The sequence below is a fragment of the Scomber scombrus genome, unplaced genomic scaffold, assembly GCF_963691925.1.
Source record: "Scomber scombrus unplaced genomic scaffold, fScoSco1.1 SCAFFOLD_222, whole genome shotgun sequence".
Lineage (NCBI taxonomy): Eukaryota > Metazoa > Chordata > Actinopteri > Scombriformes > Scombridae > Scomber > Scomber scombrus.
In genome coordinates, this window is record NW_026910494.1 from 1 (window position 1) to 61,601 (window position 61,601).

The window sequence follows — 61,601 nt, forward strand, 5'->3', positions numbered from 1 at the left end:
TAAGAGTTGCTGCTGCTCTGTCTCCCTCTGCTGGTCGTTTTACAGACTGCAGGATTTAAACTGGATTAATTCCAGTTCATGTTCTGTTGGTTCTGTGTCTGTGGAACCAGAACCTCCAACATGTGTCAGTACAGTCTACATAGAACCTGTTTACCTGTCCTGTGGTTCTACAGTACTTAGAACCGGTTCTGTCTCCACTTGTTGGGTTCTAAATGTTCTTTTTGCAGCTGCAGTGATAACGGTTCTGTGTGTTCCGTGTGTTCCGTGTGTTCCGTGTGTTCTGTGTGTCCGTGTGTTCCGTGTGTTCCGTGTGTTCTGTGTGTTCTGTGTGTTCCGTGTGTTCTGTGGGTCAGGTCTGGGCTTCAGTATAGCAGGCGGTGTGGGGAACCAACACGTTCCTGGAGACAACAGCATCTACGTCACCAAGATCATCGAGGGCGGAGCGGCGCACCGAGACGGACGGCTACAGATCGGGGACAAAATACTGGCGGTACGTGACATCACTGACCTTTGACCCCTGACCCTGACCTCTGACCCCTGACCCTAACCCCTGGACTCTGACCCCTGCAGGTGAACCACATGTCTCTGGAGGACGTCCTGCATGAAGACGCCGTCTCTGCTCTGAAGAACACGGGGGAGGTTGTCTACCTGAAGGTGGCCACGCCCACATCACAGTACATCCACCCAGCTGATCGATACAGCCCCCCCGACCTCACCAGCTGTACGTACACCTGTAACATCTGTAACACCTGTACACCTGTTCTCTGTCCTCTGTCCACCTGTCCTCTGTTTACCTGTCCTCTCTGACACCTGTCCACCTGTCCTCTGCAGCCTACATGGAGCCGGACTACATGTGTGATTACCCACAAGCCCTCCCTCCTCCGTCTCCACGGCGATATTCCCCGATCCCCCGCGGCATGATGGGAGAGGACGAGTACTCCCGGGACCCTCGGCGAGTGTGCGTCCAGCGCGGCTCCACCGGCCTCGGCTTCAACATCGTTGGCGGTGAGGACGGCGAGGGAATCTTCATCTCCTTCATCCTGGCAGGAGGACCAGCAGACCTCAGCGGAGAGCTCCGCAAGGGAGACCAGATCCTCAGTGTGAGTACACTGATGTCACACTGATGACATCACAGAGACCAGAGTCTGACAGCTGACTGTGTGTGTGTGTGTGTGTGTGTGTGTGTGTGTGCAGGTGAACGGTGTGGATCTCAGGTACGCCACACATGAACAGGCAGCAGCAGCTCTGAAGAACGCTGGACAGACTGTTACCATAGTAGCACAGTACAGACCTGAGGGTGAGCACACACATACACACACACACACACACACACACACACACACACACACATACACACACACACACACACACACACACACACACACACACACACACACACACACACACACACACACACACAGACCAAACCACTACTTTTACTGTAATACTGCATACTACATCACTCATAATACTGCAGTACTTTAACTTGTACTGGAGTATTTTACTCTGCTGTATTAGTACTTGTACTTCTTGGTGGGTAATGTATGAATATAAATCATTGGTTCTTTTTATTATTGGACTGTTTCAGCAGTGAAATGCTGGTCTTCATGAAATAAAGGAACGTTTAGAGTGTTGTCCTTTGTGTGTGTGTGTGTGTGTGTGTGTGTGTGTGTGTGTGTGTGTGTGTGTGTGTGTGTGTGTGTGTGTGTGTGTGTGTGCAGAGTACAGTCGCTTCGAAGCAAAGATCCATGACCTGAGGGAGCAGATGATGAACAGCTCGTCTGGAAGTCTGAGAGCCAACCGCAGCTTCTACGTGAGGTAAGCCGGGTCAGCACACACCTGTACAGGAAGCTCACCTGAAGCAGTCCTCATGTGCTCAGTGCTCACGTTACGTGTTGCAGGGCGCTGTTCGACTACGATAAGCAGTGGGACTGTGGCGTCCTATCACAAGCTCTGGACTTTAACTTCGGGGAGGTGCTTCATGTGATGGACAGCACTGATGATGAGTGGTGGCAGGCCAGACGAATCAACCAGCAGGGGGAGCTAGAGGAGCTGGGATACGTCCCCTCTAAACACAGGTACACATTTTGTACATTATATACACTATGGACAGTTTATACACTATATATTTGCAGGAAAATGTACTGATTAAATGTTCTTATCCTGTGTGTGTGTGTGTGTGTGTGTGTGTGTGTGTGTGTGTGTGTGTGTGTGTGTGTGTGTGTGTGTGTGTGTGTGTTTCAGGGTGGAGAGGAAGGAGTGGTCACGTATGAAGAGTAAGGTAACACGTGTTCTGATCACTGCACTCAGCTTTTCATGAGTTCTGTTTAATAACTGAGACTCTTCATGAGTTCTGTTTAATAGCTGAGACTCTTCATGAGTTGTGTTTAATAACTGAGACTCTTCATGAGTTGTGTTTAATAACTGAGACTCTTCATGAGTTGTGTTTAATAACTGAGACTCTTCATGAGTTGTGTTTAATAACTGAGACTCTTCATGAGTTGTGTTTAATAACTGAGACTCTTCATGAGTTGTGTTTAATAACTGAGACTCTTCATGAGTTGTGTTTAATAACTGAGACTCTTCATGAGTTGTGTTTAATAACTGAGACTCTTCATGAGTTGTGTTTAATAACTGAGACTCTTCATGAGTTCTGTTTAATAGCTGAGACTCTTCATGAGTTGTGTTTAATAACTGAGACTCTTCATGAGTTCTGTTTAATAGCTGAGACTCTTCATGAGTTGTGTTTAATAACTGAGACTCTTCATGAGTTGTGTTTAATAACTGAGACTCTTCATGAGTTGTGTTTAATAACTGAGACTCTTCATGAGTTGTGTTTAATAACTGAGACTCTTCATGAGTTGTGTTTAATAACTGAGACTCTTCATGAGTTCTGTTTAATGACTGAGACTTTTCATGGTTCAGGTCGAGAAGGTTTCGTCCACAGCTACGAGCTCGTCACTCAGATCGAAGGTAAAAACTTGATTTATTCATGTTTGGGCTTTAAGTCAGCATCTTGTTACCTGAGCAGGTGTAAATAAAGCTCTGTCTCTCTATCAGTGGACTACGCTCGTCCCGTCATCATCCTCGGCCCGACCAAAGACCGAGTCAACGACGACCTTCTGTCCGAGTTCCCCGACAAGTTTGGCTCCTGCGTCCCTCGTGAGTTTCACCGTACGACCACAAACAGGAAGCTGTGAGCCTGAACAGGAAGTCACTGATCTCCCTCTCTGTCCGCAGACACCACCCGTCCTCAGAGGGACTACGAGGTCGACGGGAGGGACTACCACTTTGTATCGTCACGGGAACAGATGGAGCGTGACATCCAGTCCCACCGCTTCATCGAGGCGGGCCAGTACAACAACCACCTGTACGGGACGTCGGTGCAGAGCGTCAGACAGGTGGCCGAGCAGGTGAGACACGGTTACCAAGGTGATGGCTTTATAGGACAGTACGGTTACCATGGCGACACTTCCTACAGGGTTTACACGATTGTACGGTTACCATGACAACGCTTACTACAGGGTTCATACGATAGTACGGTTACCATGGTGACGCTTCCTACAGGGTTCATACGATAGTACGGTCACCATGGTGACGCTTCCTACAGGGTTCATACGATAGTACGGTTACCATGGTGACGCTTCCTACAGGGTTTATACGAGTTTATGGTTGCCATGGTGATGACGTTTTCTTGAAAATTTTGTTTGGATTAGGTTTATGTTCACCATGGAGATATTTGTACTGAGTTAAGTTACCATGGAGAATGCTTGAACCAGATTACAGTTGCATCGATCAGTGTGTCTGGTGATGTTTGTGGGAAGTTACAGTTACCATGGTGATGCCAGTACAGGATTATGGTTACCATGGTGATGTATACAACAGATTATGACTTCCATAGTGTTATTATGGGATGTCAAGGTTATCTAAGTCATATTTCTATTCTGTTAAAGTTACTGTGGTGATGTTTCCCACAGGATGTTACAGTGGTTGCCATGGGGATGCTTTGTACTTGATGTCAAGATCAACAGATGTATGCAAATCTATAGTTACCATGGTGATGGTTCAAAGACATGGTAATTAACATTTTGTGAGTGCGTGTGTGCGTGTGTGTGCGTGTGTCTGTGTGTGTGTGTGTGTGCGTGTGTGTGTGTGTGTTGGGGGGCAGCAGGGGAAGCACTGCATCCTGGACGTGTCAGCCAACGCGGTGCGGAGGCTGCAGGCAGCTCAGCTCCACCCCATCGCCATCTTCATCCGACCACGATCCCTGGAGAACATCCTGTGAGTCTGTGAGGTCATCAGTGATGTCATGAAATACGTCAGATTATGGTAACTGAAGACAGCTAATGCTGTGTGTGTGTGTGTGTGTGTGTGTGTGTGTGTGTGTGTGTGTGTGTGTGTGTGCAGGGATCTGAACAAGCGTCTGTCGGAGGATCAGGCCAGGAAAGCTCTGGATCGAGCCATCAAACTGGAACAAGACTTCCTCGAGTGTTTCACAGGTAAAAACACTGAATGTATGTTTATGACACGTTTAGAGCTTTGTAAAGTTTTGTATTAATTTGTGTGTGTGTGTGTGTGTGTGTGTGTGTGTGTGTGTGCAGCCATCGTGCACGGCGACAGCTTCGAGGAGGTGTACCACCTGGTCAAAGCCGTCATCGAGGAGCAGAGTGGCCCGTACATCTGGGTCCTTACCCGCGACAGACTCTGATTGGCTACCAGCCACTGCCAGCGACAGGAGACGGTCTCCATGGAAACCGTCGCCAAGGAGAGCAGATGTTTGTCTTTTTATGGTTTTAGTTTTCTTCTACGAGGATGACAACAGAACACAGGCACTGGATGGATGCTGTAACCACGGCAACCAAGAGAGTTGTGTTTCTTTATGAGGGGGACGAACCTGTCTGTCTCTCCAGCTGTCTGTGTGTCAGAGAGAGAGACAGATGATCAATCGATTGATTATGTGTTGATTCAATAATCCTGTATTATCAGTAAATAACGAATCAGGACTGTAGAGTTCAGTTGGTATTGAAGTATTTATATTATCCTATTTATTTATTGATTTATCTATCTATTTATTTATTTATGTGAAGATTGTGTGTGTGTGTGTGTGTGTGTGTGCGCGTGTGTGTGCGTGCGTGCGTGCGCGTTTGTGTAGTGTACATAAAGACTTGTGTGACTGTAAATAAAACAATGGGGCTCAAACACACAGTCTATTCAGGGCTTAAAGTATCAAACAAACACTGGACTACAACTCCCACTACTCCCTTCTGCTGGACTACAACTCCCACTACTTCTGCTGGACTACAACTCCCACTACTCCCTTTTGTTGGACTACAACTCCCACTACTCCCTTCTGCTGGACTACAACTCCCACTACTTCTGCTGGACTACAACTCCCACTACTCCCTTTTGTTGGACTACAACTCCCACTACTCCCTTTTGTTGGACTACAACTCCCACTACTCCTTTTTGCTGGACTACAACTCCCACTACTCCCTTTTGTTGGACTACAACTCCCACTACTCCCTTTTGTTGGACTACAACTCCCACTACTCCCTTCTGCTGGACTACAACTCCCACTACTCCCTTTTGTTGGACTGCAATTCCCATTACTCCCTTTTGTTGGACTACAACTCCCACTACTCCTTTCTGCTGGACTACAACTCCCACTACTCCCTTTTGTTGGACTACAACTCCCACTACTCCTTTTTGCTGGACTACAACTCCCACTACTCCCTTTTGTTGGACTACAACTCCCACTACTCCCTTTTGTTGGACTACAACTCCCACTACTCCTTTCTGCTGGACTACAACTCCTACTACATCTTAAAGCTACTAGAAAATCTCACAGTCCATGTGTGATTGGACTACAACACCCACAACCTCCCTTGTCTGGACTACAATAGCCTTATGTTGGACTACAACACCCACAATCTCACTCTGCCAGGACTACAACTCGTCGCCTGGACTACAACACCCACAATCCCCCTTCTGTTGCATCGGACAGTTGAGAGTTTCTAGTGATCATTGTCTCAATGGTTGCTTGGCAACAACAAGGAGGTAAAACTGAAAACTTCCATTTTTAAACAAAAGGCTATGGACTACATTGCCCACAGTTCCTAGCTGCAGTGAAGGATTACACAACCTACATAGCCTATATCTACCGCACAGAAGGACTACATTACCCACAAGTCCCAGCTAAAGGTCTTCATTAGCCAGAATCCTCTACTGCTGGACTACAGTACCCATGATTCCCTTCCCCTGACCAGACACTAAGTTTAAAAAGTGCGTGGGGGCGGAGCGTGGTCACCTGAGGCCACGCCTCCCCTCTTGTGTCCCCACAGGACTACATTACCCACAGTGCTTTGGGGGGAGGAGGGAAATGTCCTGCTCCACCCATGACAGTGAGCGTTACCATGGCAACTGGGACTGCTGCTGTATGATGGTCACATTGGGGTTTTTAGACTGAATATCAGGGTCATGTGAATAATTATAATAATTATTATAATAAACATCATCATAATTTTTGATGATGTCATATCACCTCATGCACACACACACACACACACACACACACACACACATACATGCACACTCACACACACCTGCACACAAATACATGTACACACAGGAGTTACCTGAGGTCGTATTTTCTTTCTGAGCACTAACAGAAACACTCTTTATAAAAATATATCTGAACATTTATTAGCCTGTAACACACACACACACACACACACACACACACACACACACACACACACACACACACACACACACTAGTACAGCGGAGGCTGTTGGTTTGATGACCGGCTTGTTGTATAATGAAAATAAATTAGTTATACATGAAATTCAACTATTGAAATAAATTCCTTATAAAACCTGGAAATAGGATCTGTGTCTTATTCATTGACTGTTGGGACTTCACTACCAGGTGAACCATAAAATGTAGGAGCGGAAAGGAGTGCATTTGGTTATTAATAACCCTAACCCTTACTGTTGGTTGATCTACCGATGTAGATCATATGGCATGATGCAAGTTTGTGTGGTGTTCAAGTCCGTTAGGGAAAGTCCAACACTGTTTTCCAGGCGTCCGATCCTTCAGGCTAACAGGCGCTGATTTCGGCTCTTGAGGGCGGAAGAATCAGCAGTCAGCGTATGGCTGGAGGGCCACTGGAGGAAATCTTAGTTTCTCTCTCTTCTGCAGGAAAAGGTTTTGGTTAGCAGGCTCTTGCGGATCCGTTAAAAAGGCATTCAGGGAACAATTGAGGCACAATTGCTACAAAGCAGATCATCTGGGGCCATGAGGCGGACTTCCTCTACCTGGATTCTGTAGGAGTTGGTGCAGGAGGACAAAGAGAGGGAAGGCATACAGGAGGCCCTGGGGCCACTGATATGCCATCACAGCTGTTCCCAGGGGGGCTCATCCCTCCCCAGGGAGAAAAAGAGGAGACAATGAGTGGTCTCCCTGAGGGTGAAGAGATTGGCCACGGCTATGCAGAAGTTATCCCATATTTCACTCCCAACCTCCAGATGCAGCCGCTACTCTCCGGGTGTGAGGCTTCAGCAGACTTATGAACTTTAAGAGTCTTTTATTTGCAAACAGAAGAACTGACATGTAAAACACAGATCGCCATTTTTAAAGTCAGAGTTTCATCTGCCAAAACATATCACTGGTTTTGTGTTTGACCCTGGCCCAAAACTAGACCTGGGACAAGCCAGGCCTGAGGGTGGCCTGTCTCACAGGAGCCAGGGAAAGAGTCCCTGCTCTGCATCCAAACACATGCTCACTAACTCTGTGTGAGGGCTGGAGCCTGACAAAGACAAAGAGGCAAAAGACAGATAATTCCTCACAATCAAACATGTGACAGAGAAATCTTATCCAATCAGAGCAGGACGTCCTGGTCAAGGTTTAAACTTTGCCATCGCACTACAGTATTCACCTATCTACGACCTCATCATAGCAACAGAATCAGCTGTAAGGAAAACAACAGAAATGGAAGTAAAACAGACTAAAACATAGAAGTAATGTACCAATAATCAGTCTGACATTATTACATTATAGTCCGACAGATGAAGAGTCTTCCATGATGTGCCTCAGCATGTCAGCGTTTATTAAACTGCAGTGAACACGTGTGTGCGTTGGCGTGTGTGAGGCGTAAAACTGTCTATAAAACCGAGTGCAGACGGGCGGAGGCTCATTTATATCCTCATCAGCTTTATAAACACACACACCCTCCACGTTATTGTCTAACCACACTGACCACAGAGTGGGATGTCCATCTGTGATGTCACTGCCCAGTCTGTCATGTGATTGGTCCCTTCAAAGGTCAGGAGGGTTTAAATATGAGCCTGACCTGCTTTGCTCAGTTACTACGGTTACAGTAGTATTATCACAATCTTCATCAACGAGGGCAGCAGAGCAGAGTGAGTATGTTTATGTACTGCAGTGATACTGATACTGTTACTACTAGTACTGCTACTAGTATTACTGCTAATACTACTACTAGTAGTACTTGTAGTGCTGCATCTAAAGTACTACCACTCTACTGCTGATATTACTGCTACTACTACTCCTTCTACTAGTAGTGTTTATCATTTCGTGGCCTGTTTGAGAAAACTCTTGGACATGTTTTTATGTCTGTATGTTTAAAAGTGTGATATAAACTCTTCTCTCCTCTTCCTCAGTAAATGATGAAGTTCGGAGTGATCTTCCTCTGTTTGTTGGGCCTCAGCCTGAGCATGTCAGTAAGTATAATCCAGATGTTTTCCAGAACCTTTTATGTGCAGTAATCTGTTGTACGTTTGAATGTTTCAGGAAGTCTTTAGTATGTAGTAAAGATGTTGAACATACGTATCAGTTATCCACTTTTGCTTCCTAAAAATGAAACATGATCCATATCAGAAGTTGTTTGTTTGTCAGATCCACAGAAGAAGAACAGCGAGATCAGACAGCTCAGAGGGAGATGATGAGGTCAGTATAAATACCTGAGATCCTACCAGTTTAAACTGCTATAAAACCAGTAAATACCAGTTTAAACTGCTATAAAACCAGTAAATACCAGTTTAAATCACTCTCACATTATGGATCAGTGTTGCTGTGATTCACTCTGACCAGCTTCTTCTCCATGACAACAGCGGCTGAGGCTTGTGGGTATTGTAGTGTTTTTTTAGTGTCAGAAACAAAGAGGAAATAAAACAAACATGAAGTTGTTGGTTTGTTTCAGAGCAACTCTGATGAAGACAGTGATGAAGAGGAGGAAGAACGACAAGAGGAAGGAGGAGGAGAGGAAGAGGAGGAATATCCGGATGCGATGGAAGTCAATGACGGAAAAGAAGAGGAAGGAAGAGGAATGGATGGACACGCTGAGGCGGGAGGAGAGATAGGTGGAGAGACAGGAGGAGGAGAGACAGGAGGAGGAGAGACAGGTGGAGAGATAGGTGGAGGTGAGACAGGAGGAGAGATAGGTGGAGGAGAGACAGGAGGAGGTGAGACAGGAGGAGAGACAGTTGGAGAGACAGGTGGAGAGACAGGAGGAGGAGAGACAGGTGGAGGAGAGACAGGAGGAGAGATAGGTGGAGGTGAGACAGGTGGAGAGACAGGAGGAGGAGAGACAGGTGGAGGAGAGACAGGAGGAGAGATAGGTGGAGGTGAGACAGGTGGAGAGACAGGAGGAGGAGAGACAGGTGGAGGAGAGACAGGAGGAGAGATAGGTGGAGAGACAGGAGGAGGAGAGACAGGTGGAGGAGAGACAGGAGGAGAGATAGGTGGAGGTGAGACAGGTGGAGAGACAGGAGGAGGAGAGACAGGTGGAGGAGAGACAGGAGGAGAGATAGGTGGAGAGACAGGAGGAGGAGAGACAGGAGGAGAGACAGGAGGAGAGATAGGTGGAGGTGAGACAGGAGGAGAGACAGGTGGAGAGAAGTCAACAGAGCCAGCACCTCCTGTCTCACCTCCTGTCTCACCTCCTGTCTCACCTCCTGCTGCTGAGGAACCAGAGAAAGTGTTGACAGACTATTAATGATACTGACTGATTCATAACATGTAGTCAGATTCATTTATTAATCATTAAACTCTCATAATAAAAACTTTCCCATCATTGTTCTGCAGGTTTTTTATTCACAGAGACTTTAGTGGAAGGACTTAGTGATTTATTTCATCTTTGCTCTCATTTCATTAAGTTTAATTTTATTTTTTTGTAATTCTCTTTTTTATTGTTTTTTTTTTTTAATGTTTTTTAGTACAAACAATAATATCACAGGTTAAAGATGAACCATACAAGTGAAAAAGCTCCAAAGACTCAGTCATACTGAAGGAGTCTCTTTACCGTCACAGTTAAACCTCGTCTGATGTTTCCTTCTGCTCGTTGTTTTATTTCCACATCGGTTTGAAAATGACAGTTTTATTCTATCTTTCTATCATTGAATGCAGCTCTGATTATATTTCTTGTAAAAACTATAAAAGAATGAATGATGTCATGTTTGAGCCTGAACAGTCTGTAGATGAACAGCTGGAATAAACCCGGTGATGTCATCGCTTGTTAAGAAGCTTTAACGAGGCATCACTGTTACAGCTGCTGTTTCTTCTCACTGCATTTAAATATAAACAACAATAAATGTTTCCATGACGACACTTTAGTGTTTAATTACTGACAAGTATGACATGACCAGGCGGGGAGTTCTGGTCCTCTGAAATGAGGCCAACGAGGAAGTAACTTAAACTGCATTCTATCAAAAGGCCACCAGGGGGCGACCGTTTTGGTGTCAAAAGGACTTCCGTCTCTATACAAGTCAATGGAGAATTCACCAACTTCTCACTTGATTTCTAACCTCAGTAAACGTTTTCAAAATGTGTTTATGGTCTCAATCGCTAGTTTAAAGCCTTCTTCAATGCAGTATGATGTTCATTTGGGACATTTTGGCCTCCCTGATTTTATATGTGACGATAAAGCAGGGTATGCATTAGGGCGTGGCTACGTGGTGATTGACAGGTTGATTGGTTCACAGGTTCAGGAGGGCGCCTCATGCTCCTCCTGATGCCCATATAAGTAGAAGCATGTTTTTATTTTTCCCAGCATGCACCTGAAATTTTCAAGATGGCGCTGCTCAGATACTATTGGCCTCCGAGCAGCAGTCCACAAACCAATGGGTGACGTCACGGATGTTTCTTATATACAGTCTATGGACGTGACAAAGAAACACACATGACACAGTTTAAGATTTCCATGATGCGAAATGTAAGTTTGAACATTCATATTTAGTTTGGTTGTATTTTCAGTGAACAGCAGAACATTTCACTCTGTTTAATAAGCAGTTTATCATTTCTGAACAGAGAACAGACTCTTTATTAAATATCATGTATTTCACTTCTACTACATTTGTAAGTTCAGCTATGAAACGTTTTGTTTTGTTTGTCTTCAAATAAACAAAGTAAAACCTTCTTAAAGCTCTTTCTTACATTTCACAGCACTTTGAAAACAACTTGAACAGCAACAACCAGCATTAACCCCTCCCCCTCCCTCCCCTCTCCTATGGCCCTATGTGGCCCAGTGTGTGTATATGTGTTTATTACAGTGTGTGTGTACATATATATGTGTATTACAGTGTGTGTGTGTTGTGTATGGTCCACATGTCTCCATTCAGAGCGTTGGCGGCTCCCTGCAGCGTCCAGGTGAACAACGCCAGCTGTCGTCTGAATCGTCCCTCGTCAAAGCGTCCGGGGTCAGAGGTCAGCAGAGCCAGGTGCTCAGTGAGCGCGCTCAGTGTGTGGTTGCCTCGGCCGTGGATCACATGACGGAACGGCGTCTCCACTACCGACACGTACTGCGACAGGAAGTAGTATTCCACCTGGAGGAGACGCCATTTATACATATCAGAGGTAGTGTTTGCAGTATTTATACACATCAGAGGTAGTGTTTGCAGTATTTATATCACAGGTAGTGTTTGCAGTATTTATACATATCAGAGGTAGTGTTTGCAGTATTTATACATATCAGAGGTAGTGTTTGCAGTATTTATACATATCAGAGGTAGTGTTTGCAGTATTCTTGTGTATCAGAGGTAGTGTTTGCAGTATTTATACATATCAGAGGTAGTGTTTGCAGTATTCTTGTGTATCAGAGGTAGTGTTTGCAGTATTTATACATATCAGAGGTAGTGTTTGCAGTATTTATACATATCAGAGGTAGTGTTTGCAGTATTTATACATATCAGAGGTAGTGTTTGCAGTATTCTTGTGTATCAGAGGTAGTGTTTGCAGTATTTATACATATCAGAGGCAGTGTTTGCAGTATTTATATCACAGGTAGTGTTTGCAGTATTCGTACCCTCATGATTCGGGTGTTGTAGGAGCGAGCGGTGGTCGGGTCGTGCAGGTCGCTGTAGTCGATGGCTCTCTGCAGCGTCTCGGCTGCTCGGCTGTAATCTCCTCTGGCGCTGAAAACCCACTGAGGGGACAAACCTCTGGACTGGGGACAGAATCAGAGACGGAGGTTAAAGGTCAGGGTTCAGTACCGGTCAGGGTGACATCATCAGGCTGCGTCTACCTGCAGCTCAGCAGAGTGTTTGTTGAGCTGAGCGCTGAACTGCAGCACCGTCTGAGCGTAGGAAGTGATGCGTAGCGGCAGGATGTGGTCGTGGGCCAATCGCAGCACCATCTCCCCCACCAGCTCGCCTAAGCTCCGCCCCGTCACCCCCAGACGGCCCCCCAGCACTTCCTGTAGGCGGGACGCGCTGTCCAATGGCGTGTTGATGAAGGGATACGCTCGCTCCTGAACACAGCAACAAGGACAGCTGATAACACATCACATGACTACAGCTGTAACCTATAACACAGGCTGAGATATGACATCATTCAGACTATGATGATGATGATGATGATGATGATGATGATGATGATGTAATGGAGCAGATGAAGAGTACCTTAGTGAATCTGAGCTCCATGGCTGGAACTCCTGCAAACGCTGTGAAACTGTACGCTCCACTGTTCAGATACAACGGCTTCATACTGAGGAGGAGGAGAGAGGAAGAGGACATCATCATCATCATCATCATCATCATCTGTAGTAAGAAACTGAGTACATTTCCAGGCTGTTCATGTCTCACATCCTCCAGCTGCCTCCTTCTCTCTCCGCCTGGCTGTAGATGGTCTGACCAGCGTGTTTCGGATGCTCCACCTGTCTGATGGCGGCGTCCAGCAGGTCCACCAGCAGAGGGCTGCTATAGGCCGACAGGACATCATCACCTGGAGGCGGGACAAACACAGGGGCCTGTTTATTTCATCACTCCTGCTGCCTGATTGGCTGGCAGCACACACATGGTCTCCTGTGATTGGCTGAGAGCTGTGTTACCCATGATGGCCTGGTCCAGACTGAAGTAAGCCACAGCTTTCAGGTGCAGCATGGACAGGTAACCCTGGCAACCACAGGTCAGAGGTTACTATGGCAACCACAGGCAGGTTTAGTAGATTTATTACATACATACATACAGCACAACAAGCGTTAGATATAAACTAACACATTTATTGTTTCTGGTACCAAATGATGTGCAGATGACATTTAAGATATATTGAAGATATATATATAATCTTTATTTTATTCCTATATTTTATTGTATTCATGTTTATTTAACTAATAAAATATTTAATATTTAACTAATATTATAAGCTTTAAAATCTATTTAATTTGATAACATTTTCATGTTTTTCATTACTCTGTGCTTTAGTCTCATATTGTTCCTCTTGGCTCATCAGTCACTGTGAAGCACTTTGAACTGCACTGACCTGTATGAAAGGAGCCGTACTAATAAAGTTTGATTTACTGATTGGTCAATTCTACTTTGATGAAGCTCATACATTTACAGTTGTTGTTGATGTTGTCAGAAAGGTGATAATTCTGCTTCCTGTTTATTATTGAGGTCATAGTTTGCAGTATTTGTACATATCAGAGGTAAATACATGAGGGTAAGGGTTAGGCTAAACATTAGGGACACTTTCCAATTCAATGCAAATGTCAACCAGCAGAGTTTATTGTAAATAAGCTCCAAACAGCATTAAGTCAGTATTGTGTTGCTGCTGTATGAATCCTGACAGGGTTCAATTTCAATCCAATGATTTTTAGTGTTTATATTTAATTTAATCAAGAACACTTTTCAATATAATGCACTCCTGTACATCAGCAGCACCTACTACAACCTCAATAATAAAGTTAATATAAATTAAAATGATCACAACGTCAACAAAAACTGAAAATATGGAAACTAAATAAATGTTGATTTTATAGCAGAGCTGTTATATTAGATTGCACAAGTGTTCCTAATAAAGTGACCAGTGGGTGTAGTTTATTGATATGTTTCTATATTCAAGTAGATTTGTTTTAGGATGTATTTGAATGTGTTAAATATGTGTTCTCTGATTGGACAAACCTCCAGCCACTCAGTAGCTCCAACGTTCCCAAAATCTCCAGCATCCCAGCTGACAAACAGCAGACTGCGTCTGGGACTGAAACCTGAGAGCACAGAAACCCCCCAGCACTGCTGAGACCAAGGTACTGATTCACAGAAACAGCAGACAGTGATTCCACCATGTAAACTACAGTGTGTTGCTTCCTGGTCACATTTCACTGAGACTACCGGTGTTTAGTATACACACTTTGTTAAAAAACATTAGAGATGTGCAGGTTAGAGCTGTTACATCACTTCCTGTTTTAAGGCAGAAATGTAGTGTAACCGTTTCTACCACCCTACCATGAACATACCAAGATAACCAGATAACCTCACAGTAACCTCATAGTAACCTCATAGTAACCTCATAATAACCTCATAGTAACCACACAGTAACCTCATAGTAACCACATAGTAACCTCACAGTAACCTCATAGTACCCTCATAGTAACCTCATAGTAACCACACAGTAACCTCATAGTAACCACATAGTAACCTCACAGTAACCTCATAGTAACCTCATACTAACCACACAGTAACCTCATAGTAACCACACAGTAACCTCACAGTAACCTCATAGTAACCTCATAGTAACCTCATAGTAACACAAAACTAACCTCATATTATAACCACACAGTAACCTCATAGTAACCACATAGTAACCTCACAGTAACCTCATAGTAACCACACAGTAACCTCACAGTAACCTCATAGTAACCACACAGTAACCTCATAGTAACACAAAACTAACCTCATATTATAACCACACAGTAACCTCATAGTAACCTCATAGTAACCCACAACCAACCTCATATTATAACCACACAGTAACCTCATAGTAACCACATAGTAACCTCACAGTAACCTCATAGTAACCTCATAGTAACACAAAACTAACCTCATATTATAACCACACAGTAACCTCATAGTAACCTCATAGTAACCACACAGTAACCTCATAGTAACCTCATAGTAACCCACAACTAACCTCATATTATAACCACACAGTAACCTCATAGTAACCACATAGTAACCTCACAGTAACCTCATAGTAACCTCATAGTAACACAAAACTAACCTCATATTATAACCACACAGTAACCTCATAGTAACCACATAGTAACCTCACAGTAACCTCATAGTAACTACACAGTAACCTCAGAGTAACACAAAACTAACCTCATATTATAACCACACAGTAACCTCATAGTAACCACACAGTAACCTCATAGTAACCTCATAGTAACCCACAACCAACCTCATATTATAACCACACAGTAACCTCATAGTAACCACATAGTAACCTCACAGTAACCTCATAGTAACCTCATAGTAACACAAAACTAACCTCATATTATAACCACACAGTAACCTCATAGTAACCTCATAGTAACCACACAGTAACCTCATAGTAACCTCATAGTAACCCACAACTAACCTCATATTATAACCACACAGTAACCTCATAGTAACCACATAGTAACCTCACAGTAACCTCATAGTAACCTCATAGTAACACAAAACTAACCTCATATTATAACCACACAGTAACCTCATAGTAACCACATAGTAACCTCACAGTAACCTCATAGTAACCACACAGTAACCTCACAGTAACCTCATAGTAACCACACAGTAACCTCATAGTAACACAAAACTAACCTCATATTATAACCACACAGTAACCTCATAGTAACCTCATAGTAACCCACAACCAACCTCATATTATAACCACACAGTAACCTCATAGTAACCTCATAGTAACACAAAACTAACCTCATATTATAACCACACAGTAACCTCATAGTAACTTCATAGTAACCACACAGTAACCTCATAGTAACCTCATAGTAACCCACAACTAACCTCATATTATAACCACACAGTAACCTCATAGTAACCACATAGTAACCTCACAGTAACCTCATAGTAACCTCATAGTAACACAAAACTAACCTCATATTATAACCACACAGTAACCTCATAGTAACCACATAGTAACCTCACAGTAACCTCATAGTAACTACACAGTAACCTCAGAGTAACACAAAACTAACCTCATATTATAACCACACAGTAACCTCATAGTAACCACACAGTAACCTCATAGTAACCTCATAGTAACCCACAACCAACCTCATATTATAACCACACAGTAACCTCATAGTAACCACATAGTAACCTCACAGTAACCTCATAGTAACCTCATAGTAACACAAAACTAACCTCATATTATAACCACACAGTAACCTCATAGTAACCTCATAGTAACCACACAGTAACCTCATAGTAACCTCATAGTAACCCACAACTAACCTCATATTATAACCACACAGTAACCTCATAGTAACCACATAGTAACCTCACAGTAACCTCATAGTAACCTCATAGTAACACAAAACTAACCTCATATTATAACCACACAGTAACCTCATAGTAACCACATAGTAACCTCACAGTAACCTCATAGTAACTACACAGTAACCTCAGAGTAACACAAAACTAACCTCATATTATAACCACACAGTAACCTCATAGTAACCACACAGTAACCTCATAGTAACCTCATAGTAACCCACAACTAACCTCATATTATAACCACACAGTAACCTCATAGTAACCTCATAGTAACCACACAGTAACCTCATAGTAACCTCATAGTAACCCACAACTAACCTCATATTATAACCACACAGTAACCTCATAGTAACCACATAGTAACCTCACAGTAACCTCATAGTAACCTCATAGTAACACAAAACTAACCTCATATTATAACCACACAGTAACCTCATAGTAACCACATAGTAACCTCATAGTAACCTCATAGTAACCCACAACTAACCTCATATTATAACCACACAGTAACCTCATAGTAACCTCTTAGTAACCAAACAGTAGTCATGTAGAAACCATATAGTAACATCATATCAACCATGCAGTAACCACATGGTAAACTACACAGTAATCTCAGTAACCACACAGTAGCCACGTTGTAACCACATAGTAACATCATAGTAACCATGTAATAGTATCCTCACAATAACCACACAGTAACCTTAAAGAAACCATAGGGTAACATCCTAGTAACGTTCTTAGAAACCACACAGTTACCACATAGTAACATCATAGTAACCACTAATAACCACACAGTAACCTCATAGCAACCTCATAGTAACCTTTTATTAACCTTATAATAACCAAACAGCCAGTAACCACATAGTAATCTCATGGTAGTCATATAGTAGCCCCATAACAACCTCATAACAACCAACTGTTTTTACCAACAGTATCCTGTATGAAGGAATACCAAGGGTTAGCGAGAAAGTAGCTGTCAGGAGAATGAGACTGGCGGGACACTGCCAAAGACACCAAGAGCTGCCAGCCAGCAAATTGGTACTATGGGAACCAACCCATGGGCATCTGTCTCGAGGACGTCCTACACTAACATATGTGGATGTACTCAAGAAGGATGCAGGAGTGCAAAGTACCAATGAACTGGCCAGGTGTATGGAGAATCGGGATGACTGGAAGCAACGATGGAGGGCTCGTCTGAGGATGACCTAGAGACAACCTCATAATAACCTCATAGTAACCTCATAGTAACCTCATAATAACCTCATAGTAATCTCAAAGTAACCTCATAGTAACCTCATAATAACCTCATAGTAATCTCATAGTAACCTCATAGTAACCTCATAACAACCTCATAACAACCTCATAGCAACCTCATAGCAACCTCATAATAACCTCATAGTAACATCATAACAACCTCATAACAACCTCATAGTAACCTCATAACAACCTCATAGCAACCTCATAACAACCTCATAGTAACCTCATAGCAACCTCATAACAACCTCATAGCAACCTCATAACAACCTCATAATAACCTCATAGTAACCTCATAATAACCTCATAGTAACCTCATAGCAACCTCATAACAACCTCATAACGACCTCATAGTAACCTCATAGTAACCTCTTAGCAATTACTGTCTCCAGGTGAGTCTTACCATTTTTCACCATGGCAGCGAACGTTCGAGCCAGTTCCAGAAGGATCGCCGTCCCGATTCCAGACTTCACGGCTCCTGGACCCAGCGAGTCCCTCTGAGCTCCCAGTATGATGTACTGGTCTGACAGGAAACAGCCAGTTACATCACTGCAGAAACACGTTGACTAAAACATAAACCTGTGTTCAGAGCTCACCTGGCTCGTCCCGGCCCTCCAGAGAGGAGAAGATGTTGTTGAGCAGGACAGGTGTCATAGCGTTGTGGACGGCCATCTTGACTTGGCGCCCCGAGCTGAACTGTGGACCCACCACGCAGCGCACATACGGCAACCGAACCCGCCAAGACAGAGGACAGGACGGACCGGCCAGCTGACTGAGAGACAGACAGAGTGACGCAGTGAGGTCACAGTCACACCTGAGCAGGTAACCTAAGGGGGCGGGGCTTACCTGAGGAGCTTAGCAGCCACAGTAGCGCTGATTGGCAGAGCCGGGATGAGTGGCAGGCCGGACGACTGGATGGGCGGGAACTGAGTGTGATTGAAGGAGGGAAAGCCGGGAGTGAAGGGGTCACCTGACCCCAGGTGCACCTGTGATTGGATGACACAGAGGGAGATGCTGATTAGTTGGTGGTAAGAAACAGACAAATATGATACCTGTGTGTGTGTGCGTGTATATTTGTGTGTGTGGTGTGTGTGTTACATGTTCAGACACAGCGGTGTATGTGTTCAGTCCGAGGCGGCGGGGGTCCTGCGGTACGTCAGCTGGGTCGGGATAGATCAGAGCTCCGCCTGCTCCGTTCCTCTCAGCCAACCAAACCTTCTCAGCGAAGCTGACCCCGCCCCCGACACGCATCACCACCACACAACCAATCACAGACACACCCGTGCTCTTCAGCCAATTAAAATCCTCCGGTCTGCCGTAGTTGGCGTAGACTATGCCCCCCTACAGAGAGACAGGTAAAAGTGAGTGGGACTGTGGTTACCATGGTGACATGTACGTGCTGTCTGTGTGTCTCACCGTGGTACTTCCTGTGGCGCTGTACGGACAGAAGTCTGCTGGATTCAGAGGAATCTGCTCCAAGATCAGACCTGAAGAGTCCACCAGCCACAGAGAGCTCCTCTGAGACCTATGAGGGAGGGGGGTTGTTTATTGGTTCCTACCTACTGCTGTCAGGTTGTTTATTGGTTCCTACCTACTGCTGTCAGGTTGTTTATTGGTTCCTACCTACTGCTGTCAGGTTGTTTATTGGTTCCTACCTGCTGCTGTCAGGTTGTTTATTGGTTCCTACCTGCTGCTGTCAGGTTGTTCATTGGTTCCTACCTGCTGCTGTCAGATTGTTTATTGGTTCCTACCTACTGCTGTCAGGTTGTTCATTAGTTCCTACCTGCTGCTATCAGGTTGTTCATTGGTTCCTACCTGCTGCTGTCAGGTTGTTTATTGGTTCCTACCTGCTGCTGTCAGGTTGTTCATTGGTTCCTACCTGCTGCTGTCAGATTGTTTATTGGTTCCTACCTACTGCTGTCAGGTTGTTTATTGGTTCCTACCTACTGCTGTCAGGTTGTTTATTGGTTCCTACCTACTGCTGTCAGGTTGTTTATTGGTTCCTACCTGCTGCTGTCAGGTTGTTCATTGGTTCCTACCTGCTGCTGTCAGGTTGTTCATTGGTTCCTACCTGTTGGGGAACTGCAGTGTGGCGTACAGAGACTCGGTCCAGGTGTGATCCATCTGCAGCCGTCTGAAACGACGTAGGATCTCTGAAGCCAGAGACGTTCCCTCTGCAGAGCCAGGAGGATGATTCGCTCTGCTGACCCGACTGAAAATCAATCAATCAATCAGTCAATCAGTCAATCAATCACTCCATCATACCTGACTGATAACTGATCAATCTCCTGATCATACCTCACGGTGTTGTGGATATCTTCGTCCTGCAGCAGCCTCCTCATCATCACCCTCAGCTCTCCCAGGTAAAGTCCCGCTCCTCCCTCTGCAGGTGGCTTAGCCCCGCCTCCAGGCTGCCCGTCCTCGTCCCCCCACCCCCTCTCCTGCGTGCTTTGGCAACGCCCACCAAACAAGGCGTAGGCCAATAGGAAAGCTGAGAGAGAGAGAGAGAGAGAAATAGAGAAAGAGAGAGAGAGAGAGAGAGAGAGAGAGAGAGAGAGAGAGAGAGAGAGAGAGAGAGAGAGAGAGAGGATTCAGACTAGTTGATGGGAGCCCCCACACAGCCCTTACAGCAGAGTTTAATCTGACGCCTCTGATGTCTAGTAGCAGGTACTCCCTAGAAGAGGGACACTGGGACACTGTCTTAGAGCCAGGCCTGGGAAAGTATCTGGTGGCCAGGCCTTGATCCAAGGGGCCCGGCCGAGCACAGACCTAAAAAACAACATGGAGTCACCACTCTGTGGGTCCACCACCTGCAGGGATAAAGTCTTGGTTCGGGTGCAATGGTGTTCAGCAATGGGCAAAGGTTTGGGCCTGGACATGCTGATCCCCAGCATCTTAAATTAGCTCTAGGGATGTGAAACGTGTCTTTGTGAGCTTATTTATTGTTGTTATTGTCCTGAAAGAGACAATCAAACTGATCCTGACCTCAAATGTCAGACTTTGCTTCATTTAATAACTCTGTGTGTGTGTGTGTGTGTGTGTGTGTGTGTGTGTGTGTGTGTGTGTGTGTGTGTGTGTGTGTGTGTGTGTGTGTGTGTGTGTACGTACCGGTGGTAAACACGATGACTCCGCACACAGACACAAACACGCCAGCTCTTCGGTAACCACGGTGACCCCGCATCACCAGCGCTGTGATGTCACTGCTTGGCTCCTCCTCCTCATGTGATGTCACAAACCTCACCTCCACCCTCTGGGCCCCTCCCCCAACCTCCTCCTCTTCCTCCTCCTCGGGGGAACCACTGAGCGGTGGAGAGACACTGACTGAGGACAGAGAGAGAGAGAGAGAGAGAGAGAGATGTAACCATGGCAACAGGTCAGAGGGGGGGGGGGGGCATGCAGCTCACCTGGTGACCTCACCTGTCTCAGACGAGTCCTGACTGCGTCCATGATGACCGTCGCTGCTGTGATTGGCTCCTCAGAGGGGTCAGAGGTCAGTCAGTCTGTTTGATATGCTTAACTTTATTAACAGCAGAGTAAACACACACACACATGCACACACACTCAGGCTGCCTGGTTTAAGGTGGAATGAGCAGGAGCTGTTGAATTTAAGGTGGAATTAAGACAAAAATATTTACAATAAAAACGTTTCAAATATATTCTGAACGTCTGAGTTTAAACTGAAATGCCAAATATTAAAGTTATTAGAGTTATTCAGTATAACAGTACATGTATGTTAGAGTTATTCAGTATAACAGTACATGTATGTTAGAGTTATTCAGTATAACAGTACATGTATGTTAGTTATTCAGTATAACAGTACATGTATGTTAGTTATTCAGTATAACAGTACATGTATGTTAGAGTTATTCAGTATAACAGTACATGTATGTTAGTTATTCAGTATAACAGTACATGTATGTTAGAGTTATTCAGTATAACAGTACATGTATGTTAGTTATTCAGTATAACAGTACATGTATGTTAGAGTTATTCAGTATAACAGTACATGTATGTTAGTTATTCAGTATAACAGTACATGTATGTTAGAGTTATTCAGTATAACAGTACATGTATGTTAGTTATTCAGTATAACAGTACATGTATGTTAGTTATTCAGTATAACAGTACATGTATGTTAGAGTTATTCAGTATAACAGTACATGTATGTTAGTTATTCAGTATAACAGTACATGTATGTTAGTTATTCAGTATAACAGTACATGTATGTTAGTTATTCAGTATAACAGTACATGTATGTTAGTTATTCAGTATAACAGTACATGTATGTTAGTTATTCAGTATAACAGTACATGTATGTTAGAGTTATTCAGTATAACAGTACATGTATGTTAGTTATTCAGTATAACAGTACATGTATGTTAGTTATTCAGTATAACAGTACATGTATGTTAGAGTTATTCAGTATAACAGTACATGTATGTTAGAGTTATTCAGTATAACAGTACATGTATGTTAGTTATTCAGTATAACAGTACATGTATGTTAGTTATTCAGTATAACAGTACATGTATGTTAGTTATTCAGTATAACAGTACATGTATGTTAGTTATTCAGTATAACAGTACATGTATGTTAGTTATTCAGTATAACAGTACATGTATGTTAGTTATTCAGTATAACAGTACATGTATGTTAGAGTTATTCAGTATAACAGTACATGTATGTTAGTTATTCAGTATAACAGTACATGTATGTTAGTTATTCAGTATAACAGTACATGTATGTTAGTTATTCAGTATAACAGTACATGTATGTTAGTTATTCAGTATAACAGTACATGTATGTTAGTTATTCAGTATAACAGTACATGTATGTTAGTTATTCAGTATAACAGTACATGTATGTTAGTTATTCAGTATAACAGTACATGTATGTTAGTTATTCAGTATAACAGTACATGTATGTTAGAGTTATTCAGTATAACAGTACATGTATGTTAGAGTTATTCAGTATAACAGTACATGTATGTTAGTTATTCAGTATAACAGTACATGTATGTTAGTTATTCAGTATAACAGTACATGTATGTTAGTTATTCAGTATAACAGTACATGTATGTTAGAGTTATTCAGTATAACAGTACATGTATGTTAGAGTTATTCAGTATAACAGTACATGTATGTTAGTTATTCAGTATAACAGAACATGTATGTTAGTTATTCAGTATAACAGTACATGTATGTTAGAGTTATTCAGTATAACAGTACATGTATGTTAGAGTTATTCAGTATAACAGTACATGTATGTTAGAGTTATTCAGTATAACAGTACATGTATGTTAGAGTTATTCAGTATAACAGTACATGTATGTTAGTTATTCAGTATAACAGTACATGTATGTTAGTTATTCAGTATAACAGTACATGTATGTTAGTTATTCAGTATAACAGTACATGTATGTTAGTTATTCAGTATAACAGTACATGTATGTTAGTTATTCAGTATAACAGTACATGTATGTTAGAGTTATTCAGTATAACAGTACATGTATGTTAGTTATTCAGTATAACAGTACATGTATGTTAGTTATTCAGTATAACAGTACATGTATGTTAGTTATTCAGTATAACAGTACATGTATGTTAGTTATTCAGTATAACAGTACATGTATGTTAGTTATTCAGTATAACAGTACATGTATGTTAGTTATTCAGTATAACAGTACATGTATGTTAGAGTTATTCAGTATAACAGTACATGTATGTTAGTTATTCAGTATAACAGTACATGTATGTTAGTTATTCAGTATAACAGTACATGTATGTTAGTTATTCAGTATAACAGTACATGTATGTTAGAGTTATTCAGTATAACAGTACATGTATGTTAGAGTTATTCAGTATAACAGTACATGTATGTTAGAGTTATTCAGTATAACAGTACATGTATGTTAGAGTTATTCAGTATAACAGTACATGTATGTTAGAGTTATTCAGTATAACAGTACATGTATGTTAGTTATTCAGTATAACAGTACATGTATGTTAGTTATTCAGTATAACAGTACATGTATGTTAGAGTTATTCAGTATAACAGTACATGTATGTTAGTTATTCAGTATAACAGTACATGTATGTTAGTTATTCAGTATAACAGTACATGTATGTTAGTTATTCAGTATAACAGTACATGTATGTTAGTTATTCAGTATAACAGTACATGTATGTTAGTTATTCAGTATAACAGTACATGTATGTTAGAGTTATTCAGTATAACAGTACATGTATGTTAGTTATTCAGTATAACAGTACATGTATGTTAGAGTTATTCAGTATAACAGTACATGTATGTTAGAGTTATTCAGTATAACAGTACATGTATGTTAGTTATTCAGTATAACAGTACATGTATGTTAGAGTTATTCAGTATAACAGTACATGTATGTTAGTTATTCAGTATAACAGTACATGTATGTTAGAGTTATTCAGTATAACAGTACATGTATGTTAGAGTTATTCAGTATAACAGTACATGTATGTTAGTTATTCAGTATAACAGTACATGTATGTTAGTTATTCAGTATAACAGTACATGTATGTTAGTTATTCAGTATAACAGTACATGTATGTTAGTTATTCAGTATAACAGTACATGTATGTTAGTTATTCAGTATAACAGTACATGTATGTTAGAGTTATTCAGTATAACAGTACATGTATGTTAGTTATTCAGTATAACAGTACATGTATGTTAGTTATTCAGTATAACAGTACATGTATGTTAGTTATTCAGTATAACAGTACATGTATGTTAGTTATTCAGTATAACAGTACATGTATGTTAGTTATTCAGTATAACAGTACATGTATGTTAGAGTTATTCAGTATAACAGTACATGTATGTTAGAGTTATTCAGTATAACAGTACATGTATGTTAGTTATTCAGTATAACAGTACATGTATGTTAGTTATTCAGTATAACAGTACATGTATGTTAGAGTTATTCAGTATAACAGTACATGTATGTTAGTTATTCAGTATAACAGTACATGTATGTTAGTTATTCAGTATAACAGTACATGTATGTTAGTTATTCAGTATAACAGTACATGTATGTTAGAGTTATTCAGTATAACAGTACATGTATGTTAGTTATTCAGTATAACAGTACATGTATGTTAGTTATTCAGTATAACAGTACATGTATGTTAGTTATTCAGTATAACAGTACATGTATGTTAGTTATTCAGTATAACAGTACATGTATGTTGGAGTTATTCAGTATAACAGTACATGTATGTTAGTTATTCAGTATAACAGTACATGTATGTTAGTTATTCAGTATAACAGTACATGTATGTTAGTTATTCAGTATAACAGTACATGTATGTTAGTTATTCAGTATAACAGTACATGTATGTTAGTTATTCAGTATAACAGTACATGTATGTTAGTTATTCAGTATAATAGTACATGTATGTTAGAGTTATTCAGTATAACAGTACATGTATGTTAGAGTTATTCAGTATAACTGTACATGTATGTTAGTTATTCAGTATAACAGTACATGTATGTTAGAGTTATTCAGTATAACAGTACATGTATGTTAGTTATTCAGTATAACAGTACATGTATGTTAGAGTTATTCAGTATAACAGTACATGTATGTTAGTTATTCAGTATAACAGTACATGTATGTTAGTTATTCAGTATAACAGTACATGTATGTTAGTTATTCAGTATAACAGTACATGTATGTTAGTTATTCAGTATAACAGTACATGTATGTTAGAGTTATTCAGTATAACAGTACATGTATGTTAGTTATTCAGTATAACAGTACATGTATGTTAGTTATTCAGTATAACAGTACATGTATGTTAGTTATTCAGTATAACAGTACATGTATGTTAGAGTTATTCAGTATAACAGTACATGTATGTTAGTTATTCAGTATAACAGTACATGTATGTTAGAGTTATTCAGTATAACAGTACATGTATGTTAGTTATTCAGTATAACAGTACATGTATGTTAGAGTTATTCAGTATAACAGTACATGTATGTTAGTTATTCAGTATAACAGTACATGTATGTTAGTTATTCAGTATAACAGTACATGTATGTTAGTTATTCAGTATAACAGTACATGTATGTTAGTTATTCAGTATAACAGTACATGTATGTTAGTTATTCAGTATAACAGTACATGTATGTTAGAGTTATTCAGTATAACAGTACATGTATGTTAGTTATTCAGTATAACAGTACATGTATGTTAGTTATTCAGTATAACAGTACATGTATGTTAGAGTTATTCAGTATAACAGTACATGTATGTTAGTTATTCAGTATAACAGTACATGTATGTTAGAGTTATTCAGTATAACAGTACATGTATGTTAGTTATTCAGTATAACAGTACATGTATGTTAGTTATTCAGTATAACAGTACATGTATGTTAGTTATTCAGTATAACAGTACATGTATGTTAGAGTTATTCAGTATAACAGTACATGTATGTTAGTTATTCAGTATAACAGTACATGTATGTTAGTTATTCAGTATAACAGTACATGTATGTTAGTTATTCAGTATAACAGTACATGTATGTTAGTTATTCAGTATAACAGTACATGTATGTTAGTTATTCAGTATAACAGTACATGTATGTTAGTTATTCAGTATAACAGTACATGTATGTTAGAGTTATTCAGTATAACAGTACATGTATGTTAGTTATTCAGTATAACAGTACATGTATGTTAGTTATTCAGTATAACAGTACATGTATGTTAGAGTTATTCAGTATAACAGTACATGTATGTTAGTTATTCAGTATAACAGTACATGTATGTTAGTTATTCAGTATAACAGTACATGTATGTTAGTTATTCAGTATAACAGTACATGTATGTTAGTTATTCAGTATAACAGTACATGTATGTTAGTTATTCAGTATAACAGTACATGTATGTTAGTTATTCAGTATAACAGTACATGTATGTTAGTTATTCAGTATAACAGTACATGTATGTTAGTTATTCAGTATAACAGTACATGTATGTTAGAGTTATTCAGTATAACAGTACATGTATGTTAGAGTTATTCAGTATAACAGTACATGTATGTTAGTTATTCAGTATAACAGTACATGTATGTTAGTTATTCAGTATAACAGTACATGTATGTTAGTTATTCAGTATAACAGTACATGTATGTTAGTTATTCAGTATAACAGTACATGTATGTTAGTTATTCAGTATAACAGTACATGTATGTTAGTTATTCAGTATAACAGTACATGTATGTTAGTTATTCAGTATAACAGTACATGTATGTTAGTTATTCAGTATAACAGTACATGTATGTTAGTTATTCAGTATAACAGTACATGTATGTTAGTTATTCAGTATAACAGTACATGTATGTAGCATGGGACAGCAGAGCCTCACATGTTCATTTAATGTGTTGAGTGAATGAAGTCAATGTGAGTATTTTACTGACCTCTTTTATTCCTGTTCTCTTTCTCTGTCCATTCATCTGTTTCTGTGAAGTAGTAAACATGTCATGCCGCCCCCCCCCCCCCCCCCCCCCCCCCCCCATGGTCACTGACCTGACAGAGCTCCGCCCCTTCACCCACCAGTGTTTACCTCTGAAAAACAAACTGAAATACACATTTTACACATAAACACATTATATACTGTCTGAGCATGAAACAAAGACAGAAACAAAACTACAACAAGCTTCAGAGTAAAACCTGAGAGGAAAGGTGAAGGAAACAGAACAAAGTCTGCAGCTGTTTAATGAAACTGACTCAGAGAATAAAACTGAATCCACAATTCAATGAAATGTATAAAATATAAATCAGATAAAAACTGTAAACATGTCACATCATCACATAAAACACTGTGTAAATGAGAATATGAAACTTTGAGCTATGATAAATAAAATAAAAAGGATAAAAAGGTTTAAATAATGATGTAATAGTTACAAGAGCAGCAGAGACATGAACATGCTTCTCAGGGAGAAATGGTTTGGAGTCATTAATGAGCCGCTGCAGGATCCTCAGTCTGGATGGAGAGTAGAACATTTTTACCCTTCTCTTATACCAGATGATGTATAATGACTCTTCATTAAATAAAAATGAGATGTACAGTGGATATAAAAAAGTTTACACACTCCTGTTAAAATAACAGGTTCTTGTGATGTAAAAAAATGAGACCAAGATAAATCATTCAGAACTTTTTCTACCTTTAATGTCGGACTGCTCCTCTCTGCTACAGACTGGGAGCTGAGAGTTGACTTGAGGAGTGTGACAGTTTCCGCTGCCACTGGTAATACACCACACCATTCATTACACAGACCACATGTTAGCCAGGTAGCATGCTATTGCTAGTTAGCTGGGTGCACACACTGAACTACATTCAACATCCAAGTAAGTTTCCTGTGCTATTTATTCCCATAAAGTTTCCTAGAATCACACATTTATTATTTATGCATCTCTTTATTATTTGAGGTTTGGAAATCATGAGTTTGTAAATGGTAAATAGACTGTACTTATATAGCGCCTTTCTAGTCTTTTCGACCACTCAAAGCGCTTTACACTACATCTCATTCACCCATTCACTCGCATTCATACACTGATGGCAGGCAGCTACCACGCAGGGTGCCAACCTGCACATCAGGAGGAAGCTAACCATTCACTCGCATTCATTCACCGTTGGCACAGCAACAGGAGCAATTAGGGGTTAAGTGTCTTGCCCAACGACAACCCAAGGAGCCGGGAATCGAACCGCTCTACCTCCTGAGCCACAGCCACAGCCACCCCCATGTAGTTTGTATCTAATTATGTTGTTTTTTTTCTTACCACAGTATTTCCTGGTGCTGGGCAGTGACAAAGGACCCGAGCCTTGCCGTGAAGACCCAATGGTGTTTTGGTTAGTACTTTGTATATATATATTGTTCTGCTGCATTTTTGCAGAATATTTGCTCACATTTCCATGGACGGTATTTAAAGGGCAAGAAATCAACTTCATCTTTTGCATCAAATGGACTTTGTCTTGCAACCTTTTTTCGGCATTTTAAGGTTAGACTACATCTTTTCCAGTCAGCCTTCCGGCACACTATTCTCACTCTAGGTCGGAGTGTGGCAAGAAGGCAACTCAAGTTCCCAGACTACACTGTGATCCTGAGGCCTGACACTGTGCTGGCCTCTCATTGAGCTAACTGTTCGGTGGGAGGACCGCATGGAGGAGATGAATGATCGTACCAGGAGCTGAGGGAGCAGTGCTGGAGGACAGGTTGAAGGGTTCGCTGTGGGCCCATTGAGGTGGGGTGTAGAGGTTTTACTGACCGCTCACTGAGCAAACTCTACAACCTGCTTGGCATCACTGGGCAGACTAAATGGTAAGCCCTCAAGTCAGCCACAGAAGCCTCTGGATGGCTGTGGTTAAAGAGGTCCAACATGTGGGCCGATGCTGCTGGGACCCAGCCAGGCTCTGATCAACCCTTGCTGGATGTATCTTCCAACCTGAAGCACCTTTGATTTTATTACAGGATTCAGTCTTTGTGGGCAGGAGTCTATCAGCATGTCACATCTTGACTTGGCAATATTTGCCCCTCTTCCTTGTAAAAGCCCCCAAATCTGTCGGATTGTGAGGGCATCTTCTGTGCACAGCGCTCTTCAGGTCACCCTGCAGATTATTATTTGGGTTTAGGTCTGTGCTCTGGCTGGGCCATCCTTTCCTCTGGTGAAGCCGTTCTCCTGTTGCTTTGGGTCATTGTTGTGTCGTGCTGCTCTTCATCTTCAGCTTTCTACCTGAAGGTTTGACTGGTATTTGGAGCTGTTCATTATTCCCTCCACCTTGACTAAAGTCCCAGTTCCATCTGAAGAAAAACAACCCAAAGCATGAAGCTGCCACCACTGAGCTTCACTGTTGGTTGGTGATGCACAGTGTTGTTTTTGGGCCAAACATACCTTTGGGAATTATGGCCAAAAAGTTCAACCTTGGTCTCATCAGACCAGAACACATTTTCCTACATGCTCTTTGGGACACAACTTCAGTGTTGCTGTCGGCTTCTCTTTGCCTCTCTGACCAGTGTTCTTCTTGTCTTTCAACAGAAGGGCGTCCAGTTCTTGGTAACGTCCCTGTTGTCCCATATTTTCTCTACTTGTTGATGACTGTCTCACTGTGGTCCATGTTATATCTAATGTACTCTTATCCTGACTGATACCTTTCAACAATGAGATCCCTCCTAGTAAGCTCTTTGTGGCTTTTGCTGTAAGATGCAACTAAGTTAATGTCATACATGTATTACTTTTAATTTCCCCCCTAAAAGATTTGTTTGTTTTTCAGTTGAATCGTACAGGTTAAAGGTGAGTGGTACAGGTTATAGGTCACATTAAAGGTGAGTGGTACAGGTTATAGGTCACATTAAAGGTGAGTGGTACAGGTTATAGGTCACATTAAAGGTGAGTGGTACAGGTTATAGGTCACATTAAAGGTGAGTGGTACAGGTTATAGGTCACATTAAAGGTGAGTGGTACAGGTTATAGGTCACATTAAAGGTGAGTGGTACAGGTTATAGGTCACATTAAAGGTGAGTGGTACAGGTTATAGGTCACATTAAAGGTGAGTGGTACAGGTTATAGGTCACATTAAAGGTGAGTGGTACAGGTTATAGGTCACATTAAAGGTGAGTGGTACAGGTTATAGGTCACATTAAAGGTGAGTGGTACAGGTTATAGGTCACATTAAAGGTGGAAAAAGTTCTTAAATTATTTATCGTGGTCTATTTTTTTAATTACAAGCACCTGGTATTCTAACAGGATTGTGTAAACATTTTATATCCATTGTACTTTCATCATGGAGCATGAAGAGCACATGCATCTAAATGTTTTTAACAGCCTGGTCAGCAGAGGGCGCTGTTGTATAAATAATAGTATAGTCCACATACAGAGCAACTGTGCTGTTTGTAGATACCTAATTTATAAAATAACAAGTAAAATCAGGCTGAACATGATCTTTAGTAATCCTTAGTTTAAAGAAAAGCTTGAGTTCTACCACTGAGATCATTTATAAACTAATTACACATCATTCATACCGAAGGAGGGAAAGATAAGCTGGAGTGTAAAGGATCCAGACTAATCAGTGTTTAAATACAGATTATAAACTGTTGCAGTCTATCAGCCTTTCCTGATAGATGAGGATCAGACCGGCTTCATAAGAAACAGACACAATGTAAGGACAGCGCTTCACATTATTAACTACATTTATAAAACCTAGTAGTCCTTCCCAGCAGTGAGGATATAAATGTCTAACCTGATAATGTTTAAGGACTCAGATAAGGCGGCCCAGTCATCACATGTGGAAAACTAAAGGTGTGTAATAATAATAATAGAGACAGATTTGTGTCACTGCTATAGGATGAATCCATATTTGAATGAATGCAGATGCTCTACTCTCAGGACTGATTCTTGTCTTGAGCTTGTGTCTGTAATATTTTATGTTGCTCTCTTTACTGTATCACGGTTAGTTGACAGGGTCAGTTTATCCCTACTAGGCTTTACAGGTATTATATCTTTACACTTTTCTCTATACTTGTTTCTATGTTTTTGTAAATGTTCTGAAAAGGTTTTAAACTATTTAATGTGGTTATAAACTCACTGGCCTCTTCATGAGGTGAACCTGTGCAATCTAACTCACTCCTTTACAACAGCTCTGATATAAACTATACATTTATGAAGTTTATATATTTTCAGTTTTTGTTAACATTATCAGGAAGGAGATAATTCTACTTTATGTTTATTACTGATGTCATAGAGGATGATGGAGGTGTGTTAGGGTTCATTATATTGACTGGTGTTCCTAATATTTTGTCCACTAACCTCCTGCAACCCTCCATCCTCATTTGGGGACATTACAATTTGGGTTTGCTGCATGTTAAACTTCATTCTGCTTCACTTAAACCTGTTGTCCTCGTTTTCGTGCCACCTAGTGGTCGCAAAAACACATTACATTAATCAGTGTAAAATTAAATCAACAGCCAATCCCCAAAGGACAGTGGACCAGGAACAAAACCTTCATTAATTTATTTATGCTAAATAATGGTTGTTGTATGATACAAATGTGACTCGTTTGAGAATGTTGGGACTTTATTATCGTTGGTTTAAATGTAAGTAAATAAATAGTTTTATACACTGGTGAATTAATTGTGTTGTACAGTAAAATAAACCCATTGTCCTCCATATAAGGACATTATATTTTTCCAAAAACTACTTCCTGTTCAAAGTCAATCCTTAGTTCTTGTATTTATCAGGTCCTACTAATCCCAAATATCTAGGAGAAATTCAAAATGCATACCAAACAAAAGCTCAGGACTCAGGACTCAGGTTAATATACATGTCCTAAAATATTAGGAGCAGCAGTCAATATAAATTTGGTGTCAGACTTTATAAATTGCCATTTCTTCTGTTTTGTCTATTACACTGATGATGGTTTATATCTGAAACATATTTATTATCCACATTTAATAAGAAAACTGATGTGTGAGAGTTTTGATCCTCACTGCAACCCGATACTTTGTTCAACAGTTGAAGCTCTCTGAACTTCTACTTTATAAAATATATCACCAGTACATCACTGGGTTAACATTACAGCAGCAGTGTCTCTGACCAGTGTTACAACCAGCTTTAGTTTGGACAAACGAGCCGACAGTCAAATCAAATCTAACAGTAAACCTGGCTCATAACAGCACTGACCCAGTATGGTGCTGCTGCCATATTAACCCAAACTGGCTCAGATTTGAACCCAGTGAAGTGGCTGATTCAGTTTCACAGATTCTGGACCTGAAATCAGTTTTTCTTCCACTTTTTGTACCTTGGAAATGTTCCCAAAGCTCTTCTGAACATTTTAATGGCTGCCAGTAAAAAGACGATGATAAAAAGCTCCAGAGGAAGCTCCCACCACCTCTGACCAATAGAATCAACTCTACTGACTGAGTGTAAACATGACTTTTAGCTTGGACTCCAGCAGCAGAAGAGGATCAATATCAAACTGGAAGCAGCTGGACTGTAATAAGTGTTGTTTGTTCTGTGTGAAGCTGTAATGCTTTATGAACTGGACCATTGATCCAATAAACACAAACAGCATCATATTACTGATCAGGTGACAAACTTCCTGTTTATTAACGTCATCAATAAACTCACAGAGCGTCACAAGGTTCTCTGAAGGTTTTCTGAAGGTTTATTGTGGATAAAAACTTGTATCAAATCTATCAAATCGTACACAAATCAATCAGATCAATGGATTATATTGATTGAAGCAGAGTTAAGGAGTCAGTTAGTGGATATACAGGAGCCACTTTATCATCAGCCAGCATAGACAGTTACTGCCTGGGGCCCCGACTACAAGGGCCCCAACATCTGTAGGTTCATTATGATGTTTAGATATGAAAGTATTGCATCATGTTACTGTTGTAAATCACTGTTCCCTGAAATTACTCACAAAAGGCCCCAAAGTAGTAGAAAGGCTGCAGCTGTGTACTTGTACTGCAGAGGAAACTTAGTTCCACTACATTTACTGACAGATAATGTTACTGGTTACGCTGCACAGTCACATTTTACTCTCAACATGGAAACATTCAAATATGATGCATCATTACTGATTCAAAGATCCAGCAGAATAGAAGAAGGAAAAGACAAGCAGCTGCTGAGTCCAGGACCAGGAAGGACCAGGACCAGGACCAGGACCAGAACCAGAACCAGAACCAGAACCAGAACCAGAACCAGAACCAGGACCAGGATCAGGACCAGGACCAGGACCAGGACCAGGACCAGGACCAGGACCAGGACCAGGACCAGGATCAGGACCAGAACCAGAACCAGAACCAGAACCAGGACCAGGACCAGGACCAGGACCAGGACCAGGACCAGGATCAGGACCAGGACCAGGACCAGGATCAGGATCAGTTAGAGGGGACCAAGATCCGTCCTGAGAGAAGAAAGAAAAGAACCAGAATCATTAAACCTGATCAGACTGGGTTTGGGTTTGGGGGGAAATTACCTGAAGCTCATATTTATCCTTTTTCAGGCTCCTCCCCCTGATACTCCAAACCTAGGTAACCTCTTGGATTCTCGTCTCTCATTGGCTGATGATCACCAGAGCTTTCAGAGTATCAGACTGGTCATACTGGTGTCAGACTGGTATTAGACTGGTATCAGACTGGTGTCAGACTGGTATCAGACTGGTATCAGACTGGTGTCAGACTGGTATCAGACTGGTATTAGACTGGTATCAGACTGGTATTAGACTGGTATCAGACTGGTATTATACTGGTATCAGACTGGTATTAGACTGGTGTCAGACTGGTGTCAGACTGGTGTCAGACTGGTATTAGACTGGTATCAGACTGGTATTATACTGGTATCAGACTGGTATTAGACTGGTGTCAGACTGGTGTCAGACTGGTATCAGACTGGTATCAGACTGGTGTCAGACTGGTATCAGACTGGTATTAGACTGGTGTCAGACTGTTTATACTGGTATCAGATTGGTGTCAGACTGGTATCAGACTGGTATCAGACTGGTGTCAGACTGGTGTCAGACTGGTGTCAGACTGGTGTCAGACTGGTATCAGACTGGTATTAGACTGGTGTCAGACTGGTTATACTGGTATCAGATTGGTGTCAGACTGGTATCAGACTGGTATCAGACTGGTATTAGACTGGTGTCAGACTGGTTATACTGGTATCAGACTGGTGTCAGACTGGTGTCAGACTGGTATCAGACTGGTATCAGACTGGTATCAGACTGGTGTCAGACTGGTATCAGACTGGTGTCAGACTAGTATCAGACTGGTATCAGACTGGTGTCAGACTGGTGTCAGACTGGTATCAGACTGGTGTCAGACTGGTATCAGACTGGTGTCAGACTAGTATCAGACTGGTATCAGACTGGTGTCAGACTGGTGTCAGACTGGTATCAGACTGGTATCAGACTGGTATCAGACGGGTGTCAGACTGGTATCAGACTGGTATCAGACTGGTATCAGACTGGTATCAGACTGGTTCCTGACCTCTGGACTTCCTCTTGTAGTAGATGAATCCAGCCAGAGATAAGATCAGACCCAGGATCAGTCCTGACGCTCCGATGGCGATCTTGTTTCTCTCTGACTCAGGCAGGGACGGATCTGAGGACAGACAGGTAGAGACAGACAGGTGAGCAGACAGACAGGTAGAGACAGACAGGTGAGCAGACAGACAGGTGAGAAGACAGACAGGTGAGCAGACAGACAGGTGAGCAGACAGACAGGTGAGAAGACAGACAGGTGAGCAGACAGACAGGTGAGCAGACAGACAGGTAGAGACAGACAGGTGAGCAGACAGACGGGTAGAGACAGACAGGTGATCAGACAGACAGGTGAGCAGACAGACAGGTAGAGACAGACAGGTGAGCAGACAGACAGACAGGTGAGCAGACAGACAGACAGACAGACAGGTGAGCAGACAGACAGGTGAGCAGACAGACAGGTAGAGACAGACAGGTGAGCAGACAGACAGACAGGTAGAGACAGACAGGTGAGCAGACAGACAGGTGAGCAGACAGACAGACAGGTGAGCAGACAGACAGGTGAGCAGACAGACAGACAGGTGAGCAGACAGACAGACAGGTGAGCAGACAGACAGGTGAGCAGACAGACAGGTGAGCAGACAGACAGACAGGTGAGCAGACAGACAGGTGAGCAGACAGACAGGTATTTACCCCAGTCAGTAATCAGAGGCTCTCTCAGGCTGGCGTGTTCCACCTTGCAGGAGATCTTCTCTCCAGACCTTCAACACAAACAAACTTCAGACGTTCCACTCAGCACAACTTCAAACTTTCTCTGCTCAATTTTCTTTCCACATTTTTCTGAACTTTGATCCACAAATGAACGAACATCGATCCGTCCTGACACACTGAATGTAGCTCAGCAGCTTATTGAAACTCACATTTCATGAAAACATGCAGATGAATTTCACTGTGACACTTTCTACTGTGTGACCAGACCTTTACTGAACACCTGGACCCAACTGGACCCAACTGGACCCAACTGGACCCAACTGGACCCAACTGGATCTATGTGGACCTGCAGCTGGACTCACCTGGGCGTGTACTCCAGGTGGGAGTGGATCTGGTAGTACCAATCAGCGTCTGCCATCTCCTCAGTGGAAGTGACATCAGAGGTGACTTCCTGTCCGTCTCTGAGCCATTTCACTATGATCGTTTTGGGGTAGAAGCTGTAGAGGCTGCAGACCAACATGGAGGGATGTTTACCACCAGGGGGAGTCTCAGAGTCCAGGACCACGTAGGGCTTCACTGAAACACAGTCACATGATTATTTATTTATTTATTAATATTATTATCATCATTATCACTATTATTACCATTATCATTATCATCATCATCATCATCATCATCATCATCATCATCATCATTATTTGTATTATTAAGACATGCAATTAAAAAGTTGCCAATTATAATAAAAATAAAACAAAGTACAGACAAATAGAAAGTAAAAAATTTAAAACTAGACCAAAATAGAACATAAAATAATGCTTTACATTAAAATCATTAAAAGGACAAACAGTGTAAATGAAAGAATGAAAGTGCTTTAAAAAGATCATAAACATGAGAAGAGAAACATTTTTAACATGGATTTTAAAATGTTGACATTTGTAGTAAAGTAAAGGGTAGCTTGTTTAAAATATACTCAGAGTAAAAGTTACTTTTTATCGGGGGGGGGGGGGGGGGGGGGGTAGTGCATAAAGGAAGAATGATAGAATGATAGCCTATAAAGTTGTTTTTAATTAAAGGTAAAGCTTTAGAAATTAAAGTGCAATGTCAACACTCAACATTAAAACATATAGGGAGATATAATGTGTCATTTTAGTGCAGACCATCCCATAAACAATACAACCACTGGATTTAAGGCGGTATTAACAGTTATACTGAAAATCTATAAATGAAAACAGATCAATGTCACCAGTGTTGTAACTTTCCTTAAACGACCTAAAGAAGACAGAAACCTGAGTATCACTGTACTAAAGTCTCCTGTGAGACTATGAGGGCTGGAAGTAACAATTAATGATGAAAATAGAGTGATGAATTATAAAGTGATTAAAACAGTCGTGATTTAATGAAAACATGTTTCATCATTTTCTCCGTCTTACATTCATCATGAATTTAAGTGTCCTGAAGGCTGGAAGTAACAAATATAATGTTAAAGAATGGAAGTGATTAAAATGATTATGAATTAATAATAGAAGTGATGAATTGTCAATTGATTGGCTGGAAACCATTTCTATTATTAATCAGGTTTGAATGATGAATGTAAGACGGAGGAAAGGTTATCATCATTATTATTTTATTATTATTATTTCATCATTATTATTATTTAGTTACAATAATAATAATAACAATAATAAAAGTAATAATATTGTTATTATTATTTTGTAGTAACAATAATAATAATAATGATAATAATAATAAAAGTAATAATATCACCACCATCAGCTGCAGTATCATTGTTTGACCAGCAGGAGGAGACAGAGACCTCACTGTGACGTGTTGCTCATGTTATTAAAACAGCTTCTGATTTATTACAAATGCTCCAAAAACTAAACGTTGATTCATTTAAAATAATGATTAAATGAATAATTATGATAATAATAATAATAATTATAATGATTATTTAACAGGAAGTTCACTCTGATCAATCAGTCAATTTAAACTCTGCTGATGATCAATAAACACGTCAGCTGTCAATCAATCAGCAGAGTTAATGATTCAGTTTGTTAACGAGGTTTAAACGAGGTTTCAAACACAAACTCACCTGACTTAGTCAGAGCAGCCTGGTGGTCAATCTTAACGTTGTTTAGGCAGTACGTCTCCCTCCGAGCTTTCGCCTGAGCCAGCTGTGAAGGAATGTTGTTCCAGTAGTCTGCGTTCTTCACTCCGTACTCAGTGAATCCAACATACTTTCCCACACTGCTGTCAAACCTGGTGTACTCCAACTTGTTGTAATAATAAGACTGGATGAACCTGATGTCCTCCAGCTTAGTGGTGTTAAACTCACAGCTGGTCTCCACATAATGCATAAATCCATCTGAAGAAAGAAACAATCAGATTGACTCAGTACAGTCTGATCCGAGTATTGATCAGTGATCAGTGTATTGATCAGTGATCAGAGTATTGATCAGTGATCAGTGATCAGTGTATTGATCAGTGATCAGTGTATTGATCAGTGATCAGAGTATTGATCAGTGATCAGAGCATTGATCAGTGATCAGAGTATTGATCAGTGATCAGAATATTGATCAGTGATCAGTGTATTGATCCTACCTGCTGTGTAGACAGTGATGAAGAGGAGGGAGAAGCTCAGAAAGGATGAAGCCATGTTCCTCTGATCTCTTGACAAACACTGACACAGTCTGACTGAGAACTGCTGTAAAAACCAGAGGAGCTGATCACATGACCTGCTGATCAGCTGTTACCAGGCAGACGTCTGCTGGAGGTGAAAACTCACAGTCACACTGATGTTACAGTAACAACTACAACTATTCATCATGTTCACCACTTCATCAAGTTCATATATAACATGGAGCTGATAGAAAATCAATTTTTCATACATATGTTAACAGATGCTGTGTTTTCTTCTTCTGTGGAAACTCCTGAGAGTTAATTAAGATGCTAACGATGCTAATGATGCTAATGATGCTAATGATGTAGTTATTGTAGTATTTATATGTAATATTTTAAAGTAATGTGTTTGATATGTTCATTCATTTTATGTTAAAGGAAAGTTAAAAATCTTTAAAGTTTAATTCATTTCTCAATTTTGTGAAATGATTTTAATTTCATGATAAATGAGAGATGTGAATGAAGTTAAAACAGAATAATTAATGTTTATATAAAACATAAACAATTATTACTGATGAAACTGATGAGATTCATTTAGAAAGCAGTTTCATGGTTTTGTGATTCTGGATTTAAGCTTGATAAAGTTTCCTGATGAATATTAAAGTTAATAAATGAAGCTGCTGCAGATTCACAGAGTTTCCAGATAAGGAAAAACACTCATTTAAGCAGCTGGGTAAAAGGAACCAGGAACATTAATATACAAGAAGAACTAAAGGAAACTTTAGAGACTCTTTATTTGTTTTTCATCATAATAGAAAGTTCTATTTTAATTCTAACTTTATATCTTTCAGTTGTTTAGTTGTTGCTGTTAAACTGTAATAAACCTTTCTTCCTATTTATTCCTCAGAACTTAATAATAACTTTATAATCTCTTCACTGCGTCTCTGCTCTGAACTGTAGATGTTTTTATTTTCCTAAAAATATCAAAACTCAACAACACTAGAACACAGAACAGCTGATTGGCTTCTTCTCTTCGCTCCTCGTCTGAACCAGAAGTTGGTCTGAAACGTCTCAGTTCTTTATATCAGCTCTGAGGAGCTTTGAGCCTCCACATCCCTTTATTGATTGGTTGGGTTAGGGTTTAGCTGCAGCTGATCACACTGATCTGATTCATCACTGCAGTTTGACAGGAAGTGGAGACAGATTTCAGAATAAAGTGTTATATTTTGTTTTCTGATTCATCGTCTAGTTAAAAATCTGTTAATAAAAAAAACAAAACAACTTTCTTTTTTTATTAGAGATATTTGTATTTCCCCATTAACTGTTATCATGGATCAAATGAACATCATGGAGAGTCTGTCTGTCAGAGACATTTTAAACATATTTATATTTTACATCATTTGTCGTCATTTTCTTGTGAGGCTGAAGATTTCTGATCATCAGGTTTGATACGAGTTACATGAAACATCATATCAATTATTCTAGAAACATTTAACCTAATAAACAATGTTCAGTGTTTAAAACACCCTGATTTATATTCTGGGTTAATAAATAATTAATTAATCAGAATATCAATAAATACAGACGCTAATAATCAATAAATAACATAAACGCATTCTGTCAGCAGGAATGATTCATATAATATAATGTAATATAATATAATATAATATAATATAATATAATATATAATATAATATAATATAATGTAATGTAATGTAATGTAATATAATATAATATAATATAATATAATGTAATGTAATGTAATGTAATGTAATGTAATATAATATAATATAATATAATATAATGTAATGTAATGTAATGTAATGTAATGTAATATAATATAATATAATGTAATGTAATGTAATGTAATGTAATGTAATATAATATAATATAATATAATATAATGTAATGTAATGTAATGTAATGTAATGTAATATAATATAATATAATATAATATAATGTAATGTAATGTAATGTAATGTAATATAATATAATATAATATAATATAATATAATATCATATAATATAATATAATATAATATAATGTAATATAATATAATGTAATATAATATAATATAATATATAATATCATATAATATAATATAATATAGTACAATATAATATAATATATAATATAATATAATATAGTACAATATAATATAATATAATATAATATAATGTAATATAATATAATATAATATAATATAATATATAATATCATATAATATAATATAATATATAATATAATATATAATATAATATAATATAGTACAATATAATATAATATAATATAATATAATGTAATATAATATAATATAATATATAATATCATATAATATAATATAATATAGTACAATATAATATAATATATAATATAATATAATATAGTACAATATAATATAATATAATATAATATAATATAATGTAATATAATATAATATAATATCATATAATATCATATAATATAATATAGTACAATATAATATAATATATAATATAATATAGTACAATATAATATAATATAATGTAATATAATATAATATAATATAATATAATATAATATATAATATAATATAGTACAATATAATATAATATAATATAATATATAATATAATATAATATAATATAATATAATATATAATATAATATAGTACAATATAATATAATATAATATAATATAATATATAATATAATATAGTACAATATAATATAATATAATATAATATAATATAATATAATATAATATAATATAATATAATATAATATAGTACAATATAATATAATATAATATAATATAATATAATATAATATAATATAATATAATATAATATAATATAATATCCCCGTCACTTCCTGTTACCGTCTGTGTTACTGTTTACTGTTAGCGTTAGCGTCTCTGCTCTCTACTCCGCTAACTTTTATATATTCTTAATTCCTGTTGATACTTATTAATTGTACACTTAAGCATACACTTGTTTGGTTTAAAGCGCTTCTTGCTTTTATCTCTTAAAACCCACAGTTTTAAACTTCTGTTGCTTTAGCTCTATTGTTAGCTCCGGTTAGCTCCACAGCTAATCTTGGTTAGCGGTTAGCCATGGCTTCTCTCCCCTCTTCTCACTCTTCTGCTCTATCTTGCTCGGTGTGTCACATGTTTAGCTACTCCTCTGCCTCCTTTGACGGTAATGATACTTGTACTAAGTGTAGTCTGTTTGCAGTTTTGGAGGCGAGGCTTAGTGAGTTAGAAACGCGGCTCCGCACCAAGGATAGCCAGCTAGCTCCAGTTATTAGCCAGGCCCCAGTAACCGGTGCGAGCCGTCCTGCAGCCAGTGTTAGCATAGCTGCTAATCCCCCGGTAGCTCTCAAGCAGCTGGGAAACCAGGGAAGGTGGGTGACTGCTGGAAGGAAGCATAGCCCCAAACAGAAGCCCACGGTTCACCACCAACCACTTCATGTTTCTAACAGATTCTCCCCACTCAGCAACACACCTGCTGAGGAACAGACTCTGATCATTGGTAGCTCCATAGTCAGAAACGTGAAATTAGCGACACTAGGGACCATAGTCAAATGTATTCCTGGGGCCAGAGCGGGCGACATAGAGTCAACTTTAAAACTGCTGGCTAAGGATAAACATAGGTACAGTAAGATTATCATTCATGCCTGTGGAAATGACACCCAGTTACGCCAATCGGAGGTCACTAAAATTAATGTTGAGTCGGTGTGTACATTTGCTAAAACAATGTCGGACTCCGTAGTTTTCTCTGGGCCCCTGCCTAATTTGATCAGTGATGACATGTATAGCCGCATGTCATCATTTAACCGCTGGTTGTCGAGGTGGTGTCCAGATAATGATGTGGGCTTCGTTGATAATTGGCAAACTTTTTGGGGAAGACCTGGTCTGATTAGGAGAGACGGCATACATCCCACTTTGGACGGAGCTGCTCTCATATCTAGAAATATGGCCGAATTCATTGACCCAAATCCATGACAACCCAGAGTCCAGACCAGGAGACAGAGCTGCAGTCTTACACGCTTCTCTGTGCTTCCACTAGAGCAGTTACCCACCCAATTACATATAGAGACTGTGTCTGTCCCCCGACCTCCTAAACCAATTAAAACAGCTTTTAATAGAAGAGCGATACATAAAAACCTGACCAAAATTAATACCACTCCAGTAATGGACCATCAAAATAAGAGAGTTAAATGTGGACTCTTAAACACTAGATCTCTCTCCTCTAAAGGTGTATTAATCAATGATATAATATCAGATCATCATATTGACTTATTCTGTCTTACTGAAACCTGGCTGCGTCAGGATGAATATGTCAGTCTAAATGAATCCACTCCTCCCAGTCATATCAATACCCACATCCCTCGAGACACCGGCCGAGGAGGTGGAGTTGCAGCCATTTTTAACTCAGACCTAAAAATCAACCCTAGACCTAAACTTAATTATAAATCATTTGAAAGTCTTGTTCTCAGCCTTTCTCACCCAGCCTGGAAAACTTTACAGCCTGTCTTATTTGTTGTAATCTACCGTCCTCCTGGCCCGTACGCCCAATTTTTATCTGACTTCTCAGAGCTTTTATCAAATTTAGTCCTTAGCACTGATAAGATAATTATAGTAGGTGACTTTAACATTCATGTGGATGTTGAGAGTGATAGCCTTAACACTGCATTTATTGCATTATTAGATTCAATTGGCTTCTCTCAAAATGTGAATGAGCCAACTCACTGTTATAACCACACCCTCGACCTTGTTCTGACATATGGTATTGAGGTTGAACATTTAATAGTTTTCCCTCATAATCCTTCTTTATCAGACCACTACTTAATAACATTTGAATTTTTATTACTGGACTATACACCACTGGACAGACATGTTCTTACTAGATGTCTGTCTGATGGTGTTGTCACTAAATTTAAAGAAATAATTCCATCAATGTTGAGCTCAATGCCATGTATCAATACAACAGAGATGACTTATTCTGATTTCAGTCCCCCCCAGATTGACTGTATTGTTGATAGCGCTGCAGACTTACTGAGAACAACTCTGGACTCCATCGCTCCTTTAAAAAAGAAGATAATTAAACAACGGAAAACAGCTCCTTGGTATAATTCCCAAACTCGACAATTAAAACAAATTTTACGAAAACTAGAAAGAATATGGCGCTCCACTATATCAGAAGAATCTCACCTAACCTGGCAAGACAGTCTTAAAAAATATAAGAAGGCCCTCCGTAACACCAGAGCTGCCTACTACTCATCACTAATAGAGGAGAATAAAAATAGTCCAAGGTTTCTTTTCAGTACTTTGGCTAAACTGACAAAGAGTCATAACACTACTGATCCATGTATTCCTTTAACTCTCAGTAGTGATGACTTCATGAGTTTCTTTAATGATAAAATCTTAACTATTAGGGACACAATTAATCACCTCTTGCCCTCAATAAGCACTGATTCATCCTTTAACATAGGAAACTCAGAAACTGCTGTTAAACCTGATATTTATCTAGACTGTTTCTCTCCAGTCGACCTTATAGAACTAACCTTAATGATCACTTCCTCTAAACCATCAACCTGTCTCTTAGACCCGATTCCAACTAGGCTGCTTAAGGAAGTCCTTCCCTCTGTTAGTACTTCCTTATTAGATATGATCAATCTGTCTTTAGTGACAGGATATGTACCACAGTCTTTTAAAGTAGCTGTCATTAAACCACTTCTTAAGAAGCCTACTCTTGATTCAGAGGTTCTAGCTAACTATAGGCCCATATCGAACCTCCCCTTTCTCTCTAAGATCCTCGAGAAAGCAGTTGCCAATCAGCTGTGTAACTTATAAATAATAACAGCTTATTTGAGGATTTTCAGTCTGGATTCAGAGCTCATCATAGTACAGAAACTGCACTGGTAAAAGTTACAAATGACCTCCTAACTTCATCAGATAATGGACTTCTCTCTGTCCTCGTCCTGTTAGATCTTAGTGCTGCCTTCGATACTATTGATCATCAAATCCTGTTAAAGAGACTTGAACATTTAATTGGTATTAAAGGAACAGCATTAAATTGGTTTAAATCCTATCTGTCAGATAGATTTCAGTTTGTAAATGTCAATGATAAATCCTCCATGCAAACAAAAGTTAGACACAGTGTTCCTCAGGGTTCAGTGCTTGGACCAATACTATTCTCCTTATATATGCTTCCTTTAGTTATATTATTCTCCTTATATATGCTTCCTTTAGTTATACTATTCTCCTTATATATGCTTCCTTTAGTTATACTATTCTCCTTATATATGCTTCCTTTAGTTATACTATTCTCCTTATATATGCTTCCTTTAGTTAATACTATTCTCCTTATATATGCTTCCTTTAGTTATACTATTCTCCTTATATATGTTTCCTTTAGTTATACTATTCTCCTTATATATGCTTCCTTTAGTTAATACTATTCTCCTTATATATGCTTCCTTTAGTTATACTATTCTCCTTATATATGCTTCCTTTAGTTATACTATTCTCCTTATATATGTTTCCTTTAGTTATACTATTCTCCTTATATATGTTTCCTTTAGTTATACTATTCTCCTTATATATGCTTCCTTTAGTTATACTATTCTCCTTATATATGTTTCCTTTAGTTATACTATTCTCCTTATATATGCTTCCTTTAGTTATACTATTCTCCTTATATATGTTTCCTTTAGTTATACTATTCTCCTTATATATGCTTCCTTTAGTTAATACTATTCTCCTTATATATGCTTCCTTTAGTTAATACTATTCTCCTTATATATGTTTCCTTTAGTTATACTATTCTCCTTATATATGTTTCCTTTAGTTATACTATTCTCCTTATATATGCTTCCTTTAGTTATACTATTCTCCTTATATATGCTTCCTTTAGTTATACTATTCTCCTTATATATGCTTCCTTTAGTTATACTATTCTCCTTATATATGTTTCCTTTAGTTATACTATTCTCCTTATATATGTTTCCTTTAGTTATACTATTCTCCTTATATATGCTTCCTTTAGTTAATACTATTCTCCTTATATATGTTTCCTTTAGTTATACTATTCTCCTTATATATGCTTCCTTTAGTTAATACTATTCTCCTTATATATGCTTCCTTTAGTTAATACTATTCTCCTTATATATGTTTCCTTTAGTTATACTATTCTCCTTATATATGTTTCCTTTAGTTATACTATTCTCCTTATATATGTTTCCTTTAGTTATACTATTCTCCTTATATATGCTTCCTTTAGTTATACTATTCTCCTTATATATGCTTCCTTTAGTTAATACTATTCTCCTTATATATGCTTCCTTTAGTTAATACTATTCTCCTTATATATGTTTCCTTTAGTTATACTATTCTCCTTATATATGCTTCCTTTAGTTATACTATTCTCCTTATATATGTTTCCTTTAGTTATACTATTCTCCTTATATATGTTTCCTTTAGTTATACTATTCTCCTTATATATGCTTCCTTTAGTTATACTATTCTCCTTATATATGCTTCCTTTAGTTAATACTATTCTCCTTATATATGTTTCCTTTAGTTATACTATTCTCCTTATATATGTTTCCTTTAGTTATACTATTCTCCTTATATATGCTTCCTTTAGTTATACTATTCTCCTTATATATGTTTCCTTTAGTTATACTATTCTCCTTATATATGCTTCCTTTAGTTATACTATTCTCCTTATATATGCTTCCTTTAGTTATACTATTCTCCTTATATATGCTTCCTTTAGTTAATACTATTCTCCTTATATATGCTTCCTTTAGTTATACTATTCTCCTTATATATGCTTCCTTTAGTTATACTATTCTCCTTATATATGCTTCCTTTAGTTATACTATTCTCCTTATATATGCTTCCTTTAGTTATACTATTCTCCTTATATATGCTTCCTTTAGTTATACTATTCTCCTTATATATGTTTCCTTTAGTTATACTATTCTCCTTATATATGCTTCCTTTAGTTAATACTATTCTCCTTATATATGCTTCCTTTAGTTAATACTATTCTCCTTATATATGCTTCCTTTAGTTAATACTATTCTCCTTATATATGCTTCCTTTAGTTATACTATTCTCCTTATATATGTTTCCTTTAGTTAATACTATTCTCCTTATATATGCTTCCTTTAGTTATACTATTCTCCTTATATATGCTTCCTTTAGTTATACTATTCTCCTTATATATGCTTCCTTTAGTTAATACTATTCTCCTTATATATGCTTCCTTTAGTTAATACTATTCTCCTTATATATGCTTCCTTTAGTTAATACTATTCTCCTTATATATGCTTCCTTTAGTTATACTATTCTCCTTATATATGCTTCCTTTAGTTATACTATTCTCCTTATATATGCTTCCTTTAGTTATACTATTCTCCTTATATATGCTTCCTTTAGTTATACTATTCTCCTTATATATGCTTCCTTTAGTTATACTATTCTCCTTATATATGCTTCCTTTAGTTATACTATTCTCCTTATATATGCTTCCTTTAGTTATACTATTCTCCTTATATATGCTTCCTTTAGTTATACTATTCTCCTTATATATGCTTCCTTTAGTTATACTATTCTCCTTATATATGCTTCCTTTAGTTATACTATTCTCCTTATATATGCTTCCTTTAGTTATACTATTCTCCTTATATATGCTTCCTTTAGTTATACTATTCTCCTTATATATGCTTCCTTTAGTTAATACTATTCTCCTTATATATGCTTCCTTTAGTTATACTATTCTCCTTATATATGCTTCCTTTAGTTATACTATTCTCCTTATATATGCTTCCTTTAGTTAATACTATTCTCCTTATATATGCTTCCTTTAGTTAATACTATTCTCCTTATATATGCTTCCTTTAGTTATACTATTCTCCTTATATATGCTTCCTTTAGTTATACTATTCTCCTTATATATGCTTCCTTTAGTTATACTATTCTCCTTATATATGCTTCCTTTAGTTATACTATTCTCCTTATATATGCTTCCTTTAGTTATACTATTCTCCTTATATATGCTTCCTTTAGTTATACTATTCTCCTTATATATGCTTCCTTTAGTTAATACTATTCTCCTTATATATGCTTCCTTTAGTTAATACTATTCTCCTTATATATGCTTCCTTTAGTTATACTATTCTCCTTATATATGCTTCCTTTAGTTATACTATTCTCCTTATATATGCTTCCTTTAGTTATACTATTCTCCTTATATATGCTTCCTTTAGTTATACTATTCTCCTTATATATGCTTCCTTTAGTTATACTATTCTCCTTATATATGCTTCCTTTAGTTAATACTATTCTCCTTATATATGCTTCCTTTAGTTATACTATTCTCCTTATATATGCTTCCTTTAGTTATACTATTCTCCTTATATATGCTTCCTTTAGTTATACTATTCTCCTTATATATGCTTCCTTTAGTTATACTATTCTCCTTATATATGCTTCCTTTAGTTATACTATTCTCCTTATATATGCTTCCTTTAGTTATACTATTCTCCTTATATATGCTTCCTTTAGTTAATACTATTCTCCTTATATATGCTTCCTTTAGTTATACTATTCTCCTTATATATGTTTCCTTTAGTTATACTATTCTCCTTATATATGCTTCCTTTAGTTATACTATTCTCCTTATATATGCTTCCTTTAGTTATACTATTCTCCTTATATATGCTTCCTTTAGTTATACTATTCTCCTTATATATGCTTCCTTTAGTTAATACTATTCTCCTTATATATGCTTCCTTTAGTTAATACTATTCTCCTTATATATGCTTCCTTTAGTTATACTATTCTCCTTATATATGTTTCCTTTAGTTATACTATTCTCCTTATATATGCTTCCTTTAGTTATACTATTCTCCTTATATATGCTTCCTTTAGTTATACTATTCTCCTTATATATGCTTCCTTTAGTTATACTATTCTCCTTATATATGTTTCCTTTAGTTAATACTATTCTCCTTATATATGCTTCCTTTAGTTAATACTATTCTCCTTATATATGCTTCCTTTAGTTATACTATTCTCCTTATATATGCTTCCTTTAGTTATACTATTCTCCTTATATATGTTTCCTTTAGTTATACTATTCTCCTTATATATGCTTCCTTTAGTTATACTATTCTCCTTATATATGCTTCCTTTAGTTATACTATTCTCCTTATATATGCTTCCTTTAGTTAATACTATTCTCCTTATATATGCTTCCTTTAGTTATACTATTCTCCTTATATATGCTTCCTTTAGTTATACTATTCTCCTTATATATGCTTCCTTTAGTTAATACTATTCTCCTTATATATGCTTCCTTTAGTTATACTATTCTCCTTATATATGCTTCCTTTAGTTAATACTATTCTCCTTATATATGCTTCCTTTAGTTATACTATTCTCCTTATATATGCTTCCTTTAGTTATACTATTCTCCTTATATATGCTTCCTTTAGTTATACTATTCTCCTTATATATGCTTCCTTTAGTTATACTATTCTCCTTATATATGTTTCCTTTAGTTATACTATTCTCCTTATATATGCTTCCTTTAGTTATACTATTCTCCTTATATATGCTTCCTTTAGTTATACTATTCTCCTTATATATGCTTCCTTTAGTTATACTATTCTCCTTATATATGCTTCCTTTAGTTAATACTATTCTCCTTATATATGCTTCCTTTAGTTATACTATTCTCCTTATATATGCTTCCTTTAGTTAATACTATTCTCCTTATATATGCTTCCTTTAGTTATACTATTCTCCTTATATATGCTTCCTTTAGTTATACTATTCTCCTTATATATGCTTCCTTTAGTTAATACTATTCTCCTTATATATGCTTCCTTTAGTTATACTATTCTCCTTATATATGCTTCCTTTAGTTATACTATTCTCCTTATATATGCTTCCTTTAGTTATACTATTCTCCTTATATATGCTTCCTTTAGTTATACTATTCTCCTTATATATGTTTCCTTTAGTTATACTATTCTCCTTATATATGCTTCCTTTAGTTATACTATTCTCCTTATATATGCTTCCTTTAGTTAATACTATTCTCCTTATATATGCTTCCTTTAGTTAATACTATTCTCCTTATATATGCTTCCTTTAGTTATACTATTCTCCTTATATATGCTTCCTTTAGTTATACTATTCTCCTTATATATGCTTCCTTTAGTTATACTATTCTCCTTATATATGCTTCCTTTAGTTAATACTATTCTCCTTATATATGCTTCCTTTAGTTATACTATTCTCCTTATATATGCTTCCTTTAGTTATACTATTCTCCTTATATATGCTTCCTTTAGTTAATACTATTCTCCTTATATATGCTTCCTTTAGTTATACTATTCTCCTTATATATGTTTCCTTTAGTTATACTATTCTCCTTATATATGCTTCCTTTAGTTATACTATTCTCCTTATATATGCTTCCTTTAGTTATACTATTCTCCTTATATATGTTTCCTTTAGTTATACTATTCTCCTTATATATGCTTCCTTTAGTTAATACTATTCTCCTTATATATGCTTCCTTTAGTTAATACTATTCTCCTTATATATGCTTCCTTTAGTTATACTATTCTCCTTATATATGCTTCCTTTAGTTAATACTATTCTCCTTATATATGTTTCCTTTAGTTATACTATTCTCCTTATATATGCTTCCTTTAGTTAATACTATTCTCCTTATATATGCTTCCTTTAGTTATACTATTCTCCTTATATATGCTTCCTTTAGTTATATATTCTCCTTATATATGCTTCCTTTAGTTAATACTATTCTCCTTATATATGCTTCCTTTAGTTATACTATTCTCCTTATATATGCTTCCTTTAGTTATACTATTCTCCTTATATATGCTTTCCTTTAGTTATACTATTCTCCTTATATATGTTTCCTTTAGTTATACTATTCTCCTTATATATGCTTCCTTTAGTTATACTATTCTCCTTATATATGCTTCCTTTAGTTATACTATTCTCCTTATATATGCTTCCTTTAGTTAATACTATTCTCCTTATATATGCTTCCTTTAGTTATACTATTCTCCTTATATATGCTTCCTTTAGTTAATACTATTCTCCTTATATATGCTTCCTTTAGTTATACTATTCTCCTTATATATGCTTCCTTTAGTTATACTATTCTCCTTATATATGCTTCCTTTAGTTATACTATTCTCCTTATATATGCTTCCTTTAGTTATACTATTCTCCTTATATATGCTTTCCTTTAGTTATACTATTCTCCTTATATATGCTTCCTTTAGTTATACTATTCTCCTTATATATGCTTCCTTTAGTTATACTATTCTCCTTATATATGCTTCCTTTAGTTAATACTATTCTCCTTATATATGTTTCCTTTAGTTAATACTATTCTCCTTATATATGTTTCCTTTAGTTATACTATTCTCCTTATATATGCTTCCTTTAGTTATACTATTCTCCTTATATATGCTTCCTTTAGTTATACTATTCTCCTTATATATGTTCCTTTAGTTAATACTATTCTCCTTATATATGCTTTCCTTTAGTTATACTATTCTCCTTATATATGCTTCCTTTAGTTAATACTATTCTCCTTATATATGCTTCCTTTAGTTATACTATTCTCCTTATATATGCTTCCTTTAGTTATACTATTCTCCTTATATATGCTTCCTTTAGTTATACTATTCTCCTTATATATGCTTCCTTTAGTTATACTATTCTCCTTATATATGCTTCCTTTAGTTATACTATTCTCCTTATATATGCTTCCTTTAGTTATACTATTCTCCTTATATATGCTTCCTTTAGTTATACTATTCTCCTTATATATGCTTCCTTTAGTTATACTATTCTCCTTATATATGTTTCCTTTAGTTAATACTATTCTCCTTATATATGCTTCCTTTAGTTATACTATTCTCCTTATATATGCTTCCTTTAGTTATACTATTCTCCTTATATATGTTCCTTTAGTTATACTATTCTCCTTATATATGTTTCCTTTAGTTATACTATTCTCCTTATATATGCTTCCTTTAGTTATACTATTCTCCTTATATATGCTTCCTTTAGTTATACTATTCTCCTTATATATGCTTCCTTTAGTTATACTATTCTCCTTATATATGCTTCCTTTAGTTATACTATTCTCCTTATATATGTTTCCTTTAGTTATACTATTCTCCTTATATATGCTTCCTTTAGTTATACTATTCTCCTTATATATGCTTCCTTTAGTTATACTATTCTCCTTATATATGCTTCCTTTAGTTATACTATTCTCCTTATATATGTTTCCTTTAGTTATACTATTCTCCTTATATATGCTTCCTTTAGTTATACTATTCTCCTTATATATGCTTCCTTTAGTTATACTATTCTCCTTATATATGTTTCCTTTAGTTAATACTATTCTCCTTATATATGTTTCCTTTAGTTATATTATTCTCCTTATATATGCTTCCTTTAGTTATACTATTCTCCTTATATATGTTTCCTTTAGTTATACTATTCTCCTTATATATGTTTCCTTTAGTTATACTATTCTCCTTATATATGCTTCCTTTAGTTATACTATTCTCCTTATATATGCTTCCTTTAGTTATACTATTCTCCTTATATATGCTTCCTTTAGTTATACTATTCTCCTTATATATGCTTCCTTTAGTTATACTATTCTCCTTATATATGCTTCCTTTAGTTAATACTATTCTCCTTATATATGCTTCCTTTAGTTATACTATTCTCCTTATATATGCTTCCTTTAGTTATACTATTCTCCTTATATATGCTTCCTTTAGTTATACTATTCTCCTTATATATGTTTCCTTTAGTTATACTATTCTCCTTATATATGCTTCCTTTAGTTATACTATTCTCCTTATATATGCTTCCTTTAGTTATACTATTCTCCTTATATATGTTTCCTTTAGTTAATACTATTCTCCTTATATATGTTTCCTTTAGTTAATACTATTCTCCTTATATATGCTTCCTTTAGTTATACTATTCTCCTTATATATGCTTCCTTTAGTTAATACTATTCTCCTTATATATGCTTCCTTTAGTTATACTATTCTCCTTATATATGCTTCCTTTAGTTATATTATTCTCCTTATATATGCTTCCTTTAGTTATACTATTCTCCTTATATATGTTTCCTTTAGTTATACTATTCTCCTTATATATGCTTCCTTTAGTTATACTATTCTCCTTATATATGCTTCCTTTAGTTATACTATTCTCCTTATATATGCTTCCTTTAGTTAATACTATTCTCCTTATATATGCTTCCTTTAGTTATACTATTCTCCTTATATATGCTTCCTTTAGTTATACTATTCTCCTTATATATGCTTCCTTTAGTTATACTATTCTCCTTATATATGTTTCCTTTAGTTATACTATTCTCCTTATATATGCTTCCTTTAGTTAATACTATTCTCCTTATATATGTTTCCTTTAGTTATACTATTCTCCTTATATATGTTTCCTTTAGTTATACTATTCTCCTTATATATGCTTCCTTTAGTTATACTATTCTCCTTATATATGCTTCCTTAGTTATACTATTCTCCTTATATATGTTTCCTTTAGTTATACTATTCTCCTTATATATGCTTCCTTTAGTTATACTATTCTCCTTATATATGTTTCCTTTAGTTAATACTATTCTCCTTATATATGCTTCCTTTAGTTAATACTATTCTCCTTATATATGCTTCCTTTAGTTATACTATTCTCCTTATATATGCTTCCTTTAGTTATACTATTCTCCTTATATATGCTTCCTTTAGTTATACTATTCTCCTTATATATGTTTCCTTTAGTTATACTATTCTCCTTATATATGCTTCCTTTAGTTATACTATTCTCTTATATATGCTTCCTTAGTTATACTATTCTCCTTATATATGTTTCCTTTAGTTATACTATTCTCCTTATATATGCTTCCTTTAGTTATACTATTCTCCTTATATATGCTTCCTTTAGTTATACTATTCTCCTTATATATGTTTCCTTTAGTTTATACTATTCTCCTTATATATGCTTCCTTTAGTTAATACTATTCTCCTTATATATGCTTCCTTAGTTATACTATTCTCCTTATATATGTTTCCTTTAGTTATACTATTCTCCTTATATTGCTTCCTTAGTTATACTATTCTCCTTATATATGTTTCCTTTAGTTAATACTATTCTCCTTATATATGCTTCCTTTAGTTATACTATTCTCCTTATATATGCTTCCTTTAGTTATACTATTCTCCTTATATATGCTTCCTTTAGTTATACTATTCTCCTTATATATGCTTCCTTTAGTTATACTATTCTCCTTATATATGCTTCCTTTAGTTATACTATTCTCCTTATATATGCTTCCTTTAGTTATACTATTCTCCTTATATATGTTCCTTTAGTTAATACTATTCTCCTTATATATGCTTCCTTTAGTTATACTATTCTCCTTATATATGTTTCCTTTAGTTATACTATTCTCCTTATATATGCTTCCTTAGTTAATACTATTCTCCTTATATATGTTTCCTTTAGTTATACTATTCTCCTTATATATGTTTCCTTTAGTTATACTATTCTCCTTATATATGCTTCCTTTAGTTATACTATTCTCCTTATATATGCTTCCTTTAGTTATACTATTCTCCTTATATATGATTCCTTTAGTTATACTATTCTCCCTTATATATGCTTCCTTTAGTTATACTATTCTCCTTATATATGCTTTCCTTTAGTTATACTATTCTCCTTATATATGCTTCCTTTAGTTATACTATTCTCCTTATATATGCTTCCTTTAGTTATACTATTCTCCTTATATATGCTTCCTTTAGTTATACTATTCTCCTTATATATGCTTCCTTTAGTTAATACTATTCTCCTTATATATGCTTCCTTTAGTTATACTATTCTCCTTATATATGCTTCCTTTAGTTATACTATTCTCCTTATATATGCTTCCTTTAGTTATACTATTCTCCTTATATATGCTTCCTTTAGTTATACTATTCTCCTTATATATGCTTCCTTTAGTTATACTATTCTCCTTATATATGCTTCCTTTAGTTAATACTATTCTCCTTATATATGCTTCCTTTAGTTATACTATTCTCCTTATATATGCTTTCCTTTAGTTATACTATTCTCCTTATATATGCTTCCTTTAGTTATACTATTCTCCTTATATATGTTCCTTTAGTTATACTATTCTCCTTATATATGCTTCCTTAGTTATACTATTCTCCTTATATATGTTTCCTTAGTTATACTATTCTCCTTATATATGCTTCCTTTAGTTATACTATTCTCCTTATATATGCTTCCTTTAGTTATACTATTCTCCTTATATATGCTTCCTTTAGTTATACTATTCTCCTTATATATGTTCCTTAGTTATACTATTCTCCTTATATATGCTTCCTTTAGTTAATACTATTCTCCTTATATATGCTTCCTTTAGTTATACTATTCTCCTTATATATGTTTCCTTTAGTTAATACTATTCTCCTTATATATGCTTCCTTTAGTTATACTATTCTCCTTATATATGTTTCCTTTAGTTATACTATTCTCCTTATATATGCTTCCTTTAGTTATACTATTCTCCTTATATATGCTTTCCTTTAGTTATACTATTCTCCTTATATATGCTTTCCTTTAGTTATACTATTCTCCTTATATATGCTTCCTTTAGTTATACTATTCTCCTTATATATGCTCCTTAGTTATACTATTCTCCTTATATATGTTTCCTTTAGTTAATACTATTCTCCTTATATATGCTTCCTTTAGTTATACTATTCTCCTTATATATGCTTTCCTTTAGTTATACTATTCTCCTTATATATGTTTCCTTTAGTTATACTATTCTCCTTATATATGCTTCCTTTAGTTATACTATTCTCCTTATATATGTTTCCTTTAGTTATACTATTCTCCTATATATGCTTCCTTTAGTTATACTATTCTCCTTATATATGCTTCCTTTAGTTATACTATTCTCCTTATATATGTTTCCTTTAGTTATACTATTCTCCTTATATATGCTTCCTTTAGTTATACTATTCTCCTTATATATGCTTCCTTTAGTTATACTATTCTCCTTATATATGCTTCCTTTAGTTAATACTATTCTCCTATATATGTTTCCTTTAGTTAATACTATTCTCCTTATATATGTTTCCTTTAGTTATACTATTCTCCTTATATATGCTTCCTTTAGTTATACTATTCTCCTTATATATGCTTCCTTTAGTTATACTATTCTCCTTATATATGCTTCCTTTAGTTATACTATTCTCCTTATATATGCTTTCCTTTAGTTAATACTATTCTCCTTATATATGCTTCCTTTAGTTATACTATTCTCCTTATATATGTTTCCTTTAGTTAATACTATTCTCCTTATATATGCTTCCTTTAGTTATACTATTCTCCTTATATATGTTTCCTTTAGTTATACTATTCTCCTTATATATGCTTCCTTTAGTTATACTATTCTCCTTATATATGCTTCCTTTAGTTATACTATTCTCCTTATATATGCTTCCTTTAGTTATACTATTCTCCTTATATATGCTTTCCTTTAGTTATACTATTCTCCTTATATATGTTTCCTTTAGTTATACTATTCTCCTTATATATGCTTCCTTTAGTTATACTATTCTCCTTATATATGCTTCCTTTAGTTAATACTATTCTCCTTATATATGCTTCCTTTAGTTATACTATTCTCCTTATATATGTTTCCTTTAGTTATACTATTCTCCTTATATATGTTTCCTTTAGTTATACTATTCTCCTTATATATGCTTCCTTTAGTTATACTATTCTCCTTATATATGCTTCCTTTAGTTATACTATTCTCCTTATATATGTTTCCTTTAGTTATACTATTCTCCTTATATATGCTTCCTTTAGTATACTATTCTCCTTATATATGCTTCCTTTAGTTATACTATTCTCCTTATATATGCTTCCTTTAGTTATACTATTCTCCTTATATATGCTTCCTTTAGTTATACTATTCTCCTTATATATGCTTCCTTTAGTTATACTATTCTCCTTATATATGCTTCCTTTAGTTAATACTATTCTCCTTATATATGCTTCCTTTAGTTATACTATTCTCCTTATATATGCTTCCTTTAGTTATACTATTCTCCTTATATATGCTTCCTTTAGTTATACTATTCTCCTTATATATGCTTCCTTTAGTTATACTATTCTCCTTATATATGCTTCCTTTAGTTATACTATTCTCCTTATATATGCTTCCTTTAGTTATACTATTCTCCTTATATATGCTTCCTTTAGTTATACTATTCTCCTTATATATGTTCCTTTAGTTATACTATTCTCCTTATATATGCTTCCTTTAGTTATACTATTCTCCTTATATATGCTTCCTTTAGTTAATACTATTCTCCTTATATATGCTTCCTTTAGTTATACTATTCTCCTTATATATGTTTCCTTTAGTTATACTATTCTCCTTATATATGCTTCCTTTAGTTATACTATTCTCCTTATATATGCTTCCTTTAGTTATACTATTCTCCTTATATATGCTTCCTTTAGTTATACTATTCTCCTTATATATGTTTCCTTTAGTTATACTATTCTCCTTATATATGCTTCCTTTAGTTATACTATTCTCCTTATATATGCTTCCTTTAGTTATACTATTCTCCTTATATATGCTTCCTTTAGTTATACTATTCTCCTTATATATGCTTCCTTTAGTTATACTATTCTCCTTATATATGCTTCCTTTAGTATACTATTCTCCTTATATATGTTTCCTTTAGTTTTTATACTATTCTCCTTATATATGTTTCCTTTAGTTATACTATTCTCCTTATATATGCTTCCTTTAGTTATACTATTCTCCTTATATATGCTTCCTTAGTTATACTATTCTCCTTATATATGCTTTCCTTTAGTTATACTATTCTCCTTATATATGCTTCCTTTAGTTATACTATTCTCCTTATATATGCTTCCTTTAGTTATACTATTCTCCTTATATATGCTTTCCTTTAGTTATACTATTCTCCTTATATATGCTTCCTTTAGTTATACTATTCTCCTTATATATGCTTTCCCTTTAGTTATACTATTCTCCTTATATATGCTTCCTTTAGTTATACTATTCTCCTTATATATGCTTCCTTTAGTTATACTATTCTCCTTATATATGCTTCCTTTAGTTATACTATTCTCCTTATATATGCTGTCCTTTAGTTATACTATTCTCCTTATATATGCTTCCTTTAGTTATATTATTCTTTCTCCTTATATATGCTTCCTTTAGTTATACTATTCTCCTTATATATGTTTCCTTTAGTTATACTATTCTCCTTATATATGCTTCCTTTAGTTAATACTATTCTCCTTATATATGTTTCCTTTAGTTATACTATTCTCCTTATATATGCTTCCTTTAGTTATACTATTCTCCTTATATATGCTTCCTTTAGTTATACTATTCTCCTTATATATGCTTCCTTAGTTAATACTATTCTCCTTATATATGCTTCCTTTAGTTATACTATTTCTCCTTATATATGCTTCCTTTAGTTATACTATTCTCCTTATATATGCTTTCCTTTAGTTAATACTATTCTCCTTATATATGCTTTCCTTTAGTTATACTATTCTCCTTATATATGCTTCCTTTAGTTATACTATTCTCCTTATATATGCTTCCTTTAGTTATACTTATTCTCCTTATATATGCTTCCTTTAGTTATACTATTCTCCTTATATATGCTTCCTTTAGTTATACTATTCTCCTTATATATGTTTCCTTAGTTATACTATTCTCCTTATATATGCTTCCTTAGTTATACTATTCTCCTTATATATGCTTCCTTTAGTTAATACTATTCTCCTTATATATGCTTTCCTTTAGTTATACTATTCTCCTTATATATGCTTCCTTTAGTTAATACTATTCTCCTTATATATGTTTCCTTTAGTTATACTATTCTCCTTATATATGCTTCCTTTAGTTATACTATTCTCCTTATATATGCTTCCTTTAGTTATACTATTCTCCTTATATATGCTTCCTTTAGTTAATACTATTCTCCTTATATATGTTTCCTTTAGTTATACTATTCTCCTTATATATGCTTCCTTTAGTTATACTATTCTCCTTATATATGCTTCCTTTAGTTATACTATTCTCCTTATATATGCTTTCCTTTAGTTATACTATTCTCCTTATATATGCTTCCTTTAGTTAATACTATTCTCCTTATATATGCTTCCTTTAGTTATACTATTCTCCTTATATATGCTTCCTTTAGTTATACTATTCTCCTTATATATGCTTCCTTTAGTTAATACTATTCTCCTTATATATGCTTCCTTTAGTTATACTATTCTCCTTATATATGCTTCCTTTAGTTATACTATTCTCCTTATATATGCTTCCTTTAGTTATACTATTCTCCTTATATATGTTTCCTTTAGTTAATACTATTCTCCTTATATATGCTTCCTTTAGTTATACTATTCTCCTTATATATGTGTCCCTTTAGTTATACTATTCTCCTTATATATGCTTCCTTTAGTTATACTATTCTCCTTATATATGCTTCCTTTAGTTAATACTATTCTCCTTATATATGTTTCCTTTAGTTATACTATTCTCCTTATATATGCTTCCTTTAGTTTATACTATTCTCCTTATATATGCTTCCTTTAGTTTATACTATTCTCCTTATATATGCTTCCTTTAGTTATACTATTCTCCTTATATATGCTTCCTTTAGTTATACTATTCTCCTTATATATGCTTCCTTTAGTTAATACTATTCTCCTTATATATGCTTCCTTTAGTTATACTATTCTCCTATATATGCTTCCTTTAGTTATACTATTCTCCTTATATATGCTTCCTTTAGTTAATACTATTCTCCTTATATATGCTTCCTTTAGTTATACTATTCTCCTTATATATGCTTCCTTTAGTTATACTATTCTCCTTATATATGCTTTCCTTTAGTTATACTATTCTCCTTATATATGCTTTCCTTTAGTTATACTATTCTCCTTATATATGCTTCCTTTAGTTATACTATTCTCCTTATATATGCTTCCTTTAGTTATACTATTCTCCTTATATATGCTTCCTTTAGTTATACTATTCTCCTTATATATGCTTCCTTTAGTTATACTATTCTCCTTATATATGTTTCCTTTAGTTAATACTATTCTCCTTATATATGCTTCCTTTAGTTATACTATTCTCCTTATATATTGCTTCCTTTAGTTATACTATTCTCCTTATATATGCTTCCTTTAGTTATACTATTCTCCTTATATATGCTTCCTTTAGTTATACTATTCTCCTTATATATGCTTCCTTTAGTTATACTATTCTCCTTATATATGCTTCCTTTAGTTATACTATTCTCCTTATATATGCTTCCTTAGTTATACTATTCTCCTTATATATGTTTCCTTTAGTTATACTATTCTCCTTATATATGCTTCCTTTAGTTATACTATTCTCCTTATATATGCTTCCTTTAGTTATACTATTCTCCTTATATATGTTTCCTTAGTTATACTATTCTCCTTATATATGCTTCCTTTAGTTAATACTATTCTCCTTATATATGCTTCCTTTAGTTATACTATTCTCCTTATATATGCTTTCCTTTAGTTATACTATTCTCCTTATATATGCTTCCTTTAGTTATACTATTCTCCTTATATATGCTTCCTTTAGTTATACTATTCTCCTTATATATGCTTCCTTTAGTTATACTATTCTCCTTATATATGCTTCCTTTAGTTATACTATTCTCCTTATATATGCTTCCTTTAGTTATACTATTCTCCTTATATATGCTTCCTTTAGTTAATACTATTCTCCTTATATATGCTTCCTTAGTTATACTATTCTCCTTATATATGCTTCCTTAGTTAATACTATTCTCCTTATATATGCTTCCTTTAGTTATACTATTCTCCTTATATATGCTTCCTTTAGTTATACTATTCTCCTTATATATGCTTCCTTTAGTTATACTATTCTCCTTATATATGCTTCCTTTAGTTATACTATTCTCCTTATATATGCTTCCTTTAGTTAATACTATTCTCCTTATATATGCTTCCTTTAGTTATACTATTCTCCTTATATATGCTTCCTTTAGTTATACTATTCTCCTTATATATGCTTCCTTTAGTTATACTATTCTCCTTATATATGCTTCCTTTAGTTATACTATTCTCCTTATATATGCTTCCTTTAGTTATACTATTCTCCTTATATATGCTTCCTTTAGTTAATACTATTCTCCTTATATATGCTTCCTTTAGTTATACTATTCTCCTTATATATGCTTCCTTTAGTTATACTATTCTCCTTATATGCTTCCTTAGTTATACTATTCTCCTTATATATGCTTCCTTTAGTTATACTATTCTCCTTATATATGCTTCCTTTAGTTATACTATTCTCCTTATATATGCTTCCTTTAGTTATACTATTCTCCTTATATATGCTTCCTTTAGTTAATACTATTCTCCTTATATATGCTTCCTTTAGTTATACTATTCTCCTTATATATGCTTCCTTTAGTTATACTATTCTCCTTATATATGCTTCCTTTAGTTATACTATTCTCCTTATATATGCTTCCTTTAGTTATACTATTCTCCTTATATATGCTTCCTTTAGTTATACTATTCTCCTTATATATGCTTCCTTTAGTTATACTATTCTCCTTATATATGCTTCCTTTAGTTATACTATTCTCCTTATATATGCTTCCTTTAGTTATACTATTCTCCTTATATATGCTTTCCTTTAGTTATACTATTCTCCTTATATATGCTTTCCCTTTAGTTTATACTATTTCTCCTTATATATGCTTCCTTTAGTTATACTATTCTCCTTATATATGCTTCCTTTAGTTATACTATTCTCCTTATATATGCTTCCTTTAGTTAATACTATTCTCCTTATATATGCTTCCTTTAGTTATAACTATTCTCCTTATATATGCTTCCTTTAGTTATACTATTCTCCTTATATATGCTTCCTTTAGTTAATACTATTCTCCTTATATATGCTTCCTTTAGTTATACTATTCTCCTTATATAT

At 36.2% G+C, this 61,601-nt stretch overlaps 4 protein-coding genes across 5 annotated transcripts; 2 read left to right on the forward strand and 2 right to left on the reverse strand.

The window, feature by feature from the left end:
• Nucleotides 1-353: 353 nt before the first annotated feature.
• On the forward strand, nucleotides 354-4,796 carry LOC133977064 (disks large homolog 4-like; the record flags this gene model as incomplete). Its single annotated transcript, XM_062415206.1, has 13 exons — nucleotides 354-490; nucleotides 571-721; nucleotides 832-1,100; nucleotides 1,195-1,297; nucleotides 1,722-1,818; nucleotides 1,902-2,078; nucleotides 2,245-2,281; nucleotides 2,910-2,973; nucleotides 3,061-3,162; nucleotides 3,241-3,413; nucleotides 4,172-4,281; nucleotides 4,408-4,499; nucleotides 4,602-4,796. Coding segments are annotated over 13 exons (1,619 nt in total), but the record flags the coding sequence as incomplete, so codon positions are not given.
• A 6,399-nt stretch (nucleotides 4,797-11,195) lies between these two features.
• tfr2 (transferrin receptor 2) lies at nucleotides 11,196-27,578 on the reverse strand. The gene is made up of 17 exons (XM_062415202.1): nucleotides 27,515-27,578; nucleotides 21,463-21,545; nucleotides 21,154-21,366; nucleotides 20,344-20,536; nucleotides 20,117-20,257; nucleotides 19,462-19,570; nucleotides 19,144-19,386; nucleotides 18,892-19,031; nucleotides 18,642-18,817; nucleotides 18,449-18,568; nucleotides 14,416-14,498; nucleotides 13,344-13,407; nucleotides 13,099-13,237; nucleotides 12,916-13,000; nucleotides 12,540-12,764; nucleotides 12,321-12,461; nucleotides 11,196-11,841 (listed from the first exon to the last, which is right to left on the reverse strand). Exons 3-17 carry the CDS (start codon nucleotides 21,224-21,226, stop codon nucleotides 11,593-11,595), a joined length of 2,181 nt encoding a protein of 726 aa, XP_062271186.1. The 5' UTR covers nucleotides 21,227-21,366; nucleotides 21,463-21,545; nucleotides 27,515-27,578; the 3' UTR covers nucleotides 11,196-11,592.
• Nucleotides 27,579-33,814: 6,236 nt separating this feature from the next.
• LOC133977062 (H-2 class II histocompatibility antigen, I-E beta chain-like) lies at nucleotides 33,815-38,470 on the reverse strand. 2 transcript variants are annotated; one of them, XM_062415203.1, is made up of 7 exons: nucleotides 38,392-38,470; nucleotides 37,883-38,155; nucleotides 36,153-36,366; nucleotides 35,773-35,840; nucleotides 35,087-35,200; nucleotides 33,972-34,002; nucleotides 33,815-33,827 (listed from the first exon to the last, which is right to left on the reverse strand). In XM_062415203.1, the coding sequence occupies exons 1-6, from the start codon at nucleotides 38,444-38,446 to the stop codon at nucleotides 33,977-33,979; spliced, it is 750 nt and encodes a 249-aa protein (XP_062271187.1). In that variant the 5' UTR covers nucleotides 38,447-38,470; the 3' UTR covers nucleotides 33,815-33,827; nucleotides 33,972-33,976. The 2 variants fall into 2 exon arrangements, with proteins under 2 accessions (XP_062271187.1, XP_062271188.1); XM_062415204.1 differs by lacking the exon at nucleotides 33,815-33,827 and having other exon boundaries at nucleotides 33,855-34,002.
• Nucleotides 38,471-41,404: 2,934 nt separating this feature from the next.
• On the forward strand, nucleotides 41,405-43,056 carry LOC133977063 (uncharacterized). Its single transcript, XM_062415205.1, has one exon. The coding sequence runs from the start codon at nucleotides 41,504-41,506 to the stop codon at nucleotides 42,392-42,394; it is 891 nt and encodes a 296-aa protein (XP_062271189.1). The 5' UTR covers nucleotides 41,405-41,503; the 3' UTR covers nucleotides 42,395-43,056.
• Nucleotides 43,057-61,601: the final 18,545 nt, after the last annotated feature.

Excerpts from the sequence above, each read along its gene's own strand:
- tfr2 (XM_062415202.1), bottom strand. The coding sequence starts at position 21,226 with ATGCGGGGTCACCGTGGTTACCGAAGAGCTGGCGTGTTTGTGTCTGTG. Across the intron at positions 20,258-20,343 it reads GATATCCACAACACCGTGAG|TCGGGTCAGCAGAGCGAATC; the intron begins GTATGATCAGGA and ends ATTGATTTTCAG. Across the intron at positions 19,387-19,461 it reads GCGCCACAGGAAGTACCACG|GGGGGCATAGTCTACGCCAA; the intron begins GTGAGACACACA and ends GTCTCTCTGTAG.
- LOC133977062 (XM_062415203.1), bottom strand. The coding sequence starts at position 38,446 with ATGGCTTCATCCTTTCTGAGCTTCTCCCTCCTCTTCATCACTGTCTAC. Across the intron at positions 38,156-38,391 it reads CATCACTGTCTACACAGCAG|ATGGATTTATGCATTATGTG; the intron begins GTAGGATCAATA and ends TTCTTTCTTCAG. Across the intron at positions 34,003-35,086 it reads CTACAAGAGGAAGTCCAGAG|GACGGATCTTGGTCCCCTCT; the intron begins GTCAGGAACCAG and ends TTCTTCTCTCAG.
- LOC133977063 (XM_062415205.1), top strand. The coding sequence starts at position 41,504 with ATGGCTTCTCTCCCCTCTTCTCACTCTTCTGCTCTATCTTGCTCGGTG.